Source organism: Python bivittatus, unplaced genomic scaffold (genome assembly GCF_059951505.1).
Source record: "Python bivittatus isolate LINGU-HERP-01145 unplaced genomic scaffold, Pbiv_v1 ctg000080_np1212, whole genome shotgun sequence".
NCBI lineage: Eukaryota > Metazoa > Chordata > Lepidosauria > Squamata > Pythonidae > Python > Python bivittatus.
Genome location: NW_028277035.1, coordinates 89236079 through 89297026, shown reverse-complemented (window position 1 = coordinate 89297026; position 60948 = coordinate 89236079). Strand labels below are relative to the sequence as shown.

The following is a 60948-nucleotide window of genomic DNA, read 5'->3' as shown; positions in this document are numbered from 1 at the left end:
CTGGATCTTTCCTCGCCGCACACAAGTTGGCAGAGCCAAGTCTTCAATTCCCTCCGGAAAATTGGGAGGGTCGGGGCCCGCCTCACCTCTGGGGGGAGAGTATTCCATAGGGTGGGGGCAACAGCAAAGAAGGCTCTCCTCCTAGGAGCCGCCAGTCGCCATTCTCTCACTGACGGGATCCACAACGTGCCTTCCCTGCCAGACCAGGTGGGACGGGTCGATGTAATGGGGGTGAGATGGTCCCTCAGGTAACCTGGACCCATGCCATGTAGGGCTTGAAAGGAGATAACCAACACCTTTATGGTTACCCTCAAGCTTAGTAATAGGCATTCGGGGTGGTAGAAATGGGAATTAAACCAGTTGAGTTCAACCCTAAAAGAGTCTTTGCAATCAGAACTAGCCGAATTTCTCTCCCTGCTGAACAACAAGCCAGTTCTCTAAGAGGTTTCAGGAACGTGGCTGCCGTACAAAAGTGCACAGCTTGCTTGCTTTTTAAATATGCAGCGATTGCACCAGGCGGCTACAGCTTCACTCTCCTGAGAACCCCTTATGGACTTTTTGCCTAAAAAAGAAAAAAAAATGAACTTATGATTTATGGTTTTGATGATTAGACAGGATAGGTTATAGAAAGAAGAGAGTCACGATGTAACTTTAGAGAAAGAGGTAAATCTACAGTTGTACTTATAACTGCTGGAAAGAAGATCGGAAGCCACTTCTTTATATCTTATTTCTTTCTTTTCGGTTTCTATTTTACTTTTTTTCCCTTTTCTTGCACTTTTAGCCCCCTCTTTGATTTCTTTCTTTTTCTTTCTTCTTCCTTACTCTGTATTAGTTTGTATAGCGTTTACCTTTGTTTTTAAAACTTTTAATACAATTATATTAATTCATTCATTTTTTAAAAAAAATCCTGCACTCTCCTGAGCTGTTCCTTTTCCACCTCCAGCCTTTCCCACTGGGTTACAGAGGGGTAACTTTGTGCTTAAACTATCGGTATAGTTTAAGCAGCATAAGCTTCGTAATAAGGAAGTTTGTTAAATACATAAGGTAGAAAATAAGTTGGTTAATTTTTTTTGTAATAAGAACCCCCCTGGGGAAACACAGGGAAGATAAACACAATCGCTTTGTTGCGGGTCTGTGTTGTTGTTGTTCAGTCGTTAAGTCGTGTCCAACTCTTCGTGACCCCATGAACCATATCGTGCCAGGACTTCCTGTCCTTCTCTGCCTCCCGGAGTTTGCTCAGTTTCACGCTCGTTGTTTCGGTGATGCTATCTAACCATCTCATCCTCTGCCGTCCTCTTCTCCTTTTGCCTTCCATCTTTCCCAGCATCAGGGTCTTTTCCAAAGAGTCCTCTCTTCGCATTAGGTGGCCAAAGTATCTGAGCTTGAGCTTCAGTCTGTACCATTTCCCAAAAGAACCCCCTCACCGAAGAAAACCCTCAACCAAGCTGCATCATGCTTTGTAATTAAATTCACGTCTCTCTCCTCTCTTTGGAGTGATTGATGCAAAGGGGGGCAGCATCTTCTCTTTACAAAAGTTGGATAATAGAAGCATCTTTCTTTCTTCAATGTGCATTTCGCATCAGGGAAGAGTTTCACCTCCCCTCTTCCAATACAGCTGCCCACCTCCTTTTCTCTGTCTTAATTCCCCTCTCCCCAACCGAAACACTTGCTCTTTCCTCTTTAAAAAGAAACCGGTGCAAAAGAAGAAACCAGACAGCTGGACAATTCACTGGTGGCTCTCCTGCTCCAGCTTCTGCAGAAAAGGACATCTCTGCAGTAGGGTGGCAAAACAAACTTCTATTGCCTAAACTTTTGCTACTGCCATGCTACTGAACAGACCATCACTTGCTCTCAGTTGACATTCTTTCTTGCCAGAGTTGGGGGTCCTGTTGTGGATACAAGCTGTGCTTTACGAGCTCCCCTCACTCATGAGTTGTCCACCTAGAAGGAAGAGTAGATGTACCGCTACCAACATCAGCTGAACTTTGGGGGGTATCACAGTCTCTATCAGTTGGAAGAGGGCCATTGCTTATGAGGTTGTGGACTAGAATCTTAGAGAACATGAGCCCTCATCAGCTCCAACAGGTTATCTCCTCCACCAGGAGCATTTTCTCACTCCCTTGTAGGAGAACTCCTTACATGAATTGTGATGAGAAGGGTCACTCACTCCCATCTCCTTAGAGCTGGGCTTTTGGGCCCTCTAATCACTGAATCATAGAACTGAATGAGATCCTGAGTCCAAATCTCTGCTCGGTGCAGGAATGCAAACTAAGGTATCTCTGACAGATGTTGATCCAGCTGCTGCTCATCCTCGGAAGTTCTCTCCGAGTCTTTTTTATTTTCCCCTTTTCCTTCCAGTCTCTTCTTAACACAGAAAAAAACCTCTCTGACTTTCCCTGTAGAAGCTTCAGCTATTTTTTTTAGTCTAAACAATTTTGGTTTGAAGGCAACTTAGGAATCCGTAAAATAGAAACTAGGAAGTGCCTCGACCAGAAAAGGGGAAGAAAAGCCTCTCCCAAAACAATCTTGTGACTTCAGTCCCTTGTTATCAAGTGCACAGATCTACAGATAAGTGGTTAGGGTCACTTTGCAAAGATTTCAGTGAAGGGGGGGGTTGTCTTTGCAGCCTCGCTAGAAAGACACCATTAGCTCAAAGCGGGAGGGACACGTACGCAGGAAACCTTGAGGGTATTCAGGGAAGGGTCTACAGTTAAACTGGTTCAACCTGCCTTGTGTACCTTGAGGGTCTCCAGGAAAAGGTCTACAGCTAAACCGGTTCAAACTGCTATTCAAACTGCTTTGTCCCTGTAAACTATAAAAACTCAGCTTGCATTTCCGGTGGGGTGGCAAAACCCTGGCATAGTTGCTGCCTATGCGTTGGGCTATTGACCACCCAGCTTCCTTTACTCGGCCGAATAAAAAGCTGTTTCTTTTTCAGAGCCTCCTCCTGAATTCTTGGCATTGGATTTCTCTGGGATTCAGGGTTGCAGACCTTACACCAGGATATTATCTTATTTATCACTGTTTTGTTTTTCTTGTTCCCATTTTCAGGCCAAGCTAACTGCGGTGTGAACTCCTGAATGCTTAACAATTCAGGCAAGGTTTTGAAAATATATATTTTGAAGGTTTACAGCAGATCAGAATAGCACAAAACCAGGCCTTCATTAGCCACCACTTTCTCCCTTCTCCCCCCAGCGCCTCCAGGCACTTACTAGAACCTCTGGTCCAGCTTTTAAAAGGGGGGAGAGAACGATGGATACACTCAAACCCCGATGTTCTCTGCAAAGGGCCAGCTGGTTAGCCTGTGGAGTGGAAGCTAGGGGGATGTGACAAGATGACACACCTAAACCTACTTTTCTCTTCCTTTCAAGGAACAACTTTATGCTAAATGGAGAAGAAAGGAACCTGATGGGTTTAGTTTCTCCTTCCAGGGGCCAGGATCTAAAATAGCAATGCAGAAGTCCACTATACAGTGTAGTCTGCGGAGGGCAGGAGGAGTTTGGCTGCTGCTATATAGAACAGTGTTTAATTTTTGTTAAAAACTGTATCAAGGCTATAGATTTGTAACTTGGGTATGCTTTCAAAAGAAGGCCTTTGGAAGCCCATCCACCTCAATTTTCAGTTTCTCAGTAGAAGCTAATTACACTCGGGGGGGCCCACAATGGGGGTCAAAGGTGTCAAGATGGCAGCCATAACTATACAGGTAAAGCCCCTCCCCTTTTTATGTGCATCACAATGCATGCAAAAGGGGTGGGGCTTCAGTTGCACGGTTGTGTCTTCCTTCTTGACTTTTTTGACTTCCTGCAGATATCCCTGATTTACAGTGAACAGATTACTTCATGGATTGGAATAGTTCATATCTATATCTCTGTTTAATTCTTACTGGCTGAGTTCATACAACTTGTATAACTGTTAAACTGAATTAGCCCCTTTTCTGATATAGCACAATATCCTGAATCATAAATTCACCAGGTGGGCGTAAGTTTGCCCAATATGTTAAGCCACAAAAGTGCTTTGGATTCAAATTACAAGCTTGCTTTCCCTGATTATTCCATGGCTTGATTTGTCATTTAGCACCATGGATTCCAGAATCATCCAGACTTGGTAACCTCAGCAAAAGCGGAAAACTGGAGCCAGTTCTTAAAAACTTTATTCCTGGGAAGGTGTCTCACTTTATGCCCTACCCAAAATCCAAATGAGAATGGGCACCTCCTCATTCAAGAACAAGACCTGCTGTGGAAAGTCTTTCACTACATATTCCAGAGCTCAGATAGCAGGGGAGTGAAGGTGGGGATCCCAGGAAGGGATTTGGAAGGATGGTGTGAGTGTTGGTGACAAATATTTCCCCCTCCTTTCTCCCCTGGCTACAGCATATTGTGCAAAGGTCTTTAACCGTTGTTATATTTAAGTCAAGCTGGCAAAATTTGGCTGGAGCCAGGAGGATGTAGGACGGAAGTCTTGGCTCCATCACTCTTCCTCAAAGTAGAGCAGATGAGGGTGAAAGTGAAATGTGCTGATAAAGGGAGAGTGAAAGGCAAGGGACAAAGTGCTCCAAAGGCAGAGGAGAACAAAGTCTTGGCTGTGATGCCAAAACCATGGCTGGTCCTGATGCTGGTGGGTGAGTAAAAGGTGGGGGCAGAGGCTGCTTTGCTAAGTAGAAAAGAGACAGAAAACCTTTTCTTGGAATGGGACCTTCAGGTTACCCATGTTCTACAGAGCATAGAATGGCAGCGGTGGGGATGGTGCAATACTTGGCAGCATCAAAACAGAAGGCAGGGGAGTTTGGTTTAACTTCGTATTTCATTTCAAAGCTTTCAAAGGGGGGCTCCCAACTTGCACCAACCCACCTAAAATATTATAGTCCAAACCTTTTACCTTTGCTTGTTGGATCCATTGGTTGAAAGACCATGCAACCTGGGTTTCTTCAAGGTGTACTATTCCAGATGGACAGGTGGTAGCTACTCTTAGAGCTATTCACTAGACCTCTCCCTCTTTCTTGTCTTTGATCATTCATTCATTCATGTAATTTATCTACCCCTTACTCCTCATGGACTTAGAAGGCTGCATGTTGGTGAGAGTAATGGAATTGCAGAGTGTTTAATTCCTTCTCTTCATAGTGTTTTCTTGATCAAAATTACTCCCCTTCAAATGTATTAGCCTGTTGGGTTAGGAGGCTGAGAATTTGCATCTGTACCTTTTTACTTTACTTTACTTTACTTTACTTTACTTTACTTTACTTTACTTTACTTTACTTTACTTTACTTTACTTTACTTTACTTTAATTTTAATTTTAATTTTAATTTTAATTTTAATTTTAATTTTAATTTTAATTTTAATTTTAATTTTAATTTTACTTTTACTTTTACTTTTACTTTTACTTTTACTTTACTTATGTAGTATGATAATTTCAAGAAAAAAGGTAAGGGAATAAAGCTAATACATTTAAAATAAATAAAATATACTGAGGAAAGAAAAATATAAAGCAATATATATGGTGAATAGCCAACAAATTGCAATACCAACAGATTGAAAATATCATATGGCTAATATATTTTAATACATCATTAAGAACTTAGAGAGTACTGCAAGACATTTCATACCCAAGTTCTAGTCAAGAGATGTCTCTATTGAATTGTAAAAATATTTGGTTAACACAATTGAAATCAGTAAGAGGAAATGGAAAAAAATGCATTGTAAACAATACATTAAAAGAATAGGGTAAATAATGTGTAGACTATATATCTGATTAAAATATAACATCTAGAACCCTAATCTGGGATGTAACACAATTCCATGTATAGAATTGTAGTCCAGAAATTATTTCCAAAAAAGATTAAAATATACGTCATATTTACTTTTTTGACATGACATTATCCTAGATATTGAAGGATATTCCCATAGTTTAATTAACCATTCTTCCATAGAGGAGATCAGAGTTGTTGTTGTTTTTTAATGTAAAGTGTATAAAATCCTTGCAGCAATTATTATGTACAATGCCAGTTCAGTATATTCTGAAGGAATGTGTGGTTTGGTGAAGTTTGAAAATCGTATAGACCATAATAATGAACATTTGCTGTATACAAACAGCATCATGTTTATTTAAATTGTCCCCATTAAGCCTGAGCAACAGGGATGGTCTCCAGAATTCAACTCACAAAAGGGTTGATTTTGTTGGGCAAGTTTTATAGCCCTCCAACCTTCCTCTCCACCACCCTCCAGAGTTGCTTAGTTTAGGCACCAGTAAGAGAAGGTTACATATTCATGAGATTTAAGTGTCTAGCAGGCACTGGGCATCTAGCTAAGATGGAGGAGGGGAATAATGATCTACTTGGGGTTAAAGCAGAAATTTTGTTATCTCATACCTTGCAAGAGTAAATAGGAAGAGCTTGCTTGTCTAAACAGCCTCTCTTCCAGGTGTTATTTAAAAAATACTGGTCAATCCCAGGACACCCTTGGCTTGATTTAGGTTGCAATGAGGACTTAATATAGTCTCAAGATGGAAAGTTCGGCACTACCCCCTATGGACGAATGGTTGGTGAAATTGACAGATCTTGCTGAGATGGACAAACTAACTTCTTTGATAAGAGAAAAGACATTATCTACATTTATTGGTAACTGGAAGCCTCTTATGAACTTGTGATTCATGTTTTTGATGATTAGACCGGATAGATCGGCATTTCTCAACATCAGCAACTTTAAGATGTGTGGACTTCAACTCCCAGAATTCCAATCCATACTGGATTGGAAGTCCACGCATCTTAAAGTTGCTGATGTTGAGAAACACTGTTCTAGGGGCTGGATTAGACCTCACTGCTAATCCCTTCCTCTCTTTTTCTCCCAGGCCCTGCTGCAGCTCTCATGCTGTCTACGCCCCTGGCCCCGATTTCTGTCTTCCGTGGAAAGACAGCCTTGCTCTCAGCCTCATTCAATTTCTCTTCTTCGGTGCCCAACTACTTCCAAATCCGATGGCGTTTCATCACCGGCCCATGGCTGGTGCTGATTGTGAAAGCTGATAACTGCGGTGGAGACCATGGTACCTATCACTGGTGGGATGCCTGTGAGATCACGGTTGAGAAAGCAGAGAGATACAGGCATCGGGCAGAATGGTCTTCTGAAGATGCTTCGCTGATATTACAGGATGTCAGAGTTGAAGATTCAGGGGTTTACAGCATCAAGTTGCTGGCTTTGGGTGTAAGACTGTCAGCCAACATCAACCTAACAGTGATCAATGGTAAGAGAATGAAGGTAGATCTGCACATGGGGGGAAGGGCACCTCTGGGGAGGTCAAGAAAGGTAAGATGTCAGCTGAAACCATACAATTGTGCCTTGCATCAGAAAGGAATTGGGCTTCAGTTCTGCTGTTCTGGTGGCCATCTTGACTTCTTTAACTTCCCCATGGCCACCCTTGATGGGAAAACCCTTTATTTATCCAAGTTAAATTTTATTTATTTGTTTGGCCTTATTGCTTTATCTTGTTCCATGGATTGGAACCTGCCAGCAGACCCTCTGGACAAATAAATTTTAAATAACATTAAAATAATATTTGGATCTCCTGTGGCTATTAACACATTAAAAGCAGATGAAGGGGTGTGGCCATGCTTAATCCTTTCCCCACAGGATTGAAGACTTCGTGTCCACCCAAAGCTACTGTTTTCTATGTACAGCAACACTTCACACCTAAGTCATGGTGGCAGAATCTGCCATCCTGCATCTGTTGGACTACAATGCCCATATTTCCAGGTTGCTTTTTGACAGGGGGTTGGGAAAGGGATGGAAGCTTACTCATGGCAATTTGTGAAGAGGGGTGAAGTCACTGGATCTCTGCATGAGATTGATGTTGTTCATTCCCTGTTACTCCATATACGCTTGGGAGAAATTCTGCTCCCACCATGGGGCCACTCAGGAACTTCTTGGGGTGGGGGGAGAAAGGTAAGAGAGCAGCTGCAGAGCACAACTGAAGCCCTCTCCTTTTTAGGTGTATTGCATGTGAGATACACATAAGTCAGGCTTTGATGGTTGTGGTGTCATTTTGACTTTCTTGAACATCTTCCCCTCCATGCTGTTGGGCCATAGATCTCCCACCCCTGCTCTACATTTCCCATGATGGAGCAAACAGCTGCTTTGGGAGAGGGCTTTTTTTTTTTTAAATCAGGAAAATGATTAAAAAACACAGTGCAGGTTTAAGCCAGAAGAAGTTCAAAGCAAGCCCATCTTGTAATCGTCAGTAGGAACAACCTTGAGAGACAGGAGGAAGAGCTGCAGCCTAGACAACGGTCAGAGAAAAGATGAAGCCCACACCTCTTAAAGATGCCTTTTGATACAGAGAGAGAGAGAGATAAGGTAAATCAGCATTTCTCAATTTCTGCAACTTTAAGATGTGTGGACCATCTTTTCTCTGAGAAGTTGTCTCAGAAGAGACCCTCCCTAGTTTTCTGGAAGGTTAAAATAAAGGACAGGAGAAGGGCTTTCAGACTTTCAAGACTCTGTTACTGTAACCTTGCAATAAAGATAGTGTTAGTCCTCGTGGTTTTGGTTCCTTGTCTGGACTACCTCGAAGGGCTGACGCATATGCCTAATAGTCTGCATTAAAAAAAGCAATGTCTTTTTAAAAACAATCTTAACAGAAACCAGCAGTGTCCAGTCCAACGCTGCAGCCTTTGGTGATCGGAGAAGAGGAACCTCTCCCAACGAAACTGCCAACACAGCAGGTTTGTATGGGAGAGGGAAATAAGTAGAGAAGAAAACCAGGAATAAATGGAATATGGAAGGAAAAAAAAGATGTGAGACTGGAAGAGGGAACTCAATCAGGTTTTTAGACATCATCCCTACCCATCAAATTGTTTCCTTCAAATGGAGGAGGGATCATCTGGTGTCCTGCTTTCCATCTCTGTTCTGCTATTGCTATGTAATATAAAAGCTGGAATAACCAAAGCCCCCCCCCCCCTTTGGGACTGTCCATGCTCATTACACCCCATATTGCTTCCAGTAGCTCTGAACATTTCTGTGCCTTTTGATACAGATAGAAAGAGAGAGAGAAAGATAATGTAAATCAGTGATTCTCAACTTCAGCAACTTTAAGATGTGTGGACTTCAACTCCCAGAATTCCCCAGCCAGCATAGCTGGCTGGGGAATTCTGGGAGTTGAAGTCCACACATCTTAAAGTTGCTGAGGTTGAGAACCACTGATGTAAATTGTTGCCTGATATTTATGGTTTTCTCCCTCCCTGCTTTTGCTTTCATTTTCTCCCATTTTTGCCAGTTAGCTGTTTTGATCTTTGCTGATGTTTAATGAGGAAACATCAAGCAAATTTCTTGCTAGCTGGACAGAATGGCGGGTGGGCTTGCTCTGATGCGGATATAAAGATTGACTGGAAGTGGGTCAGATGCAACTTGAACGGGCAATTACGCTTAGTCATTTTCAGTCTTTCTGAGCCGAAAGCTCTGACGTTTTACTCACTGGGAGTTCCACCAAGGGCGCAATCCAAGGGCAGAAAAGGCCAACTTTCAACTTCCTCAAAAAAACACTTTCTGAAAAATGTTGTGTTGTTTTACCTCAGAAGAACAAGCTTCCGACTTCTTTGGATCTTTATATGCAAAAAGGGTCAGGATTTCTGTACTTCTAATAGTGGAGTAAGGGAGGGAATTTCAATAGGAATAGTTTTCCATGCCAACCACGCCGAGGGAAATTCCCTCTGCTGCCTAAACTATTATAAAGGTGTGGCAGAGGGCCCTCTTTTTCAATTTCTCCCTAATAGCAATTCACGTTATCTTAAAAGTTTCTTTTATCATTTGGTTAGGTTCATATATCAGACTGAGCTAAAATGTAGCTTACTTCGTTTTATCGTAGCAAAACGTGGGAACCTAACCATTGTGGCTCCCAAACCATGGTGCATGGCTTAGCTTGCTGTACAGAACCAGCCACTCCAGAAACCATGGTTTGTGAACCCTTATGATTCTCTTGTTTCCACCAGGAAGTGGTAGCCTAACCTTAACTAGAATATGGAAGCACAACCTGCTGCCCTCCAGATGTTGCCCAGTCACAACTCCCAGCAGCCCCTGCCAGCCTGGCCAGTTGCAAGGAATCCTGGGAAATAGTATCATTCAGCCAAATCTGAACAGCCTCACATGGGAGTGTCCTCACTGACATTCCATTTTTACAGGATGTTAAATCTCTCTTCTGGCCTGGAGTGGGCATGACGCAATGTTAGATATTTTACCGAGTTCTCCAGCAAGGACTAAAATAGCTAGAGGACAATATTATTAAGTTGTGCACTACATCTTTGTGAACATGAGAACTCTGGTGTGTCGAAAGCTCGGTCATTGTATTTCTTGACCAGACTGGACTCCAACATTTGTTGATTGGAGAATAAGACCTATTGGCACAGTCCTTCTCCATCCAAACTTTGACGCACAGGATGTCATTTCAGCATCAGATAGCTTTGCCTGCTTCTGCTTAAATGTCTCCAGCAAAGCTGATCCAGTCACCTCTTGAGGCAGTCAGTTCCATTCTTCTCACTGCAGGAAGTTTCTCCTCATCTTTCACTAAACTTGGCTTCCTTGCAGTTCCCAGCTGCTGGTTGTTGGCCAGCCCTGCAGCTTGGGACACTCCTCATGGAAGGCTTCCACGACTTCTTTCTCCTGCTTCTTTTGCCTCCTGATTGCTGAGAAAATCACGGTGGTGATCATGTCAAACATCTCCTCTGCAGCAGACGTGGCAGCTCCTGTCTCTTTGGTGAAGGCAGCCCTTGGCAGAGACTATACGGTGCCCAATATCATCCAGCTGAGCTTAGCTGGCCTGATCCTCTGTCTCCTTGGATTGATCATAGCAGAGGTAAATGACTTTGCTCTGTGTTGCTCCTCCAGCCCTTCACCATGTTGCTTATCCCCTTTGCTGAATGGCAAGCTAAAGATGACCTTGAGATGCTGTTTCCTTGGGGTGGGGGAAGAGAATAGTTTAGGGCAGTGTTGTCCAAACTTGGCCACTTTAAGATGAGTGGACTTCTGCTGGCTGGGGAATTCTGGGAGTTGAAGTCCACTCATCTTAAAGTGGCCAAGTTTGGACAACACTGGTTTAGGGTCAGGGTTTTCAACATTTGCAGGATCTACTCAAAGGGACCTATTTAAAAGATGCAGATTGAACCGATCTTAGATTTCCTTCCTGCGTGATGCCCAGGCAAAGCTTAACTCACTCTGCAACTGAATCTCAGTCCTTCAAGGCTGCTGGCTTAAACATACACAATTACAGCTGGACTCTTGAAATTTGGTCTCTCCATCCTTCAGTCACACTAGATTTGTGGGGGTTCTAGATTTCACCCGTTTAGATTATTGTACTTCCCTAGCGATTGGGAGATTTGCTATAGCTCATTGCAATGGGAGCTACTGAAGTCCACAACTCAACAATAGAGGATATGCTTTTCCATTTTGTCAAATCCCATGTAGCTGGCAAGACCAAGGAAACAAGAATGACATGGATTTCAGTAAGGCTATCTGGGGTAAGCACAGAATCTTGGAAAACTGTAACAAAAATTTCCCTGCTTCGTTGATCCAGAGTCTCTTTGAAATGCTTTTACCCACCTCTCTAAGCAACTGGAGGGACATCCACGAAGGGGTCAAAAGAGGCAAGATGGTGGTTGTAATCATGCAGTTGCGACTGCCATCTTGACTTTTTGACCCCACTCCTATGGACACGCCTAAGAAAGGGAATTGTCTTAAAGATATGATGATTTGTTTGTACTCTGTTTTAATCAATGGAACCACAAAGGAAATAGATTCAAATTTGGGTTTTGCTCTGTCCTGCCCTATGCATTTTGGGGAGGGGAATCCCCCAACATATTAGTTAAAAGCCAGCATGTGGCCCTTGGTCCAAGAGATCATCGTCTCCTGGACAGAATGCAGAGGCAGCGTCTGTGACGTCCTCATGCAGCTTCAAAGCAGTCAAATTGGTGCTGATGGATCACAACCATAATATTTTGGGGTTTGCCTGCCATCCGGCATCTGTAGGCAGACAACCTTCTGTTGCAGCTTGGCAAGGATCTAAATGGGAGTGTGATCTGATTTACTCTACCTTTCAACTAGGCTGGAGGAAAAGGGCTGCATCAATAGCCAAGGTAAGGTTCTGTGGAAGATCTGCAAAGTTCTGCTGATCTTTATCCGACGGAGTCAGCATTGATATAATATACTTACATAAAGATGCAAGTATATAAACACACAAGATCGTGCTTCAGATGTGTGATCCTTCCACTTGCCAGGGGTTGAAGAAAGTCAGGGATTGCTCTTCTTTTTACAGAATGTTGCTTCCTCTTACTGCACACAATGAGAGACAATGGAATTCCCCTCTCCCCCATGCTGAGCAACGTTTCCTGACTTGTGAAAATGCCAGTCAGGTGATCTGGACAAACAGCATTGTACAATTTGCTGATCTTCTTCAGTCCTTCTTTGCTACGGGGCACATCCTTGCCTTCTCAGCCACTAAAGTATTTGTATGGGATAGATGGATTTATGCAACAGGGGCAAACCCATTTCTCTAGGAGGAAGGATCCTTGAACTCAACACCCCAAAGTCTACAGTTGCATTGCATGGTCCTTGCTATACATCTCCTGGAATGGGACTGTAAGCCCACGGCTCACTAGAACATACACATGAATCATTTTTGGCATTAACAGCATTTGCATGTGCTTGGAAGATTGCAATCTTCCAAGGATGGAGAAGGATGGACCAGGAAGTTGGAAATATATCTGAGGACAAGGTTGGTCCAATTCAGGATTCCAGAACTAGCAATCCTGAAAAAATCTACAATGGTTTATTTTTTTTTCTTGAACTCCCCTGAAGACGACTTCAAAGCTTTTCTAGCAGCTGATATCCCTGGTGAGCATCTCTGGAGGCCTATCACTTCATGTCTCCTGAGAATCATTGCTGATCTTTTAATCAGCTGCTGTAAAGCAGGCATGCCCAGACATGCTCATGCCTTCAATGTCCACACACGCCCAGCCAAGGAAACTAACCCACAAATGCTTGACTTGCAATAAAGAGTTTGGGTATAAGGTGCTACAGGATTTGTTGCATTTACACAGAGGGCTAAGCCATGGGTTACTTAACCATGGTTGATGGCATAAACTACAACTGGCTGGATTTACATAATGCACCAAGCAAGCCAGATCATGTCTGACTGATAAAAGCCAAATCAGTGTTTAGGGCCGGGTCCCAGAACATGCTAAGCCTGAGGTGTGCAGTTTTGGGAGGCTGAATCCTGCAACTGGCCTTTGAATGAGGTATGGGGGCCTCACTCCCAAAACTCTTGGTGGTCACTGGAGATGACACTCAAGATCTTGAGATGCGGGCAAATGAAGCTCTGGGGTCCAAGTTTATCCATTCTGGTCTAAGCTAGAAAATTTGCCTGGTTTTAACTCAGAATCAAGTTTCAGGTTAGTGCTTTTCAGGTGTGGTTTATTTAGTGAATCATGATTAAGCAACCTGTGGTTAACTGAGATGTGTGAGCCTGTTTATTATCTTAACTTACTTTTTCCATTGTTTAAACCCATGATCATAGGATTTTAATTTTCTGCATCCTGTCCTTCTCCAACCCCAATGAAAGAGTCCAGTACTGATTTATTTTAACCATAGTTTGTTGAACAAGCTATAATGCCCTGATTCCTACCAAACAAATCACATTATGGCCTAATGCGCTACAAGAACCTATAATTGAACCGGCTATTATTTTTTTATTCTAATCAAAAGTTTTTCAGCCCATTGCAGAACCTTGGCCTCCCTCTTCCAATGTCTATTTTTAATTTTATTCTTCAGTAGCGCACCCCCTGCTTCAGATTGCCCCTTTCCTTCAGGAATTTCTTTAAAATTGCAATTATGGATGCCACAAAATGGGAAATTTGCTTTGAACCCACAACAAGAACATGGTTGGTCAAAAGTTCAGGTTTTTGACATCCACCAAACAAAATCTAGGGCTTTTTGGCAGTGTTGGGTCTGGACTAAAACACATCCAGAGAGGTCTTGTGGGGAGAGATGTGCCTCCTCCTCTCTCACTTCCTAACAGAACAGGGAACAAGTTGCTCATTCCTGACTGCAGTCAGCTTTACACAAAGTTCTCTGAAAGTGTTTCCCATTGGAAAACAGATGAAGAATTGCACTCTTGTCCAAATTCCTGTGCAACAGTGTGAACAGTGTAACCTAGTTGTCAAATGGTATGGGCAGTTATGGCAGGCCAAGAGACAAGGCCAGGTTGCAGGTCTCTCTCTCAGTGGCTGCTGGTTGTTAGAAGCCAAAGACAGGGAAGAGTAACTTCAGTGCCATATTCTGTAGTCACATCTTCCTGCAGTTCAGAGGGGTCCAAAAAGTCAAGATGGCGGCTGTAATGGAGTGATCAAAGCACCACTGTTTTTTATGTGCATCGCACCCATGAACAATAGGCAGAGATTTGATCGCACCATCGTAGTTGGCATCTTGAATTTTCTGAACTACACCCTGTGGACGTTCCTGCTGCAGCGCAAGGCTCTTAGTTCAACTGACAAAAAATAAATAAATAAATACCTGGCGAGACTCGCTTCCTAAATTTTTCTGTCACTTTGGTCACGCTATTATTTTTTCCTCTTTGCATACATTTCTTTCATTACCAAACATGGAAACAGTCTTTATTGCACAGTAAGAAAATAACTTAAACATAAAAAAAGGGTGCATGCGCAAGTCCAGCAAGGCAAGTGAGAGGTGTCTTCAGTGCATTTACAGGTAATCTAAAATTGCTAATATTGGAATTGATGCTAGAGAGTACATCCACGTCACACCACCTGTAAGTGGAAGGAAGAAAGATAGGTAGGTAGGTAGGTAGGTTAATGTACCTAATATCCATTTATCCCATATACTGCAGATGTCCCATGACCCAAAAAAGGCTGGGGAACCTTGTCCAGATGATCAGCCAGTAGCTGGATGGTTGGGGATAGATCACCTGATGAAATGAGATAAAATCCTTGGGCACCTTTTCCACCATGTAAGCAAGCAATCTTACTGTACCAAAAAAATCTAGTGATCCAATCCTTGGTTGAGCAGAAACATTTGGGGGGGAGGGAGGGAGGAGTCCGCCATTGATTCTGATCCTAAATGCATGTCTATGTGTGCAAATGCGTGTATGTGTTTATGTAAGATGGTGATGAAGATGATGGTGATATGGACATTTATGTGTCCAGGATACACTGCCCACTCATCACTCCACCCACCCACTTGTGCTTTGTCTTGAAGAATTCCATCAAACCATAATGCCTCTTCCCCCACCCCCATCTTAATACCTGTTGCTTAATATGCTAATAAAAGAATAGAAACCTCATTCTCCCATCAACAATGATCAGAAGACTTGGAAGAAAGGCAATCACTTCCCAAAAAACTATTGTAATACCCCAGATCACAAGGTAATTCCCTAGTGTTAGTTAGGAAGAGATCCTGATCTGGGACAGAGGGTGTGAGGCAGTGTTTTTCAAACCTGGCAACTTTAAGACATGTGGACTTGAACTCCCGTAATTCCCCAGCCAGCATGCTGCCAAGGTTAAAGGTTAAAGCTGCCAAGGTTGAGTAACACTGAACTAGGGGATTAAGGCCAGGCAAAAGCTAAATTTGGTATTGCTTAATTATCAGTACATAGTATTACACGGGGCATATTACTGCTACGACAACATCCTGCACTGAACAAAGGGTTCAACCACATGTCTCCAAAACTCCTTCCAGCTGTAGGACTTCATGAAGACTTCTTATGGTGGTTACCCAGTCAAGCCATATTAAAAACAATAATTAGTTGACTTTCCCTAGAGGGGCTGTTGGGGGTGGTGGCAGTTCAGGATTTCTGGGGCCACACTCAGTCTTGGCACCCCAACTGCACCCCTCTGTTGTAGGAATTGATGGATAGAGAGTGACCCACTGCCAGTAATTTGTCCTAAGCGCTTTGACTGATCACCTCCAGGGTTGGTTGGGCGGCTGATTTATTAACCATGAAATCACAAGCTAAAACACTAAAAAAATACAAACCAAGCCAGTAATATACAACATCAACCTTCCTATGAAATCTGATCATCCAAAGGCCTGATGAGTGAGGATGATTTCATGCCCCATTCTGAATTTTAACAGGTAGGGAGGCAGCCACAAACACACCCCCATACACCCCCTACGGGCTGGTAAATTTTGTCACTGCCAGGGGTGTCCACAGGGTGTGGTCCCATAAAGTCAACATGGCATCTGCAACATGTTGACTTTATGGGACCACAAAGGGTAATCAAAGCCCCATCCATTTTTATGGGTGTCACAGTTCTTCAATCCCATTGTCACAGCTGCCATCTTGACTTTTGGGAGCGCACCCTGTGGACATCTCTGATCACTGCAGTTCTACACCTTCCTCCCAGGAGCTTGGAAGAATCAGGACCTGTTGGCCTGTGCCTTCTTCTTTACATCTTTTCCTAACTTCCTGATGAGTTCTCCTTTCAGCCACTTATGAATGCGGATTCTTGTTTTTCTCACCAGAAAAACAGTTGCTAGTTCAGTTCCGTGAAATGACAGAATAGCCCAGACAGAGTGATTCACCATCATGTGCCACTGATTCTGCAGGATGTCATGCTAGAGATTCTGAAATCCTCCCACTCTGACTTGGCACTTTCATTTTAGGCTTTAGCAACCCTCTGCTTGTTTGAAACTAGGGTGAATTTTTGTGCAGGAACTTCTAAATATGCAACACAAAGGGTGAACTTTACTTTATCTTACCGATTTACTGTCAAAGACCAACACACATGTAAGGAAAGAAATGGTGGGAAAAATAAATAAAATAAACAGTGCGTACTGTAGTAATGCCCCATAAAAGAAGCAATATCATGAAGGAAGGTTGCAGAAAATATTCTAGTTCAGTTGAAATTACCCATACAATCCTCTATAGCAGTGTTCCTCAACTTTGGTGGCTTGCAGAAGTATGGACTTCAACTCCCAGAATTCCCCAGGATCTTGGCCAATTTTATTTTAAACATTTTTGGTGCCCAGGCTCTGTTACAGAATTGGGCAAGCCTATCTTAAAAAGATTTCTGGTCCCTGGCCTATAGCTATATGGTCTAACCCAATGCCCTGGTTCCAACTCAGCATTGGTCCATGTTATCTTGAGATGATGGAAAGTGTAGTTCAGTACACTCAATGTTTAGATCTGGGACGTGCTAATGACTCTTAAGTCATTAAAGTCATTAAAATGCAGACACAGCCAATTTTTCTTCCATTCCTATTTAAGAATCTATAGCAGAAATGCTAGAAGAATGCAAGCATCTTTTCTTGCTTCCCCCACCTCCACTTACTCCATTTTTCCAAGTGGATGTTGAAGGCTCCCGATCGTGAGGATGAAATGGTAGGCTTTGCACCTGGAAGAAATGAGCAGGGAGATTGGAAAAACATTGAGAAAAACAACCTACCTCAGTCTTGCACCTTTTGGTATACTAAACCCAAGGCTGTCCTCAGGGTATGTTAAAAAAAATCAAGATGGTGGCCGCAAAGGTACATGAAGCTCCACCTATTTTTTATGTGCATCAATTCCCATAAAACACTGGCAGAGCTTTGATTGCACTGTGGTGGACACCATCCTTTTACCATAACCTGCAGATGTCCCTGAATAAATCCATTGTATCTATTTAATAATAGATATATTTAAATCTGAATAGAGGGGAGGAAGCCTTGACTGAAATAAAATAGAATGCAGTAAGCCAGGTTATGCAAATTATGTTCAACCTAAGACCTGCAGAAAATATAGGAGATATAAATATATGCATGAACACATTATGCAAAGTCAGAAAATAACAAAAGGATGAGGAAAAAGGACGTATGCCAATCTTCCAGGCATGAATAACAGTTTCTTAACAATTCATATGGCCATATTATTATACATTTCATCACTGATTAACAGTGGCTAGATAGCTTCTTCTATTTAACTATCATTTTTTATATTCTTTATTCTTTGAGAGCCAGTTGGGGGTACTGTGAAGGTGTTGGATTGGCTCCAGGGAGACCCAGGTTCAGTAGTCAGTCCCTCCTTCTCAGTCCAACAGCCATTGTGGTGGAGAGGTGAAGGTCCTGGCCTAGGAAGGGGGTGACTCAGGTTCTAGCCCCCCCCCCCCCCATCAGTCATAGAAACTTCCTGGAGAACTTTGGGCTAGTCCTTCTCTTTCAGCCCAACCTACCTTCCAGGGTTGTTATGGGGAAAAATAGAAGGGAGCATTATAAATGCTGCCTTGAGCTCCTGCTACAAAAGGCAGGATATAAATCTAATAAATCAAGAAATCAATAATTCCTACTCATGCCAGCTCTTAGCATTCCCATGATACATCCTTCCACATGCCCAACAGGCCCAGTTCAACCCCAGCCACAAATTTTCACCCAATTCTTTATGGGGTTCCTTCTCCTCCTCCTCCTGGTCTGTTAGCTAAGGCTGCCTACTCCCATTTCTGCTGGCGTCTCCTTCTCTCATGTTGGCCTCCAACTTGTTTCCAAATGGTGTCACCCATAGGTATGACTGTCCTTGGGTGCAGGCAAAACAGTCATAGAGGCCACTGTTCTTGGTCACCTGGGACAAGCCATGTTCTCCCAACTGGCTTGATTTCTGTGGATATGGCTGTCTTCACCCAACCCATCCATTCTATTTCTTCCTAGTTTCCCAGACTGTCCCCTTCCTCAATAGCCATTCTTTCTCTTCTATCAACACCGTTATTCATGCTTCACCATCTATCCAAACTGAAAGATTCTCCAGGATAAAGTACTTAAAATTGGCACACTGCCTTCCCAAGCTAAAACCCTCTTGGCATCTCTATACCCTTTAAATAAAGGAAGATGGTGGACAAACACTCCATGATGGGGTGTCATCACTGATGTGGCCAGAGCTAGAAATCCTAGTATTCCTCCATGTCATTACGCACCCCATTTTTGGGAAGATTTTTTAGTTGTTATAAAAATGCTTAACAGTGAAGAATAGGAAATTGGACTGCTGTTCCTCAGCTATTTGCCATGATTTCTGGGCAATCTGGGGTTGTCAAAAATGGGGATTGGATGAACTTGGTTCACGGTGTGCCCAAACCCACTTGGCAGACACAACCCCAACGTCTGCACTTTAAACAGCACCTGCACAAACTTACTTAATACAGAGACCCGCATTGACATCATGCAATTTCCAGGCTTATCCAGAAGCTTGTAAATCCTGCTGGCTTGGGAGCTCACGTTCTTTAGTTCAAATTTGTTTCCTTTGATGGAAATGTCCTCCTTGAAATCAATAAGAAGTGTTCGGCAAACTCCATTAGAAAAGTGGCACGCATTCTCCCATCGAGAAGTTGAATTGCTCCAGATGCACACGTCCTGGATCATTTCAGAGGGATTCAGGGGTATTTCCACGGTTTCTCCTTCCTGCACAGATATGGTCTTTTGAAGGCAGTTGTTATCGTCTGTTAAGAGAAGAACAAAGGCTTACTGAGGTTGGTTGTTTACTTGCAGACGTTTCATTACCCAGCTAGGTAATACTGGGGTACACACTCACTAGCACTGATGATGTTACCTAGTTGGGTAATGAAACGTATGCAGGCAAACCACCAAGCTCAGAGAGCACCAAGGACTCCACAGTTCAACCCTGAGCTACAGAGAGTCTCTTCTATTGGAACAAATGCTTAGTTTCCTCCCATCTCAGGCATGCAAAACTGTTTAGGCCAGAAGTATACAGCATTTGGCCAGGAAACCACAATGCCTATCTTTATCTGTCAAAAAGCAATGAATGAATATGGAGAAAAATAACCCAGCTTCAAAAGAAGGGCTGGATCAGTAGGATTTTTTATAAGAGGAGGCATGTAACAAAAGTAAGGCAGAAGTGCAGAATGAGAGGCCCTGAAACTGCAGGTGGTTTCAGAACTAGAATGTGGTGCCCAGACACCTCCAAAATTTGTTAACCAACTGTAATTTTTAGTTTGATAAAAGAGGCATTAATACAATATTTGTTAGGAGGACAATTGTGAAGATGAAGATAGAGATGGAGATAGAAAGATGCAGATGTGGGTACAGACAGACGTAGATGGATTCCAGTCTAATTTAAGTTTTGACACAATGGTACTTGACCATTAATTTTAAACATGAAAAATTAAGTGGCACTCTGCCTCCAGTGCTCTACAATATTGAATGGGAGGAAGGGAGAAAAGAAAAAGGTTAGATTTTCTGCTGCTTTCAGCCTTGTCTTAGAGGAAGGGAAAGAGAAAAGAATCCATATGTTTTAAGTATAGGAGGAGTCAACGAACTAAATTAGCAATTCTGTACAAGAAGGCCACCATCTTGACTTTTTTGACACTCCCTGTGACTGTCCCAGTGTATACTGTTATGAACTTTATATTCCTGTATCTTTTACTCTCTTACATTTTGCTACTGTTCCTTTAAAAAGAAAAAAACTCTTTATTTTCCTTGGTTTACTCATGGCTGTCTTGGGTTTTAGAAAAGGACAGATCAACCTCCATAGTTTCTTCCTTCTTGTTCCTCTGCCCATGAATTACCCTCCCTGCTTTTCCAGTGTTATGTCGAGCATTACTGGATTGCCCCCCACAAAGACACACTCCCAGTGCTAAAGATTTTAGGTCTCTCAGATGGAGTTCAGCTAAGGTTAAATCTTCCTTAAAATTCTTCTGGTTAACCCTCAAGGCTTCTGTTAAGTGCCTGTATCTCAGTAAGTACAGGTAGTCTTCGTTTAACAACCATACTTGGGACTGGAATTTAGGTAGCTAAGCGATGTGGTTGTTAAGTGAATCATCATATGATGGGACCTGATTTTACAACCTTTTTTGTAGCAGTCATTAAGCGAATCACCATGTGCGTTAAGTGAATCACATGGTTCCCCATTGATTTTGCTTACTGGAAGGTCTCAAATGGCAGTCATGTGACCCTGGAATGCTTTAACTGTCGTAAGTGTGAGCTGGTTGCCAAGCATCTGGATTGCAATCACGTGACCGTGGGGTGCAGCAACGGTTGTAACTTTGGGCACCGGTCATAAGTCGCTTTTTTTAGGACCGTCGTAACTGAACGGTTGCCAAATGAACAGTCATTAAGCGAGGACTACCTGTACTGTGAATCATTGTGTCTAGCACTGTTCTTAATTAGTCCAGCCTCCTGACCACTAAAACTCATCAAGCTGTCTCCTCTGCTATTATTTCTGTAATTTCTTTTGTTTGCATTGCCCCACTGACTTTAAGCTTACCTATGTTCAAGAAATGTATAAAAAGCTTGCATCAAAATGCTGTAAGCAGGAGGGTGTTCAAGGTAAACAGAACAATGCCTGTACTATGGTTCTTCCAATTCCAGAATTTAAAATAAAATATCATTGCCTTTTGCCGTGCTGCTAATTTCCTGAACAGCACTCTTTAGTAAAATACATGCCATTTAAGGAGAAGCCGCTTAGATTCAGATCCTGCTGCTGCTGCTGGTAGAAAGTTCCTTAGAAAAAGCTGCTTTATGTTTGGGGGAAAATAACATCAATATAATCTGTACATTAGTGACTGAAAGTGGAAGTAAATACTCACTTGTGTCATTGTCACAGCCGGCTGAAAAGGAGACCGAAATAGCAAAGATCCAGATGAGATAAACACCGTATCCATTTCCTTTCCTGAATAGCGTTGCCGGTAATGCAGAATTCACTGGAGTATCTGAAACAGTTTGGTCTACAGAGTCAGTTTTTCCAAGCATGAATGATAACTATTTTTAAGGCATCACGAAGGCCAGCCCTCACCTTAAAACTAGCTAGCCTAGAGCCAGGAGAGATAGATGTGTAGAATAAATGAATATGGAATCCAGCTGTTGTAATGAAATGGAACTTATAATGCTTAAGCACACAGTTTCTTTTAAGCTGGAGAGGAATTATTTGTTGATTATTTTAAAAATATTTAAAATTTTAAAAATCATAAGGAATTTAGCCAATCTGCTGCAAAAAAACCCCTCAGAGATTTACCAATAAATTCAAAGTTGCTTTCTGCCCATCCTGGTATATAGTGAGAAACAGCTTCATTGAGAAAGGGAGCAAAAGATTGCTTTGGACTGCCTATTTAATGTTATTTCCACTTAATAAAAATGTTATTAAAGAAACCCTAGAAATCTTGCGTTATTACAGAGAAAAGAACACTCACAATCTTATCTATTATTTTCATTTTAATGAATGAAACTTGCTGTAAATTCAAAACTTTTGTGGACACAAGGAAAACAAAATTATACTCTTGTGATACTAAATAAGCAAAATCCAAATTACTAGTATGGGAAGTGTGGTTTAGTGGTTAAAGTGTTAGGCTGGGGAATGGGGAGATGCAAATTACATAAAATAAACAATTCCCTGGATTCAGTTCATATCTTCATCACTTTTAATGTCCATTTCTCTCCAGGGATGAATTTAAATCTTTCCCATTGATATCAGTGAAAGCTCTCAGTCTCCCCTCTACTTGAAATAATGAGGGAGATAATTCTAAAATAGATGCCAGAAAATGGGCTTTGGAGCCTGTTTGAAATGCAAGATTTGTTCAGAAAGCAAGATCTGATCCATAATTGTGAGTTGCTCCACAGCTTATTTAACTCAGATTTTGTTGAATAAAATAAAATTGGGTGATGGTCAGTGTGGGTCTTCCGGGCTGTGTGGCCGTGTTCTGGAAGTTTTGTTTCCTAACGTTTCGCCAGCATCTGTGACCGGCATCTTCAGAGGGCAGGAGCACAGACAGGAGCAGTTCTGGGCACAGAGAGAACTGGGCACAGAGCAGTTCTGGGCACTGGCTGGGCACAGAGAGAACCGCTCCTGTCTGTGCTCCTGCCCTCTGAAGATGCCGGTCACAGGTGCTGGCGAAACGTTAGGAAACAAAACTTCAAGACCACGGCCACACAGCCCGGAAGACCCCCACCAGCCATCGTATGCCGGCCGTGAAAGCCTTCGACAATACATACAATTGGGGTGAATTCGCATAAAATAACCCAGAGTTTTCAAACCACGCTGGCTGGTCTCACAGCTTTTGTTAACCACATTCATACAGAATGTATGTTGCTTAGCACACAACAGTTAGCATGTTGATAGAGATTGAAACCTGGTGTTATAGGAAATTTAACTCTAAAATAGCCAAGTCTGGAGTGTTAGAAATCACTGGACAGAAAAAAAAAAATCTCGTGCCAAAACTGAGCTATGAATTCAAATATCAGTTCCTGTCTAGAAAGCAAGATGTTTTGGTTTCATTAGGGATATTAAATAGGGCATTCAAAAGCTATAGGGAGGAACTGGATAAACGGAGGAAGGAACTCCGTGGAATGTCTGCTTGCCTATATTTTTTCTTCCTCATCAAGAAATGTTGCAGAAAATCCTACATCTTGCAGCTTCGTTAGGTGCAATTCAGTAGAGCAATATGTTGAACAAATCCTTACGTTTCCCCCTTTCCTGAATCAGAAAGCCAAGAGAATGTGCTGTAAATACCTTCCATCCCATTGCTCACCTCTCTGAAATTTGTCCATGAATCTATGTAATCTTCTACACCAACTTCCAACTGATTGTAGATGCTTCTACCGTAGAAACAAGTCCAGACTGTCATCCAGATGCAGACAACCTGGCTTTAATACCAGCACAAAAATACCCCAGGATTACATCACCGGAAAAAAAAAAAAAGCGTGCATTGCTCAACAAATGAACCCTTTCGGGGACGTGGCGTGAGACGGTTTTAATCTTCAATTCCCCTCTTGACAGCTTTCCCACACTACCAACCATGTAGCACTGCGGTGGTTTTACAGGAACAGGAAATCCTCATAACCAGTTAAATCTGTTGAGGCTCGGAAGCTAAAAGGAGTCAGGTCTGGTTAACGCTTAGATGAAGACCACGGGGGCATCCAGGCTGGACTTGACCATCCCAGAATCCTGACCATTCCAGAAAGACGCAGCATATTTGCTTCTGCATTGCTGCCAAGGAAGCCACTGGCAAAATACAATTCAAAGTTGGCCATTGTGCTGCCCTTGGCTCTCCAATTTGGGTTTTAGGCTGGTGCAAGGATCCTCTGCACTCTATAGTGGACTTGGTCCAACGGTTTCTCCTCTCCCCAACTTTAGCCCTCCCTCCCAGGACCTTCTGCTGAAGAAGATTTAATCCTGAAGTTAAATGTCAACTGAAGTTAAACTTCTGTGTCATGCCTCTCCCTAACCTCCCCTCCAGCCCACTATTAATTTCCTCCAATTATAGCTTTTCAGTGTCGTCTGATGTGAAAAGCAGCCTCTTGAACAACCGCACAGCTGGGCATAAAACAGAGTCCATAAGAAAAGAGATAACTTGCTCCCTCTATGGACAGTTTACTGCATTTTTTTTCTTACCATTTTGTTTCAGGTACAATACTCTTGCAAAAAATGATCCCCTAATACTTCGTTATATGGAAGCCAGCTTGGTGTAGGGGTGAAGGCATCAGGCTAGAAACCGGGAGACTGTAAGTTCTAGTCCTACCTTAGGCATGAAGCCAGCTGGAGGACTTTGGACCAGTCCCTCTCTCTCTCTGCCCGACGAAGGAGGAGGAGGAGGAGAAGGACAATGGCAAACCACTTCCAAAAATGGTTGCCATGAAAACTGCTAGGACTTGTCCAAGCAGTCGCCAGGAATCAACACTGACTCGAAGGCCCCCACACATATAAAAAAACATGTTAGTTTTCATAGATAATGTCAGGCCTAGCCCAAGGAACTCCAAGAGACAATGTAAATTCAGTTCAGCTATGTTTATTAGCTACAACCTCTAGCAAGAATCTTCCCAGACTGAAACCCCATCTCCCAAGTCCTCCAGCCACAACAGTGTGAATTCCTCAGGGAGGTGCCAGTCTCATCCTCTTGTAGCTCCCACGCTCCTCCGGCAAGCTAAAAAAATGTTTATCTCCCTGAGCCTGGCCTTCATAATTCCATTCCATCACAGATAAGAATGTTTTGGTGCTGACTTTCCCTTAATGTCCATTTTTTTTCTTGTTAGCAAATTTTGACAAACTTTCAGTGATATCACTTAAAGGAAATTAGTTCAAAAATGAGAAATTAGATAAACTTGCATTTAGATGCAAACCAATCTATATATTTATTTAGGTTTCTGTGCTGCTCAGTCCCCACGGGCTCTGTGGGGCTTTCAGCAAACATGATAATCACTAACAACCACCTGATGGACCACCATTCGACCCCAAACTTTCTCTGGAAGAGGCAGATTTTCCCTTCTCCTGGGAACCAAACTAAGGATGGGTGGTCCAAATGTCTGGGGGTAGGCTGTTTTACAAGAGGGAAACTCAGCAGTGGGGTCCCTCTAGGTACCATCTCCTCATTGGAAGGCCCTTCCTGGTCTATCCCCACCCCTAATCTCTCCTATTATAATTCAGAATGTGGAAACCACTCTAAATCGGTTTACATTATGCCACCCTTTATGAATCCACTGCTATCCAGATGTCAGTCCTGTTACACCGAGAGGTTGTCAGATGTGGGTAGGTTTCATTTTGTTTGGAAGACTTGTACCTGGTTAAGTAAACTTACTTTTATTCTTAATCATTCCTAATTTTGGCATCCGTTGCCTTCCTTCTAAGGAAAAGAGCAGGTTTACCTGGTTGTTCTCTGCATCTTAAACTCCCCATGACCTTGTGTGATGGGACAGACACAAAGACAAATTGATGGCCCCAATCTCCATCAATGAGCAGTCACCAAAGACTGAATAACCTAAAGGGTTGAGCAGCTGTGTTTTGCTGAAGGTCTTTAAGCAGAGTTTGAGCAGCCATGGTTATGAGGTGCTCCAGTATAACTGCTCATCGACGCCAATATACAGCATCAGGAATGATGAAACTGGTGGCATATTACATCTACATCACCTTTGTTGTGCTGGGTGCATACCATCAAAGGCATACGTTGAGCACTTCTCTAATGATGAATCAGGTCTGATCTCTCTTAAATCCAGATTATATTGCAGATTTGGCTCCTGGGTGTCCCCTTCTGAGATTTTCAAACTTACTCTGCAACTGAAAAATGGTAAACCAGCCAGGAGAAACTTGGTTCTGGCTGAATTATTAAAAGTAAATTTTGATTGGTCAGCACCAGTATTGGCATCTTTATTTATTGATACTGCTCACTTCCTACAGATCCCCAAGGATTAGGGTTGATGAATTACTGTGCCAATTTATAAAGAGATCAAACTGACCCTGCAAATTTTCACTCAATTAGTCTCCTAAATATGAATAAATTGTACACCAGCATGTTGACTGGAAATTAGTCAGTTGCTGATGAATGACTATGAAATGGCCAACATGCAAGCTTGGTTTAGAGTGGGATGATCAATACCCAATCAATGTATTATTTGCACCTCCTATTTGAAAAGGACTCTCAGTGCCCCTTCCCAAATACTCTTTATTTTGCTTTGATTGATGTAGCCTATTTCCATACTAGAGACTTACCGCATCTTCATAGCATCACCCAGCCAGTTTTGGCGAGAGAAAGCCTGCCCTCATTTACGTTACTTTGGCACACTGACGATTGGGTAACTCTAGAACAGTATTTCTCCACCTCAGCAACTTTAAGATGGGTGGACTTCAAATCCCAGAATTTTCCAGCCACCCACTGCTCAAAAGATGCTAGAAGTTGCTCGAAAGAGAAATGCACTTAAAGGCAGCATTCAAACTCATTTGCAGGTTCTGTGCAGAATTGGCAGGCCTCTTCTATTTATGAGACTACATGAACTTGAATTGAGGAGGAATTTCCTGACTGGGAGAGCTATTAAGCCAGTGTTGTCCAAACTTGGCCACTTTAAGATGAGTGGACTTCAACTCCCAGAATTCTGGGAGTTGAAGTCCACTCATCTTAAAGTGGCCAAGTTTGGACAACACTGTATTAAGCAATGGAACAGGCTGCTTCCTGCAGGCTGCCTCCTGCTCCATCCCTGGAAGTCTCAAGAAAAGATGGGTGAGCCATTTGTCCAGAATGGGGTGATGATTCCTGTTCTGGGCAGGGGGTTGGACAAGAAGATCTTCAAAGTCCCTTCTATGATTCTAGTAGAGGCCAATTCTGTTTCCTAATATCAGCCACTCTTGGATTCCAGCTCTGCTCCTTCCCTGCTTAGAGTGTTTCCAGAGAAAATAACTTGGGCCACTGTGGGAGCAAAAGACATGGACATTTAATGATCCCTAGCTATTTTTCTTCCTCCTTTTTTCCACCCTAACTCTGAAATTCAGAGGCAAATCACTGAACAACAGCAGTGCGATTTCCTGTATTTGGCGGTATGGGGGGGGGGGATAAATGAGAGAAATCTCTGATAGGTTTAAGATCCTGCAGAAGTCCAAAAGAGTTAGCATAGTAGAATGATGAAGGTGAAGTCATAGGAGTAGGGAGACCCCGGTTCTAATCTGTTCTCAGCCATGGGAACCCACTAGATGACTTTGGGCCAATCAGTCTGTCTCAGTCCAACCTACTTCACAAAGTTGCCGCTATGGGAAAAACTAGAAGGAGAGCGCTATGCATGCTGCCTTGTGCTCTTGAATGACAGCTGGATATACATCTAATGCACAGGCAGAATGCCTGAGTCATGCATGCACAGAAATTTAACGGCCTGAAAATTCAGGGCAAGTCCTTTCCAGTAGTATCACTTTATTGCCACATATCCTTAATTGGCAGAAAAAGCATTTCAAAAAAATCTGATCTAGGCAAACTTTCTTCAACCTGTTGCCCTCCAGATAAATTACAAATTCTCAGACTCTTCAGCCACCATGGTGATTTGGGATTCAGTGAGTCCTCCTGGCTGTGGGTGCTCCTAGGTTCAGAAGGCTGTTCTAGGCTACCTCTTAATGGCTGGTAACCAGGACAGCTATATATTTTGGGCATTTGGGCAGTTACTTATGAACAAATAACTCCTAAGGGGAAATGTGAATAATGTAATATAGTTGTTTCTAATTTTCAGTGACTCTTCTATCTTCATTGATAGGGATATGGTCAAGATCATAGCTCAGAATTTGGACAAGATCTCTTGATCATCATCTTGTCCAGTGCCATCAAGCTGTTGAAAGACCCAAAATCTTTCTTCTCATAAGTCTGGAAGATTCACACACACATTCGTTGTATGTAGCATCTACATGCCACAGTGAAAAGTGATGAAAATAGAAACTGAATTAAAGGAAGTGACGGGGAGAATTTCATTGTTTTTACTGGTGCTGCTCAAGATTTTCTTTGAAACAACAGCAGCTGTGGTTGTGTGAGAGTGACTGATCCTGTAAAATATCCAGTGGTTGGAAACTCTTGTGACAGAGATATGAGAAAACATATAGGCATTAAAAAAAAAAAAGGAGTCTTTTTTTTGTTGCGATTTTGAAGAAAGCTGTTTCTTCACAGCTTTTACTCACAAGTCACATGCTGAATGTCATTGCAGCTTTCTACTAAATCAGTTATTTACTTGGTCATGAGTTCATTTTCTTCAGAACTGATATATAAGCTTGTTGAATCACAAATGTCTGTGGTTTCCCCACCTGATTTTTGCTTCTTTGTTTTGAAATTGCTTTCTGGCAGTAATTGAAAGAAAGACAATGCAAATACAGTTGGTGAGAAGAAGCGTCCATTAAGTGTCTGGTACTATTGATATAGACAGCCCACCATTCCTGATTACAGACCACTGCCTAGAACAGTGTTTCTCAACCTCAGCAACAGATGTGTGGACTACAACTCCCAGAATACCCCAGCCAGCATGCTGGCTAGGGAATTCTGGGAGTTGAAGTCCACACATCTTAGAGTTGCTGAGGTTGAGAAACACTGGCCTAGAAAGCTGAAAGCCTGGGGGGGGGGAGCACTAAATAAGGGGGGGGGAATCTTGGTTCTTTCCCATTTTTCCTGTATATTTTTGTGGGGTTTTAGCTCCCCCCCCAATAAATAGGAAAAAATGAAAAATACATCAATTAGCAAATATTTTCTGATTTTTTTTTTAAATGAAGAGTTAGGATATAAAAGAAACAGGCCAATGTTCTTTTTGAAAGGGTAGAGAAGCAGCTTGTTTCTATGCAGACAAACCTGTGTTTTCAGAAATCCATAAAAGTGATAGTGATTAAAATAAAGGCTTCGAAGCTAAAACTGCTAATAGTGATAGTAATTCAGATTCAGAAAACAGAACTTAGTAAACAACATTTCATGGGGCAAAATGAAAACTATCAGCCACGTCTTAGTCATTTTTCTTCTTCCCGAAAATTAGTGCATTCTGTTTCTCTCCAGAATATATGACTTTCTTCATTATAAAGTCGATGGTTTCTTCTGTATTCAGTATTAACTTTCTTGCTTCTAAATAGGCAAAAATGAAGAGATGCTACATTCCTGAAGCAGGTTCTAGATCCATAAGTTAAAGAAAAATGAATTCAATCAATATATTTATTACCTGAAGAAACTATACTTCTCCATTGTATGCACTAAAGATATATTGAAGAAGATTCTAGGTGTCATATATTTTGTAATGCATAAAGGGACATAAACTGAAAACATGGGTTAAATGGAGTGTTAACCATTTGTTTCATGAAAATTGAGAAGAGGAGCTGCAGAACTGGCAGTAGCTTGGGTGGGGCATCAAGGATTTTGAACAGAGATGACAAGTGGTTAGAACTGAAATAGCTACAGCACTGGGCAGGGAAAGGTTTTCTTTCCAGCAACTTTCCATGCAAAATCTGTGCCCAGTGTTCCACCCAGCAGAGAAATCAAGAAGCGCAAATCAGTTGAATCATTCTGGAATTTGGGAATTAGAAATGGAATGGGGAAATAGCTGTCGAGAAACTTGTGTGCAAACACCCCTTGCAAGAATGAGATGAGCAAAATGAGAACGTCGCTGAAAGAGACACTACCTCAAGTTCTCTAGCACAGGGTAAATTTCACCTGTGAAGAATGGAGAAAAATATAGTTAAAACCATCATGCCTGCGCCATACTAGAAAAGAACTCAAGAATGAGGCTCAAATGGGAAAGAAGTAGAATAAAGTGAAGGTTATACAGGTAGCCCTCATTTAGTGACTGCCTCGTTTAGCGACTGTTCACCATTACAGTGGTGATGAAAAAGTAACTTTGCGATCAATCTGCACATTTATGCCCTTCACAGGTCTGTAAAGCAAAGGAAAGCTGAAGTATGATCGTAAGCAGAGTCATGGTTTCACTTAATGACCACTTCAGTTAATGACCAAGTTGCCAGACCCAATTGTGGTTGCTAAATAAGGACTACCTGTAATCAACAGCAGTAGAATAATAAGTACAATGACAAAAATATCCCTAAGTGCTGAGCAAGCTCCCCCCCACTGAAGATTCATCCTTGGCATTGATGCTTGGCAAGCAAAGCATGGGGGGGGGGGTAAAGAGAAGACAATCTTGCCCGTTATGTTGAAATATCCTCAAGTAAAATAGAAAAGAGAAGGCATTACAGTATTAGCAGTGGGTAAAGCCTGAGGATTTTTGACCCTCCCAGGTTCTTGGGGGTGGGGAGTTGTTTCCAACTCTTGGAGCCCAGCAAGACCACACTGCCAAGATTCGGAAACAAACCACTGAATGATGGCACAAGTTATTGTGAAAGAGCCATGTTAAGTATTCAGTAGATTTAATGTATGTCTTTCATTTAAAGAAACACCAGAAATTCAGAAAAAAGGGACTGAAAACTGTCATCTATGCTCCCCTCTGGTGGTAGTTCACTGTTATACCCCCGGTGAAATAAATAGATTTTCATTGGATCTTATTTTATTATTTTATCACTTCCTTATTATTTAATATTATTATTTATTTTAATAAATAATAATAGTATTATATTTAATATTATGAGTAATATTTTATTATTTTATCATTTTACCTTATTTGTTACCTTGGGGCACACCTTTACATTGATCTCTTGAATGTCACCTTTTTGCTGACAATTATTTTATTCCTGCCTTTTGCGGAGCCGGCTTTTGGGAAATGTCGCCTGATCCCTGGCTATGAAAAAGGTTATTCATCTCAACTGGGTCGAAGGAATGGAAGAAACCTTTTCTCAGACCAGGAAATGACACAAACACGAAAGGGAAAGCCGGCTCCTCAAAAGACAGGAACAAAATAGCTGTCAGCAAAACATGACATTCAAGAGGTCAATGTAAAGGTGTGCCCCAAGGTAGCAAATAAGATAAAATGAGGAGATATATAGCTAATCGCAAACTGAATAGGAATCCGCTCAGGGGCCCATGAAATCAAAATTATTTGCCAGATATCAAGGATATTTGCAAAAGTTTAAAACGATGTCACTTTTCTCATTATTTTTATGTTTTTTTAAAAATAGGTTTTTTTCATGACAAATATTTTATTTATGTTAATACCTAATGGGTTTAATATTGTTATTTTTCCATGATTCAGTCAATCAAACAATATTCTATGAATGCATCAATTTTAATTTTTAGTACAGTAAATATTGATAAATATAACCCATTCAAACAAAAGCTCTTTTGGGGTCCTCCATAATTTTTAACAGTGGGAAGGGGTCCTGCAAGCAAAAGCTTAAGAAACCTTGATCTAGACTATTGCGTGAAGCAAGAAGCAGGGGAGGGGACTGAACAGGGTGCATGAGGGGGAATTCTTCGGTGACAGGAGTGACGTGTCAATGGAACTGATTCCTTAAAGGGATGATAAGAAAATGAATTTTTCTTCCTTGGAGATCTTAAGCAGAAGCTAGACGGGATGGACCCTGGGAGCATGGAAAAGGAAGCTGGGCCATTACAGAAAAGATTCCTTAGTCCAGGGGAGGGAAGAATCACGAGAAAGACTCAGAGGAACTCCACCTCAATTATGGCAGGTATAAGTGGATCTGGAGAATTTCAAGGTTCTGTTATATTACCCTACTAGCAATAAAGGTCATTTCAAGAATCCAAGTGGTTGTTTCTTGAGTTTGCCAGCACAAAGGGCTTGACTTCCTAGATGGAGATGCTCTAACTTGCAAATTTCTTGCCTTGACCTTAGAGCTGGTCTAGATGGTGAGCTCTCCTGCAGCTTACTGGATTCTCCAGCAGGGGTCGCCTGTTGCTTTTCTTCTCCAGATACGGCCCCGCCACTGCTTTGTGGAAGAGCAAGAGGTCTCTACCTTTCTCCTTATCGCTCCCGTGTTTGCTTATTATTAGAGCAGGCCAGAAATGACCACCTGGTGCCTACAACACCTCAGAACGCCATCCAGCAATCCCATCCCCCAAATAAACTAAGAGAGCTTTGCCACACTTTAGTAACACCCGTCTGCAACTCTTTAGCACAACCACATCTTTCCCTGGGATCACACGGCTGCTACAAGAGATGGCTGGGAAGAGACGCATTTCATTTGAGCAGCTGCAGACAGGTGCCGCTTCCATTCCTCAGCATCCTTTTGCCTTTGAATCTGCAAAGCTGCACAGCAAATGGCTGATGTTCCTGCAGGATCACTGAACTGTGGTGAAGTTCCTTGTGTAGTAAGTATCAGACCATTTGCCTCGGAGCTGGTGATCTCAGGCATCTGTGCATGCTTGCGAATGGTGCACCGTGGCGGCAGAACCGCCGGAGCCCTTCCCGGGCCTCGCGGCCACTCGTGGCGTCTGCGTCCCGTCCTGGCTACGCTTCAGTGGGTGGCCTTTTCCAGCAGCGCTCCAGGCGCGGCGGCCGAACAAGCCGGAGACCCTTCCGGGCACGAGCCAGCCTTGCGTCTTTGCAGCGGACGCCGCCCAGGTGCGCGGCCGAGGGGGGCGCCGCGGGACACCTCACTCCGCGCCCCGAAGCCACGGCCAGAGGCGGAGACGGGCCGCCCCACGCGGTTCCGCGGACTCGTTCCCGGTTTCCACGCCGCCGCCGCCAAGGGGACCCGGCGAGGCGCGGGGCGCGTTTCCTCCGCTGGGAGCGCGTCGCCCGGTCGGCGGCCGAAGCGCTTCCCCAGCAGGCGCCCGCGTCTCCCCTCGCCGCCGGGGAGCGCAGCCTCCGGCCGCCTCGCTCGGAAGTCTGAGGCCGCGCGGAGGGCGAGGGCGGCGGAAGCGGCAGCGGGCGGCGGGCCCCGCCCGGGGGTGCCGCTGCGCGCGCCCCACGCCGCCCCCGGAGGGCTCGACGGCTGCCCCCGGCTGGGGCGCCCTTGCGCGGACCTGGCGACACGCTCTAAAAGCCCTTGGCGACCGTCGCAAGATGCGAGCGCAGCGCCTCCGCGGTGTTCTTTTCAAGGGGTCTCGGGGTCCTTCGGCCGTCGCTGGGGGCGGCGCCGGGCTCAAGCGCCGTTTTGCCAGTCCCCGCCTGGCTTGGTGCTCTTCAGAAGCTGGGCGCCCCAGGCCCGCTCCCCCAGGCAGGTCTTGAGGGACTCGCGGAACGTCAAAAGGGACGGAGCTGGCCTCACTTCCGGGGGGAGGAGGTTCCACAAGGCGGGCGCCCCAGCAGAGAACCGGCAAGTGCGATTCTCTACATCCGGTGGGGGGGGCGGGCGGATGTCAGTTTGTGGGCTTTTCTAACTAGGTTTACCAGAACTCTGCTGAGTTTGAAAGGGTACCAATATTCTGGAGAGAACCCTCCCCCTCCCCGCCCTTCTGGGACAGACCTCTTCATGGGAGGGAGAACGGTGGCCACGCTTGAGGATGTGGGGCTCCTGGAAGATGCCCCAAAAGTTGACGCACACGGTTAAGTCTCCAGTCTTGAGCCAGGATGACAAGTCTAATCAATCATCAGTAGGACACATTTCCCATAGGACCACAAGGCTTCTCAGCAACTAAAGTCGCCAAGCTGGAACTCCTGTTTCTCTTCCACCTTTCGGAAGGTGGAAAAACCTTCAAGGTAAGTGCACCCCATTGAGAAGAACAGCAGTGTCCCTTTACCCCAGCGGGTGGTTCTGAATGGATCTGGTCCTCAATTCATCACATGGACAGGACAATCTGCTTTCATTTCCAGTGCTCTCAACTTTCAATCACACTATGTATCTTCTCTCAGATGATCATACTGTATTCTCAAATCTATAGTAAAAGAAGTGTTATTCTTCGAGTGAAAACCACAAAGAATTTTTGCAGTTTATTTTAGCAAAATAAATTATTTATTCTTCCTGGTGCCAGAAACCCACTGTATCAGTTACATGACTAACTCTCCAGACTTAAAACACTCACAATCAATATTTATGAACCCAGTGAAATTCCAACTCAGACCAAACTGAAACTCTGTCTGTACTGAGTACAATGTTGGTTGCCAGAGAGAAACTGGGGATAGGGAAAGAGAGAGGGAGTTTGATGCTGATTGTAATGTTATACATGTTGCTTCAGCAATCACCAATATATGTCTGGAGGTTGAGTCATGGCAACTGGACTTTTCGTTTTGGTTAGAGACATTTTGCTATTTGTCCAAGCAGCTTCTTCAGTACTTGGACAAGTAGCAAAACGTATCTAACCCAAAAGAAAAGAAGTCCAGTTGCCCTGACTCAACCTCCAGACAATTCCACCTGGATGACTGAGAATCTTCATAAACAATCACCAATATAATTTCCTCCCCAAATGGTGGAACAGGGAAGGGCTAGCCTTCCCTATGCAAATACAGACTTCTAGATGCCAAATGATGCTCTCAAACAGTGTTTCTCAGCAACTTTGATCCCCATATTTCCCTAGCCAGCTTAAAGATGATGATATGGGAGGAGCGCAAGGGAGATGAGGTTATTGCACAGCTGAAGCACGTAACACGGTGGGAAGCAGTGATGTAACGTGGATTCATCGGAGAAGTAAAATTTGCCACAAGGGAGAATAGATGAAGAACAGAATAGCTTTGTTAAGCTAGGATCTGAAGATGCACTTGGACTCTCAGGATTACAACTAAGGCCTATGTGGCAAGTACCAAATACGGGTGTGCCAGGAGAGATGATGTGTGTGCACGTGCTTCTCCAATGAATGCTAGTCGAACTCTCCTCTTTTGATGAGGTGGTGTTATCCACCCGTGGTACAACTTTCTGGCTGGCTGCAGAGAAAATATTTCTCTGTGGAGCATACAGTACTGCTGGCCCCTTTTTCATTCACATATGCACACAAGCCTTCTCCTCGCACTGGAAACCTGCAAAAAGGACATGGAGTTACTATCTGCATTACAGTGGTAATTGAGGGCAGAAATTAGCATTACAGGAATGAGACTTCCAAGAAGATTCCCAGTTTTAGAGCATGGAGAATATCAGCCAACACTGTGCCTCCAAGATGCACTGGATCAACTTAATTATGAAGTCTGGAGTTCATAGGAGTCATGTCCAGCAAATCTGAAGTTTGGAGGACACATGACTGGGAAAAGCTGGGGTATAAATAAATGCTAACGCACATGCACACACACCAAGCAGAAAGCATCCATCTGAAGGCATCTCATTCTTGGAACAATGACACAGCATACTGTGGTCATATCCTCAGCTGCACAGAAGAGTAAAGGTCTCGCTTGGCAAGCATAAGTTAAATAGTAATTGAAACATGGCAGCTATTTCTAATTTCTGTTATCAGAAGAGATTTCAGAATATTTTTAAACTGCCAATGGTATCTAGAACCTGAGAGTTGACTAGCCGAACCTTAATGAAACTTGAAGTGCCTTCCAGAAATTGTTCCCAGAGTTCGCTGTACACTTTAAATCTGAATATTACAAGCTGTGAGCTTCAGTAATAGAAGTTTAGGTATGATATTTGGTTTCCATATAATCGCCATGAGTCTTTGATAGTTGTAATTTAATAATCTGAGCTATTAAATACCAAGGAAGCACATACGGGTTTTGTTGTTAGGTATCTGCTAAGCATTTCAGCAAGTCTACAGCATTTGGACTTTGAAGCATAAAGTGCAAGAGTAAAATTTCAGTTCAAAATTTCAGTGATTAACTGGAAGTTTAGGCAAGTTCCTAGCACCTCTGAAGTATGCTGAATCACTGAAATTCTGAACTGAAATTTCAGATTCACACTTTGTAATTCAAATTCCAAATGCTGCAGACTTGCTAAAGTGTTTGACATATACCTAATTTCAAATTTATTAGACTTTTGGCCATCTGACATCCCCTATAAACAATCTTAAAACATGACAAGTAACTTGGACAGGAATGAATGGTGCCATTTGGAATATGAAGCGTAGAGGTAGAATTGTGGGCAATACAGTCACATACTGGATTTTAACATGTAACCATACTATGGTTATTTGATTAAGACACTTGATTTGAAGGCCATTTGGTCAAATCTCCAAATCAAATCAGAGGTGGTTGATATACCACTAACACATACATTACAAGCCTTACCATGTTCACTCACATTTGCCATTTCATTATTACTTTGTTAATACCTTACAGAAACTGTCTTTCAGGAGAAAAAGCAAACTGCAATTGTGATTTATTTATTTATCAATCATATTTATAGAGCTGCCCATCTCACACAAAGTGACTCTGGGCGGTGTACAACAATTAATTCAATCTAATTAATTTCATGACCAACTGGACTGGGATCTTCCTCCCTGTCTACAAAAATATCAACCTTGGCACCACAACTGTCTGCTCTTGGAAGTGGTGCATCATCTCAGCCATCCTGAACATCTCAGTCCATCCCAGCTGGGCAACGGTACGGACCACCAGACGTTATGTACTGCTGCCTGAACAATTTTCTTCTTTCTTCCTCCCCTTTCCCTCCCCTTTATCTTTTTGGAGAGAGAAGCTTAGCCAAAAATTATCTTGATTTTTATTACTCTTCCAGCCATTCAAGCTGAAACATTATTAATGTCTATAAATGCTTCAAATAGATAAATAGCTATACACATAAACAAACAGACATACTTACTGATTTTTAAACTCTGTGCCATTGGACCATTTCCAAGCCTGTTTAAATTTTCTCGAGAGGCCAAACCAGTAATGAGAGGGACGCAAAAATTCTACCCAGAAATGCTAGAGGAAGGGAAATAATGTACAGTATAGTAAAACCCTGATTTAACAAACCAATTGGGGAAAGAAAGTGTCTGTTATTTTTGACTGTCTATTGAATTCTAAAATATATCATTTATATCAATTTACTTCATTTGTACAAGATCATAAAACTAATGTATACGTAACTGCCTTGTCAGGACTACTTCAGATACAGTGGGCTTGTCCATTATTTTGGAGAGATATCTATAAAGAAATTGGGACTGTTGCACCCAAAGTCCACTCAATGGAGGTCTATTAAGTCAAGCTTTTTACTGTAATGATATACACATATCTCTATTTAGATTTAGGATGCATTACACAGGATTCAGAAAAGTAAAAGTGAAGTTCAACAGGAATATATTAGTTTTTTTTACTCAAAATGATCCCCCTCAAATATTTAAGGTATCAATAGCTCATCTAGATAACAAAAATGTTCATAGCATCTTTTAGCAGACAGTGTATTTACAGTGGTACCTTGGTTCACGAATTTAATTCGTGCCATGACTCTGGTCGCGAACCAAATTGGTCGTGAACCGAATCAAATTTTCCCATAAGGTTCAATGTAAATACGGTTAATCCGTTCTGACCCCGCTGAATTTGGTCGCGACCCGATTTTTGATTGCGTCCCGAATCAAATTTCCCCATAAGGTTCAATGTAATTACGGTTAATCTGTTCTGAACCATATGTTTTTTTAAAAACCCCAAAAATATGACACAAAGTACAGTACAAAGAGAGAGAAAGCTAACCTTGCTCGACGCAACTTCTGGCGTGGAGGACAGGAAGGCGGGTGGGGAGGCGGTTACTGCTTGGAGGGAGAGTCCCCCTCCCTACAGGAAGCCGCGACCACATGTCACGGGAGGGAAAATGGCCACGGATCCTGTTCATCACCCGATGCGGAGTTCGCGAACGGAGGCAAAATTTTGCGACCGGAGCTGTTCGTGAACCGAACTGTTCGTGAACAGAAGCATTCGTGAACCAAGGTAGCACTGTATTTGGTTATGTGCCATCAAGTTGATGTTGACTCTTACTAATCACATAGATTGACCTTCTCCAAGAGGACCTGTCCCCAACTTGGTCTTTCAGGTCTTCCAATGGTGGACCAGTTGCTGCTGTAATTGATCATACGTCTTGCTGCTGGTCTTCATCTTTTTCCCTTCCCTTTGACCCTTCCCAGGGTTATAGATTTAAGAGAGCAGAGTCTTTATAGAAACTATCCAAAATTTAAGTCTGGTCACAAGGGAAGCTGAATTGGAAGAAGATGAGCATGGTTTAATAGTTGGAGGAAGAAGCATCAATAACCTGTGCTATGCTGATGACACTATGCTGCCAGCAAAAAATGCAAAGGATCTGCAAGCTCTAGTAATAAAAGTCAAGGAGCACAGTGAAAAAATGGATTAAAATCAAATACTGTATAAAGAAGGCCAAGCTAATGAGAACAGGTAGAACAACTAGCCTTAGAATTGACAATGAAGATATTGAAGTGAATACTTTCTGCCTTTAAGGATCTACTATCAACAAAGAAACCAGCAATCAAGAAATGCACTGTAGACTAGCAATTGGTAGGGCAGCCATGAAAGCCTTGGAAAAAATATCACGATGCTGTGACATGTCTAAAGATCAGAATTGTGCAGGCAATGGGTTTCCCTGTAGCACTCAGTGAAAGTTGGGTCTTGAAGAAGCAGAATAGAAAGATATTGAAGCTTTTGAATGTTGAAGTTGGAGAAGACTCCTGAGAATACCATGGATAGTTAAGAAATATGTCACAGAACAAATCAAACCAGATTTTTTACTTGAGGCACAAATGTCCAGGCTGAAATTATATTTTGGACACACTGTGTGAAGACCTAGCTCTCTGGAGAACTCTATAATGCTGGGAAAGGTGGAAGGAAAGAGAAGAGGATGACCAGCAGCAAGATGGATGGACTCACAGGAGTGAGAGGTATACTGCTGGAACACCTGAAGGGCCAAGTTGGGGACAAATCATCATGGAGAAGATCTACCTTTATGGTAGCTAAGATCAACACCAAACTGATGGCACATTATCTATGAATAATAGCAGCAGCAGCAGCAGCAATAATACTTTGCCTTGCCATGTCTCTTTTCTATTCTTCCTTTGGTCTTAATAACCTATAACAGCAGAAATGGTGGAGAAAACGGCAAGGAAGATCAAGAATTGGTCAGCATCAGATGAAGATGAACTGCATGGTTTTTGGTTGAAACATCTGACTGCTCTGCACCCACTTGTTGCTGAGCAGTTTAACAAGATACTGCAAGGAGGTGAAACTGAAGATTGGTTAACATCTGGCAAAACCTACCTGATAATGAAAGATACAACAAAAGGAGCAGCACCAGGCAACTACAGGCCAATTACCTGCTTACCAACAACTTTCAAATTGCTAACTGGTGTGGAAGCTGATGCAGTCCAACAGCATCTAATTGAAAACAAGCTCTTTCCATCTGAGCAGAAAGGAAACAGCCCAAACAGCAGAGGAACAAAAGATCAGCTCCTAATTGACAAGATGATTTTGGAAAACTGCAAGAGAAGGAAAATCAACCTGAACGCTTGGTTTGATCACAAGAAGGCATCTGACTCCCTGCCACATGACTGGATAATCAAGTGCCTAGAAATAACTGGAGTCAGTAGAAACATCAGAAGCTTTGTACAAAGATCAGTGGCACAATGGAAGACACAATTGCTGGTCAATGGTGATAGATGGGGAGAGGTTAATATCAAGAGAGGAATCTTTCAAGGAGACTCACTATCACCGCTACTGTTTGTCATTGCACTGATTCCTCTGTCAACAATACTGAACAAGTCAGGCCATGGCTATCAAACACATCTGCCAGGCTCTCCCACCTCCTTTACATAGACAGTCTGAAGCTGTATGGAAAAACACCATCTGAAAGAGAATTGCTGCTTAACACCGTCCGAATATACAGCCACGATATTGCAATGGAGTTTGGACTGGACAAATGTGCCACCCTTACCATCAGCAGGGGGAAAATAGTGAAAACGGAAGGAATCAAGATGCCCTAGGCAATAACAGCAAGAGTCTGAATGAAAAAGATCACTACAAATACCTGGGCATCTTTCAGACTGACAACATCAAGCACACTGAAATCAAGAAAGTTAGTAGTGAATACATCATAGAGTGAAGAAGATCTTAAATGGAGAAAATACCATCAACACAATTAACACCTGGGCAATTCCAGTCATTGGAATTCCACAGAATTCCATTAGATACACAGCTGGAATAGTGGACTGGACTCAAGCAGAACTAGAAGCCCTGGATGAGAAGACCAGAAAAATAATGACAATGAATCATCCACGCAGCTATGTTGACAGACTCTACTTGCCAATGAGCATAGGTGGGTGTGGAATGCTGCAATTACCCCAGGTGGGTGAAGAAAAACGGGCACTGGAAAAATATCCAATATCAGCCTAGAGTCACTTGTATAATGAGATGAGCGGCATACATAAATTTGAAAAATAAATAAAATATATATATATATATGAAGGACAGTGAGGAAGGTGCACTGAAGCTAGTGCACCATGAAAGTTTACTAAATACTGAAGAGACCAAACTGGCCTACAAGAAAGACCAAATGAAGAATAGAAAAGAGACACAGCAAGGCAAAATATTACATGGCCAGTACACAAAAACAAACTAGTAGGCAAAGCAGATAACGACAAGACCTGGCAATGTGGAGTCCTTGGGGCTTTCTGAGCTTGGTTGTTTCCTTGCAAACGTTTTGTTACCTGGCTAGGTAACATTTTCAGTGCTAGAATGGAGTGGGGTTTGCCCTGCCTGTGTTGGTGTCTCTCCCCCCCCCCCCCCGTATTGTTTACTGCTTGCTTGTATGTCTGGTGATAATCTTGGTGTTAATTTGTGCTTATCACTCTGCTTGGGTGATGACTGCTGGTGAAGAGACATTCTGGTCTTTTGTTTCCTTTTTATTGTCTCTTTTGAATAGTGTGTAGATATTGTTTATCTCTATGTACCTGTTGATGGCTACCTTGTCTGAATACCGGGCTTCCAGGAATTCCCTCACATTTTTGGATTTAGCTTGATCTAAGATGCTGACAGTTTCCCAGTTGAAACTATGGTTATATCTGTCCATGTGTTGTGAGATTAAGGAGTTCTCATTGTGTCTTCTGACTGCTAGTTGGTATTCATGGATGCGCTCTGCCAGCCTTCTGCCTGTTTGTCCTATATAGTGGTTGCTGCAGTCCTTACATTGTATGTTGTAGATGACTTCAGTTTTTTCTTCTTGGGCTACTGGGTCTTTTGGTTTATTTGAGATGTTTTGGAGGGCTTTAGTTGGTTTGTATGCTACAGAGATGCCACATGGTTGTAATAGTCTGTTGGTTGTTTCTGAAATGTTTCTGATGTATGGCAGTGTTATCCTTTTCATAGCTTGTGTTGGCTGTGTTGTAGTAGTTGATCAGACACTAAGTTGCGTGGATGTCCATTTTGTTGGGAGATGTTGTATAGGTGGTCTGTTTTCTTTTTCTGCTGTTCTGGGTTGCTGCAGTGAGCTCGTTTGAATAATGTTCTTACGCAGCTCTTCTTGTGGGAGGTTGGGTTGTTACTTTGGTAATGGAGTACTTGATTAGTGTGGGCTATTTTCTGATAGACTTGAGTTTCTAATTTGCTGTTGTTTCCTCTGCTGATGAGGATATCCAGGAAGGGTGGCGTGTTGTTGTTTTCTTCCTCTCTGATGAATTTTATTCCTTTGAAGATGTTGTTGATAGTTTCATGTCTCTTCTCCAGTTGTTCCTTTTTATTATAACAAAGGTGTTATCTACATACCAGATCCATATTTTTGGTTGTATGCGTGGAAGTGTTATAGTTTCTAGGTGCTGAAACCCTGAGCTACACATATTCTCTTCTATTGAGACCTGGCAATGGCTAAAAGCAGGAAAGTTGGAGAAAGAGACAGAGGGGCTAATTCTGGCTGCACAGGACCAAGCCTTAAGAACAAATGCATACAAAGCCAGAATTGAGAAGACAGAAACAGACAGCAAGTGCCGCCTCTGCAAAGAAGCTGAAGAAACAGTGGACCACCTAGTTGTCCGCTGCAAGAAGATTGCACAAACTGACTACAAACAATGGCATGACAAAGTAGCAAAAATGGTGCACTGGAATATCTGCAAGAAATACCATTTGCCTGCAAGCAAGAACTGGTAGGACCACAAAACAGACAAAGGAATAGAAAACGAAGAAGCTAAATTTAGTGCTCTGGGACTTTAGAATTCAAACAGACCAGCACCTGCCACAGACTTAACCACTGTTGATAAGAAAGACAAAAAAGTCTGGATAGTGGACATTGCAATAACTGGAGACAGCAGAATAGAAGAGAAACAACTGGAGAAAATCACAAAATACAAAGACCTGCAAATAGAAATAGAATGATTGTGGCAAAAGAAAGCAATGTTAGTACCAATAGTAATAGGTGCCTTATGTGCACTTACAAAACCTCTGGAGCACCACTTGAACACCATCGGCATTGACAAAATCACCATCAGTCAATTGCAAAAGGCAGCTTTACTTGGAACAGCTTATATCTTGCGATGATACCTTTAACACCATCACACAACAACATCTGCCTATCCCAGAACCTTGGGAAGGATTCAATAGGTGGATAAAAATGCCAAATCCAGTGTAAACATCTGGCTGACTGTGCAACCAACAATAATAATAAAAAAACAGAAGTTTTAAAAGGACTGCTTTTTTGTATTTGTGAATGCCAGGACAATTATCTAATTAATCATCATGTTCCTTACCAATTCATTCTTAGTATCAATCACAGCCAAGGACGCATTAAATGAGGAACAATTCTTTGAACTGGTAACCCAAGTGCTTTCTTCTTTTGATCTATAAAAACATTTTCCTCTGTATCCGATCCAGGAATCTGGGCAGGCAGCCCTAACAGGAAGAGGACAAGGCGGAAATATTGGTGTTTTTTTAACTGGAAATAAAAGAAAATGCACAAATCTTAGAACTCACAATTAACTATAACTCTGACAACAAAGTTTGAATAGTTAATATTAAGCTTCCTCACTTAAATTGCAATTCCAGGATTTTTTAAGGAAGCCAAGTGAGTTAATCTGTACATACAGGTAGTCTTCACTTACCAACTACAATTGGGACTGGCAATTCCGTTGCTAAGCGACACAGTCGTAAAGTGAAAAATCATGTGACCGTGCCCAACTTACAATGGCAGTTTGTCAGTTCTGATTGCGGTCATTAAGCAAATCACTGTGGGTCATTAAGTGCAACATCACATGACCATGACTTGTGACTTCCTGCTGGTCTCCCCATGGATTTTGCTTACCGAAAGTCATGTATGGAGGTCACAAATGGTGATCCGTGACCATGGGATGCTGTGACAGTTGTAAATGCGTGCTGGTTGCCAAACACCCAAACTATGATCATGTGACTGCTGGGACGCTGTGACAGCCACAACTTCGAGGAACAGTCACAAGTCTCCTTATTCAAGAGTTTCCACTTTGAATGGTTGCTGAATGAGTGGTCGCTAACCAAAGACTACCTGTATGCACAAACACATCTATAACTTTATAATGTAGTTTTAGATTTGTATCCTGAATATGTGTCAGTACACTTCCTATATCTCCTAGTTGATTGATGCAAACAACTGTATGTTGGGTTGCAAGATAGTCTCTAGTTTAGAGATCTTAGCTTGCACAGAATAGCATGAGCACATTTGGAATACTAATAGGCTCTGGTTGTACTTACGGCAGTGTGGCCAAAACATGCCAGAACTAATCAATCCTGTCTTTACCATTAGTTGGGAATGTTGCATGTGACACAGCCATGCCTAAGGCTAGTAACCAAGTCTACAGCTATATCTTACAAATGGGTTACACGGAAGCATCAGTTGTTCAAAGCCATGATGGGCAGTGAAGTCAATATTTATTGGCCATGATCTGGTGATGATCATGACACCACTAAAACAAAACAACAAAAAATGGTATAGTAGGAATGGATTACTTGAGGGTGTGTGAAAAAACAAGAAGAGAAATGGTCAATTAACGAAAGGCTGTTGAATCAAATGCAAACTTGTTTATGTTGGATCATACTATCTTCTGTCTTTCCCCCTGCATCTGCTTTGTCTTCTCCTATCTTTCACCTAACAATCTTCCCTTCCAGGGGCATTTGTAGGGGTGTCAAAAAAGTCCAGATGGCAATCACAACACTACATTAAAACTCCTGCTTTTATGGATAAGCACGCAACACAGACACACGTACAAAAAGTCCAGGCTTCAACTGCACTGCCGCATGCATCATCTTGACTTATTTGACTCTCCCCACCAGTTGCTGCCACCCCCTTCCAAGTTGTCCTCTGGTTTAAATTTAACCATTCCTGCATGTGGGGATCTGGATTTGGACAATAACAACAACTAACTATGGACAAAATTAAATAGGAATGTCTTATTACTTACCAGCCAATGAAATTATAACAATGATCAAAACTGTGACTAGAACAACAACTGCTATAGTGAACTTTTTTTCTGTAATGCACTTAGGTAGGAGAGCTGAAAAACAGACAGGAAAGTATTAGATGAAGTTCATGATTTTATTGTGATGGTTTACGTTTTTTGCTGTTTTTATTGTCTTGTGAGCAACCCAGGGTTGTAGTCACACTATGGGTGGCTATGTAAGTTTTATAAATAAATGGATGGATGGATGGATGGATGGATGGACGGACAGACGGAGGAGGAGGAGGAGGAGGAAAAGAAACAGCCACTGTTAATGTCAGAATTTGCGCTTTATGGTAAGAGGCTGCATATTTACCCCAAATGACTGGCTATAATTTTATGAACAGTTGTCATGTTCTGTATCTCAGAACTGTCTTCTTTCAGCTTTATGTACTCCAGCTGGCATACAAAGCTGTATCGCAGGGGAATTTCAGAAAGGAAGTCCACAACATCTGTGGAGCTTTTGATTGAAGAAGGCTGATGTGCTTGCCCTTACTGACAGTTAAAGGCTGTGGTCTGACTTGCAGTTGTGGCTCACACAATAGATGAGCAATGAACGTCCCACATCTTCTTCCCCCTCCCTCCACAGGGAAAGAAGAAGGAAGGCACTTAGGGGGCCTCCAAGAAGCACAACCTTGGTGTCTGTTTTGTATGGTCTTCAGTTTCTTTCCCCACAGAATAGATCAAGTTCTGGAGACTGGAGTGGCTAATATCCTTCATCCTTCTCACAGTCGTGGGAGACCCAAAGTCATTTTGAATCCCACCACTCTTAAATACCCAACAGCCCAGCCAGAAGAAAAAGCTGGAACACTTTGTGAAAGCATAACACCAAGTCCAAAGGTTTAATATCACAAAATACAATTCAAGTGCCGCAACTGTTTTTTCCATAACACAATGTGGGCAGGAGGTTGGAAACAATGAACCCACAACATGAGGGAGAAGCTGGAAAAAAGTACTGAGCAAAAGAAAGCAAAGCAAAAACAGACTTCAGTTGCAAAGTATAATGTAAGCAGGAAATATCCACACACAAGACAGTAAAGCGAATCAGGGCAACATTTAGATGAATGTAAATGCAAGACTAAATCTCATGTCTCTTGTGCTACTGAGAAGTCCTTGTGAGAGGCAGTAGCTGTGATGGAATGGAATTATGAAGGCCAGGCTCAGGGAGATAAACATTTTCCTATCTCGCCAGAGGAGTGTGGGAGCTACAAGAGGATGAGACTGGCATCTCCCTGAGGAATTCACACTGTTGTGGCTGGCTGACTTGGGAGCTGGGGTTTCAGTCTGGGAAGATTCTTGCAAGAGGTTGTAGCTAATAAACATAGCTGAACTGAATTTGTATTGTCTCTTGGAGTTCCTTGGGCTAGGCCTGACAGTAGCAGATATTCCCCAGCTTCCTTCAGTGCTGTTCGTAGGCATCGGCTCTGCGCTGAAGGTCATCCTTAAGAGGGGGTTCCCAACATATGTACCAATCTTGCAGTTATTCATAGTTGTAATTCAGTGCACCTACTGTTTGCCTTACCTATCAGCTAGGAAACTTTTACGTGAGATAGTACCAGAAAACCCTTCGCTGCACAGGTGGTTACCCTTTGGAAAGCAGTTCTAAAAAATGAGAAAACTCAGCTGCACCACAACACAGTCATGCAAAGCAACTGAGGGGGAGGGAAGGAAGGAGAAGGGCAGAGACCTGCTTCTAAAAGTTGAAGGAATGTTTAGAAGAAAAACCACTTCACTTTAAAGAGGAAAGCACAGTGAAAAACAGCAAGCCACCCCGACCTCAACTTCTGCAACAGCATTACAGCAATTAACCAGATCTTGTTCTTTGCGACAAAGATACTAACGTCAATTCCTTCCCCCTTGGATGATCTGGACTTCCATTTCCAACTCCAACTGCCAAAAGTCAATGGCCGGGTATCTGCCCTGAAAATGGGAAACCCCCACCAAGGCGATGTGGGAAACTCATCAAAGCCACAGGGTTGGCCCTAAAGTTGGCTTTGTGTGAGGTTTTTCTTTTCAAAAAAAGGAACAGCCCCAACTTCCTCTCCTCAAAGCCAGGAAAAAAATAAAGAATCCTGGTTTTTACCATAAGTGTAACACAGCTCCACCCACTTTGTTTCATTACTCTCCCCTCCAAGTCTCCGCCTTTGTTTTTACCAGCATTTCTTGCATTCTTTGCATCAAGACTCCTAGGAGAAGATGCAGTGGTCACCTCAGGAGTCAAACGATCACAACATCCCGAATCTCCTCCTGTCTCTATCAGAAGGCAGAAGACAACAATTATGAGAATACACCCAGATGTGGTCTGGTTTTGCTATTGGGAAGACACTGCCCCCAATACCCAAGCAGGGCTCCCAGTCTTTCCCAGTCAAAACAATTTAAAGAATATTTTAAGTAGCTGAATCCTCACAAGATCCCCACATCCTGCACTGCTGAATGTTCACATACAGGATTCCAAGGTGACTGCCAAAAGTCTCATGAGAGTTGTAATCTTGCAAGATTTCATGCAATAGATAAGCAATGAACGTCCCACATCTTCCTCCCCCTCCCTCCACAGGGGGGATCTTGCAAGATTTCAGGCAATTATATTAGGGGGTGGTGCCCATGTCATGTGACAATACTGAGGCCTAGATCTGGGGTATTTCCATTGCTTTTTTGGTGCATATTGGAAGACCACCTTGCTTTTGCATCATCAGATATATATGTTGCTGAATTCTATCTGAAACTGACATTCGAAACATAATTCCAGGTGTGACAGTCTGACTTACTCAATGAAGCTCAGAAGAATGTCTGCAGGAGTCGTTTCAGATGCTCCTCCTGATTCATCAGATTTAGAGTGTTTGGCTCCAGAACAGCTCTTACCGTAAGAACCAAAGATGACTGAAGAAAACAATCCCTCTTTTCAGTTCTCCCTAATTCTAGATTGAGTCCAGTCCTCTCCAAATATTGCTGATCAAAGCTTTTGTCTATCCATGTTTGCCTTTTCAACTCATACCTAGCTTACTTATTGTGGCTGCTCTCTTTAGAATAGAAACCAATGGTTTTAGCCATAGAATCAGTAAGTTTTCCTCTGACCTCATCAGTATCCTAAGGTTTTTGTCCTGCTTTCTTTAGTTCTCAGCTAGGTGAAAGTAAAATATTAATGCCTCACCTGTAATTTCCCCAGGCATCTTCCAAGCTGTCTATGTTAGAAAAAAGCCCCCAAGATTCAGACTGCATGGAAATCAAAGAAACTGGTATTACTCATTGCTGCACACAATATCTTTGACATATTACTGTACAGAAGATACTTCCTTAAACCACTCTTCTTCAATTTGCTGCCCTCCACTTGAATCTTCCTGACTGGAATGGCCAGAGATTATGAGACCTGTTATCCAATACGTCTCTTGGGTATCAGACTGAGGAAGGCAGTTTTGGGCAAGAAAAAGTCACATCTGGTTGTACGAAATGTATTTTGGGCTATCCATCCCAGCATTTGTTTAGTCCAACTGCAAGCATCTGAGGCCTTCATTATTAATTTATTTATTTATTACACTTATATGCCGCCCATCTCCCCCAGAGGGTGACTCTGGGTGGCTTACAATTAAAATCTGAAACAATAAAAATGAACATATAAATTAAAATAAGTAGTAACAATTATATATAAAAAGCCTATATGCAATTCAAGATGACGGGGAGCAGTATTGGTCATCCCACCAGCCAATTCCAACAATGCAAGCCCCCATCAGACCCCCAGGCCATCTGGCATAGCCATGTTTTCACGCTTTTTCAGAAGGCCAGGAGAGTGGGGGCAGCCCACACCTCAGCTGGCAAGCTGTTCCACAGGGCAGGGGCCACAGGAGAAAAGGCCCTCTTCCTAGACCCAGCCAGCTGAAATTCCTCGCCTGGTGGGGTCCGCAACATGCCCCTTCTGCTGGACCAAGTGGGGTGGGCGGATATAACAGGGGCAAGACAGCTCCTCAGATAACCTGTTCCTGTGCCATGAAGTGCTTTAAAGGTAATAACCAACACCTTGAATTGGACCAGGAAGCAAACCGGCGACCAATGCAGCTCGCGTAACAGAGGTGTTATGTGTGTCCCCCTGGGGGTGTTCAAAACTGCGCTGCTGCATTTTGTGCCAACTGTAGCTTTTGAAAACTCTTCAAGGGTAGGCCCACATAGAGTGCGTTGCAGTAAGCCAACCGGGAGGTGACCAGGGCATGAGTGACCACGCAGAGGTCCTCCTTTCCCACATATCTCAAATGCTTTGATGTCAATTTCAGCCCAAGAAACTTAGCAGGACAATTCAGGAACACTTCAGTTACTTTATTAGCTTACACCCACTAGACAGAATCTTGCCAGACTAACTCTAACCCCCAACGACTGCAACTAAACACTCTGAATTCCTTAGGGTGATGCCAGTCTCACCCTCTTAGTTTTCACACCCTCAAGCTGTGGGCTGAGGAGATGCTTGAGATTCCTCTCTGACTTCCAATGACCTTGGACCTCCTCACTCAAGTCTTCCATCACAATTAACTAGATTTGCAATGGTCTGAACCTGGAATATTGTACATGTAAAAACTGCAATCAGTAACCTGCACAGCTGTTTCAACACGGGGGTGATATGCTACCTCCTGGAAACCAAGATTGACACATTTTGATGAGCCACCATTTTTGAAATGCCTTCAAAGACTGTTCCTTGAAGAGGATCCTCTAAGGTGAGATAAGCTGAGAAACAGTAACTGTTCCAAAGATCACCAAATGAACATCATGGATGAACAGAGATTTGAACTTCAGTAATACATCACATCAGCCTTCTCCTGGTTGTTTCATTAAGCATCATACTCTCTGGAAGTAAATAAATCGATTAATAGATCAATACGATATATCTGTCCCAAGGAACAGAATGCAAAACGACAGAAAATCCCCTGAAACACAAAAGGGGAAGTCCTGACTGGCTTGCCTAGAGGAATATGATTTGCAATTTTTTCCCCCCATGATCTTTAACAAAATATCCATTGTGACTCTTTGTCCACATGAGCCCTATTTTTAGCCTTGTGGACCTTATCAATATTCTTCTCTGTTGGGTAAATAATCTTCTATTGTGTGAAAACGGAATGTGAACAAGATTTAAGGCAAAGGCTTTCTCAAAGATTGCTTTTGTAACTTCAGATTTCAGACTGTAGGCGGGAAACATTTTAAATGAGTGGAAAAAATAAGAAATGCACATTTCTTTTTATTTCGTGCTACGTCAGTCTACTTGCAGAGCGCCTGACTTTATTCTTTATTTTCATTTTAAAGGTCAACTATAAAGGGGCAAAGCACCAGCTTTCATATATTTGTTTTTCAAAAAAGTTGCAAGCTATCCTTCAAAGCAAGTTTTCCCAGACTTTCAATTATTAAATGCCCAAAGTTTCTTTAAAAAGTTCAAAAGGAGGCTAGCTAATAGTAGGGACCAGATGATCTTCAAGGTCCCATCCAACCTGGCGTTCGATGATTCTATGAGTGCAGGACACAGAGATTCCCCATATGTGGCACATCTCACTGCCTGCTCTTTCTCAAACTCCAGCATTCACAGCTTTACATTGCACCTGGGAACACTACTGTACTGTTCTAACTATTTGGATTATCCCTCTGGATGATGAATTATTGCTTCAATTCCAAATTATGGATTTGGGGAACTGTTCAGGGCCTGTTAATCAGAAGAGCCTTTAAATCCTGTAAATAACAAACTTCTGTTGTCATTTTTCCCAACATGGCACCCAAACCAGTGTTGCTTGCTGGATGGGCCAGAGGTTTTGTTTTGAGGGTGCACTATGTCAGAGGGTGGGGGGCTGTGGAAGGGTCCTATGGACTGTACTGAGGGCTCTTCCAGAGTTTTCCCAAGTCAGACAAAGCAAGACAGGAGAGATGCGCTCCAACCGAGCCAGCACGGACCAAGCTCCATGTTGGGCCTTTGGGTGATGGGGGAGCCTGAGCAGGACGCATTCAGTGCCTGACCTCCTGCTGGACTGGTGATGGCAGCGGAGTCCTCCAGCAGGCCAGTAAAGGCAGCAGAGCCCAGCTGGCGATGTGCCAATCAGCTGCTTCATGCATGGTGGAGTGACGAGGACAAGCCAGCAGCTCTGAAGAGACCGGCAGTGTGCTACTGCATGCAGAGGTGGCTGCAGAGGATCAGGCAGCAGCAGATCTCCTAGAGAGTCAGGTATGCCAGAGGCTTTAGGTACCCAACATCAGTGGACTTTTGGCAACTGAAGCAGGAGTGGTCCAGTGGAGATGTTGGTCTGGCCTGGGTCCTGCTGCTACTGTGTAATCCCACCTAGTGCAGTGGCCATTTTGTCTCCATCTCACAGCAACTGGACCTGGAGAGGATGGAGGGGCAGCCATGGTTGTTCCTGGCTGTCTGCCTGTCCTCGTGGATTCTCTGTCTTCTCCTAGAAGATTCTGGCTTGTAGATCTCAGAATGTTTGGCCTGTGGATGGTTGGGACTGCAGTAGACTGCAGAAGGTTGGGTTGCACCACCTGTGGCACTGTAGGTGCCCTTTCCCTAGTGAGAACCGGGAGGGGGGAAGCAGTAGGCTGTAACTCATCTTTTGGGAAGAATGGGCACCCTTAGTGATATGGGGAGAATGGGTGGAGAGCTGGGGGGGGCAAATCGATGTTTGCGGGGGGAGGATTGGTTGGAGGAATTGTTGGCTTGGGGAGCTGGAATCATTGAAGGCAGAAGTGGCCCAGTGACCCAGGCTAGTTCTGGTTAATTAATGCTTGATAGGGAAGTGGATGGAGCCCCTAGGTCTGGTGTTGGGACAGCATGAATCTGGGGAAAGGGAGGTTTTTGGGAGATTGGTAGGAACACTGCAGCAGTGGCAGGTAGAGGGAGATAGTACAGGCGTCGGGGGTGGGCCACTCTTGGGGAATGCAGTCTTAGTGTTTAGTACCAATTCAGCATTCTGGCCCCCTGTGCTCTACCCCAATTTCTAAACACTGGACCATCAGAGGCCCACGTTCCAATAGAAGCAAGTATGTGTAGCTCAGGGTTGAACTGCGGAGTCCTTGGGGTTCTCTGAGCTTGGTTGTTTTCTTGCAAACGTTTCATTACCTGGCTAGGTAACATCTTCAGTGCACTGAATGATATAAGGAGACTGCAGTAAAGAGATCCCCTCAGTATTATCAGAGACACTCTCGCTGTAGTGGTCATAATACGATTTACAATATTTTCTTTATCATTCCTATGCAATAAACCAAAGGCTTATGACCTGTAACCTTGCTTTACTCAGGGCTCTTCTGCATTCCTTTTGGTCACATTTCACTGTCATTGTTCTTGTTGTTAAAAGACACTTTGGCTATTTCCAATCACTTTGGCTCCAAATTTAAGTAGGCATTTTTCCCACAGTTGGCAATGAAGATATCAAAATGGTGGATAGCTTCTGCCTTTTAGAATCAACCACTGACAGTAAAGAAGTAGTCAAGAAATACATCACAGACTAGTACTTGGTAGAGCAGCCATGAAAGCCTTGGAAAAGACGTTCACATGCTGGGATGTGTCTATACCTGCAGAGATCAGAATTGTGCAAGACATGGTAATCCCTGTCTGTGGTATTCTATGGAAGCAGAAGTTGGACTTTCAAGGAGCAGGATAAGAAGTTTTTGAACTCTGGTGTTGGAGAAGACTCTGGAGAACACAGTGAACAGCCAAGAAAACAAACAAATGGATCATCAAACAAATCAACCCCGAGTTCTCACTCGAGGCACAAATGACCAGGCTCAGATTATCCTACTTCAAACACATGATGCAAAGATGAAGGCGGCGGCTCTGATGCTGGGAAAGGTGGAAGGAAAGAAGAAGAGGATGACCAGCAGCAAGATGGATGGACTCTGTTACAGCAGTGGTGGGGGCACCTTTGGAAGACCTGAAGGACCAAGCTGGGGACAGATCATCATGGAGAAAATCTATCTATGTGGTCGCTAAGAGTCAACACAGACTTGATGGCACAGAATCAAACATACAGGCAGAAACCTAGTATGAAGTATTTAGGGGATAGCTTTCATTGTGTTAATTTGAGGAAATCACATTTCAGGTGTAGCAAAACTTAACATTCAATCGCTCAAGGTCTACTCCAACAAATGGTCTCCGTGCATTGTTTGGGATCTTGGCAAGGCCTCTGGATATCTCCACAGATATTAACTTCCATCCTACTGGAGAACAGCATGGAGGCAGCTGTTGGCTTATTTGTACAAACACTCCTTGTTCCCACACACGGCTCTCACAGAGAGGTTTTGTAAAGAGCACTGAAGAGGTTTTAAGGAAGAAGACTTTTCCTCCACACCCCAAACAGCCACAAAAAGCGGTCGCTGTGCTGCGTCTTTTTGCAGACAGCCTTCACATTATCACGAGACCAGAGAACACGCGTACTCACCAACATTCAGTAGACGAGTCCTAGTAATCGCCGCATTACACACAGCCTGAGCAGCGTTAGCAGCGCGGGTGGGTGACCCAAACTAGCGCACACCCTGCTTGAAAAATAAAGCTCCCAATCCCGGAGGCCCCGACATGGACGCCGATTTCTCCACCGCAAATTATTGTCGGGAAAAAGCCCTCGCGATTAACCCTCGTGGAAGGGGGGGGGCGGACTGGCCTCTGCGCAAGCCTCAGGTGGGGACTGGCGACCCCACGGAGAGCCAGCCGCGGAAGGCCCGGTGCTGTACGGCAGCCTTCAGGCTTGTGAGGTTCAGCCGGAGCCTGCTTCTCCCCGGCAGGCAGGTGCACGTCCACCCCCCCTCTTCGGCAGTGGTGAACGCGATGACCCGGGCGAGAGGACAACGCCCGATCTGCCAGCTGTTGCTCGGTCGGTGCCAGGCTTCTACGGGCTTCGCTGCCCCTCCCACGTGCCGACCTGCGCATAAGGCGGGGCCGCCAAGGGGAGCATCGCTTGCTCCGGCCCAAGAGCGGGACTGGCCTGCAGAGAGACGGACGGATGGCCCCTTTCTCCACCGGAGCGTGCAGCGCCCGGGAGCTGCTTTCCTCTCCCCTCTACGGCGCTGCGCCTACAGAACAGGCCGCCGGGCTCTCCAGCGAAGGACGAGCCGAGGCTTGTCGAGCACGCGAACAGGGCGACGCCCGACCGATCCCCCTGGAAGCCTTTCGCGTGCATCGCTGCAAAGCCTCAGCCGAAGCACCCCTCCCTGCGCCATCAGCCAAACGAACTGCCCGCCCCCTTATAGGCACCCCCCCATCCGGCCCAGACGGCCGTTGCGACTTACTAAAAGCGGGCGGCTTTGTTCGCAAGGCAAACCCCAGGTCTGTTTAAGAAACGCAAGCAGGCCGGGCTCTCCGGCGCCCTCGCCGATGACTGCGCAATAGGAGCAATTCCCCCTGGATGTTTGTATTGTATGGCACCTTTTATTTCCCAAGTTCCAATAAAGCCAAATAAAGAGACTTGAGACGAGGCTTCTTTAAGATAACAGATGTATATTGATCAAGACACAGCTGGGTGACTCCAATCAACACCCGTTAGAAAGGAATGTTGAAGGAATCACACCTCACAAAGCAAACATCAGAGTTTTATAGACATCCATTAATGTATGCAGGTGATACATTCCCCTATATCCATACATGGGGTTTTGGGGATGGTCTAAGGAGGGGTTGAGGTGGTCCCTGAAAGTTGAATCTAAGTTTAACTTTTTTTCCTTCTTATCTATCCTTTGGAATCCCAAACCTTTCTCTCCGGACATCGGCCTAACACCAGCCTGGTACGGAATTAATTTATGGCTACAGGCCTCTGGTTAATTGCTTTTAAGGGAGATGGGGTAGGAGAATGGTGTGCTCTTTATAAAGTAAGTTAACCCTTTAGAATAGAGTGCACTCTTACAGGTATAGTTATACATTATGTGAAACATATCTATATCTCTATAAAATATATATAGAATATAAAATTGTGTACTAAAATAATGCCCTTCAGTATTATCGGCATCGCTCCAAGCTCCTGTAGTTACACATTTTATCTTTGGAAGCAGGAGGCCTGGACTGGAGCGCCTTGTGTCAATAAGCAGGAATAAATACCAGGAAGGAGCTTTAAAATGTAAATTTCGTTTGTTAGGTCTGCTCCAGCTGTTTAAATCCCCAGCCCATGTGGGACAGGTGTGTGAACTGAAAAATGGGATCTGATCAAGAGTCCTTTAATCTGGGAGATGAGCCTCTGAGGAGGAATACATGCATTAACTAGGAGCTAGCTTGGATGGTAGATTTTCACCAGATTTTAGCCATCGCCTAATTCAAATGCTTCATGAGGACGTGAGCAAAAAGATGGTCCTGGCGATGCCCCTCCGGCTTCACTTCCAGCCCCCAAAGGGATTAAACAAGGTTGGCCTCTCCCTACCCCCTTCTGTTTAATGGGTGCATCCGTGAACCTTGTTCAGGGGTTCTCTCACCAGGAATTCCATCCCCCCCAGTTATAGCCCAGTCTCTTGCTGCTTTATGCTGACAGCATGGTTAATTCTCTTCATCACAATCAGGGATTTCTGCCTATTCAGAATATTGCTGTGCTGAAAAAGAGTAATCAGCTCATCTGAACCAAAGCTGGTGCTACTTCTACTAAGGAATACTCTCAGCATAAATGGACTCTGGTGGCTCCCCAAATTGAGCAGGCGAAGACCCTGAAACACCTAGCTGCCTGAGTTTAGTCCTCAGCCTCCTGGACAGGCCAAATTTGTGAAGTGACTGCTTGGCTTAATGCAGTCCTTAACTGCTCTGGCTGTAATGGAAATATCTCCACCTCGGCTGCTAGTAAATTATTTAACGTGAAAGTATCCAGTCCTTTGCTGCTTGGTGCCCAGTTCTGCACTTACTCCGATCCTTCTCATCTCAAAGCTATTCCATTCGGTTTTAAGAAGATTTTTATCCTGAGTTCCCTGTTCTGTCTCATTTCCCTTTCTCTGGCTAGAACAGAGCTGCTGTTCGGTAGCAGCTTTGTTTCCATTTGGGAAATAAAATTGGTAAAGATCTTTCTTTCTGTGGCCCCTCCGGTCCCTTTTTAATATCCCTTGGCCCTGATAACGTTCTTCAGCTTTTACTTATTTATTTATCTGCAAACTGTATAAGCCCCCCAACTAAAAGAATGGGTGGCATATGGCATAAAAAGCAAACACTAGCACCCCCACCCCCAAACCATGAGTGTTTAAATGAAGAATCCTCGATCGAGAGGCTCGGAATGACAGAGCCCAAATCCCCCCTGACTGCTCTGAGGATCTTTTTTACAGCCCTTCTGGGTCCCCACCGTACCTCCATGAGATCCCTTCGGTCACACGCCCAAAAGCATTCACGCTAGCAACGCTCACTTCCTTGCCGTCGGTGCTGACACAGAGAAGGTTCAACAATATCCCCTCTTCAGATAGTTTGTTCACTTGTTCCACATCAGCTGCTCTTGCTCTGATAATTGACAGGCAGCCCTCTTATATCTGCCTCTCACCAGCTGCTCAATGAGGAACTGTTTACTTCCTACTTTCAGACGTCTTGCCAAAATATCCCCAGGATCGGCTCTCTTCCAGAAGATGGCTTGGGGGCTTAGCTTTTACCGTGGAGGGTTTCAATTACGCTGGATCATTTTCTCCAATCTTCCTTTGCTGTTGTTTTTTTAAAAAATTTTTAATCCCGCCTTTATTATTTTTATAAAGAACTCAAGGCAGCAAACATACCTAACACTCCTTCTTCCTCCTGTTTTCCCCACAACAGCAACCCTGTGAGGTGAGTTGCACTGAGAGAGACAGTGACTGGTCCAAAGTCAGCCAGCCGGCTTTCATGCCTAAGGCGGGACTAGACCTCACCGTCTCCTGTTTTCTAGCCCGGAGCCTTCACTGCTAGACGAAACTGGCTCTCTGTTGTATTGCTTCTTTTCTTCTTCATGACAGTGTTTTTATTTGATAATTATTTCTTATTTATTGGGGGGAGTCTTTTCTTTGGCTGTAAGTCAACAAAGCAGGCAAGGCTGAACATCTCTCTCCTCCCAGCACTTGGTTCCTCGCCCTCAGCCTCTTCTGATCCTGTTCCCTCAACCTGCTGCGTGTCTCAGTGCTCCTTCGGGCCTGGCTCCACGAATGGGACGCAGCCCTTCACGTGGAGTCTGACGGGTGCCCAGTGGAGGAGAACTATTATTTCCATGATCTGGGAACTCTACTGTTTGCTGAAGCCTATATTCCCAGTTGTCATTTTTGCAATCGCATCGCACTGCTCACTCATATTCCATTTGCAGCCATCTGCAATCCACGAACCTTTTCACAAGCGCAGTTACTAATGCCATGCATTTCGTTTAAATGAAGAACTTTGCAGCCAATTTTCTAACATTTCTGTTTTATTCCTGTCTGGTATTTGCTAGCACTGCCCCCCCCCCCCATTTTGGCTCCTTGCAGACGTCATAAGCATTCCCTGCCCGTCCTCAAAGTCATGAGCCCAAAGGTTGGAGACTTCCAGGGGTGTCTGAGCGTGTGGTCAAAGACGGTCAGGATGATTGCTGTGCCGGTGGGGTCGAAGCTCCCCCTGTGTTTTTAGGTGTGTCGGATGCACATGTAATAAACGGGCAGAACGTAGATTGCGCTGACATGGCCAACCCCTTGCCTTTTTTGCCGGTTCCTCGCAGCACCCCTGGGGTCTCCAGTTCAGGGCCGTCTCAGGACAGATGCGTGGGAGATACCACTGGCCAGGCTTGGCGGGGCCTTCAGGGAGAGAGAAGATGGTTGCTCCCACTCAGATGAAACGATGTTGCGGCATTGAAGAAATGTGAGGAAAGGGTTATCTGTACCGGAGGAAGACGGAGGCTTGGCTTGGAGAGGGAGGCTGGTTCAGAGGAAAAGGCACCTGATATGCTTTGTGTGGCTTTATCTGTATTTATTTATCTTTAAACAATAGGCCATTAAAGAAGACTACTTATTCCAGGTGTCCAGAAATGAAACACGTTATTAATGAATACCAGAGATTAGTGATATAAAGTCAATCAAATAATAAGCAGTTGACCATTGATGGGGAGAATAATATTTAAAGCTAACATGCAACGCAATCCAAGAAGAAGCAGTAACACTTGATGGGATTTTAGCACAGCGTTCAATTCAGTCAGCAGGGTCTGGTCTGACGAGGGGGTCGGAGAGGAATGCTCTGGAGCAGCGTTGGCTGCCTGGCTGGGGAATTCTGGGAGTTGAAGTCCACACATCTTCAAGTTGTCAAGGTTGAGAAACGCTGCCCTGGAGGCTGAGTTCAAAAAACAGCAGGGAAATGGGGAATTTTAAAGAAGTAGTTGTATAGTGTTCAGCTACACAGAGGAAAGCAGAAAGAGAATAAAATAGAATAGAAACTCTTGGACTTTTGGAAGTTTATTGCTACAGGAAAGAAGGAGAGCGATTTCCCAGATGTAGCACCCACATGCACATGAGCTCGGGGCGGGGGGGGGGAGCGTCTTTTGCACAGGTACCACTTCACTTGGGAATGGAGGAATCAATGGGGAGATGTGACGGCACCAAAGACGGAAGGGGAGGTGTAGCTGGGCGCTTGTGCCCAGAGCTCTGCTCCTTGAAGGTCCATGTGGATGGATCCTCCGACATGGGCGACCGGAATTAAACGCGTTGGATTGTTGCTCACTGAGTAGCACAATAATGGATTGTCTGGGTTTTTGCAGACCAGATGTGGTAGCTGTGGAAAGCACTCGAGGATGAGGAGGTCAACTTACTTCAGAATTTGGGGACCGGGGGGTAGAGAGAAGAGGAAGGATAAATGAAGGCAAGAAGTGGTGTCCACATTGTGCAGAAAAACCTTTCGGTGGATGTGCACTGCAGCCAAAATATGACCCTCACTCTCTGAAATGGGAGTTACAGACGTCTTGGGGAGGTTTTGATCCCTGAACGGCAAAGGTCCTTTGCAAGCCTTGATCGTGAGCTGACGATGATGTGCCAAGTTTGGCGTGTGGTGAACTGGAATTAAGAAAAGAAACTGGGACACACAAGAGACGGATGAACTTAGAGCTTGTTCACATAGCACTTAAACATGGTCTGATATTCTATGTGATTCCCCCCTCCATTGAACACGTTTTAAAACATGGATCCTGTGTAAAACTAGAGTTTTAGAATCTGTACCTTGAAGGCTCCTTATTGTTTTTGTATGGGATAGGAAAGTATGGTTTGGTCAGACCCCACCTTGGATAACATGTCCAGTTTATTTATTTATTATATATCTTGAATACAGCATCCAGGTTGTTTCTTTGTTTCCAGGGCCTATCAGCCATTCCAATCAACCGACTCTGAATCCATAACTTGGGTTAAAACAGATAAATAGGCAATGTATTTCATTTCCTCAAGGCTACCGAGGGGAGGCGAGAGAGGGGAGAAACAGAGGTGCCCATGGGAAGGCGAGAGGGTCACATGTTGAAACAGGCAGTGCGATGTCATGATGCCAACCCCATGGCTTACAGACCTAGGTCCAGGATTGGCTACAAGTACAAAAGGCCAGCGGTTGCCTTGTGATATCACGACACACGTTTCCTCCTTTTTGTGTCATGCTGGTACACTACATAGTGGACCTTAGGATGGGGCTATGACTTTTTATTAGTATTATTTCAAATTTATGAGCCGCCCAACTCGGATGGACTCTTACCAATGGAAATGTCTGGGTTTGAGCCAATTTTGACTTCAAGGATAAGCACCTTTAATCGCTACACCAAACTGGCTCTCTAGGGCTATGATCGTGCTCTTGAAATATTTATTTAGTTATAATATTTATACCTGAAAGGATGTCAAACTGAAGAAAGTCTGTTTTTTCTACAATGCATGTAAACCACAAAGTGGTAGACTGTGTCGGTTAGAAAAAACTTTGCAGAGGTCAGGTAAAAGAATAAGGAGCAGGTGGAACTGTGTTGTAAAAGGGCAGGAGTGGGTGCAGCAAAAACGGTCACATCTTATCTGAAAGTTGGTATGTTTGCTGCTTGACAGAACTTCCTGTCCTTGCCATCTGCAGGCTGTAATTGATCCTCCCTCTCCCCCGCCTTGTAACATGCCCATCTGTTAGTTGTGAGATAAGAAATTCTGGTTTACATTGAGCTCCCTGTGATGTCCTTTCTCCAGTGTCACTTCAGTGAGACAACCTATGAAAATCTGCTGCAAAGACATGGATTCCCTCTAGACTCTGCTTGTCTACCATTTTCCCGCCTCTGTGGAGTGTATCTCCAGCTTTAATTTTGCTGACATGAACATTAGCTGGTTCCTAGATCTTAGAAGTGATCTTTGACCAGCAGCATCAATCTGGTTTTAAAAAAATGAGGAAGCCTATTAAATAAGCTTATAATTATATAAATTGTATATATTAAATTGTGTGTGTGTGTGTATGTAAATATATAATATACATTATATGAAGTCAATTAAATTAATTAATTAATGCATGTATATTATAGAGGAGGACAAAATTTGAGACCCAGTTTGGTCTAGTGGTGAAGGCTCCAGGCTAGAAACCAGGAGACGGTGAGTTCTAGTCCCGCCTGAGGCATGAAAGCCGGCTGGGTGACTCTGGCCAGTTCCTCTCACTCACCCCTCATGTCACGCTCAGGTGACAAGCCCGTCAGTCAATTCCTGTAACAACCAATGGATCAACATTTGATTGATTTGGGGGGGGAAATAGACCCTGCACATGTGGGGAAAATGCTAGGATAAAAGAAGAGCAAAGAAAGGATGGAGGATGATTAATTCAGAATCCCCATTTCCACACATAACCGATGGAGAGGAATGATGGGGGGTTCCAGTCTAGAGTAGCTTAACTTGACTTTCTAGGCCTGTCCATGAAGAAGCCTTTTCTGGCTCAGAAGTGAATGGGGGAAGAGTAAGAAAGATGGCCATTATAAATCTGAAACTGAAGATGCTTTATGTTGTGAGGCATAAAAAAAGATGCAACCCCCCCCCCCCCGACAACTTCTCAAAAGGTCCACAGGTTTCTTTTTTTGTCTGACATGCTATATTCAAAAATGCAAGCATAACTTATTCTATTTTATTTGTTGAACTAAACTTTAAACGTAATATTATAATGATAATACGGGTGCACACATGCTTTCTTTTGGACTCACGTATTAGCTGGGGGATCCCACAAAATCCTCTTCACTGGGAGCTCCCTCCTTTCTCTGTTCCTTTCCTCATCTACAAAAGGCTGGCAGGAGAAAAGGCTGGCAGTTCTTCCCCTAGACTGAAACTCTTTGCTCTACAGTTGAACAGCCTTTGCTGAAAAAGGCAGTCAACATTTGCAGGGGGGGGGGGTCAGGGGTGTGTGTGAGATGTTCCTTTAAAAATTTCACATGCAAATCCTCAGATCAATACACATTTTTTCTGACAAATCCAGTGAAGTTCTCCATTGCACAGATCAGAATAGATTCCCTTCTGTCCTATAGCGCCACAGTTAGCCTTTAAGGGTTGAGATCTATGGAGGGAAGGAGAAAAGCACTTTTAGTGTAGAGAAGACGCTAAAGAAGAGCCACCTGTTCCATCAGCAAAGACTCCTGCCTTCTGCAGCCCTCTCTCTCTCTCTCTCTCTCTCTCTTTCTTTCTTTCTTTCTCTCTCACACCCACACAGACACAA

At 43.5% G+C, this 60948-nt stretch overlaps 4 protein-coding genes across 14 annotated transcripts in view; 1 reads left to right on the top strand and 3 right to left on the bottom strand.

Moving 5' to 3' along the window:
* Window positions 1-4534: 4534 nt before the first annotated feature.
* Window positions 4535-14542, top strand: LOC112542475 (uncharacterized). 2 transcript variants are annotated; one of them, XM_025175471.2, is made up of 5 exons: window positions 4535-4618; window positions 6842-7231; window positions 8625-8708; window positions 10710-10831; window positions 12287-14542. In XM_025175471.2, exons 1-5 carry the CDS (start codon window positions 4585-4587, stop codon window positions 12314-12316), a joined length of 660 nt encoding a protein of 219 aa, XP_025031239.1. In that variant the 5' UTR covers window positions 4535-4584; the 3' UTR covers window positions 12317-14542. The 2 variants fall into 2 exon arrangements, with proteins under 2 accessions (XP_025031239.1, XP_025031237.1); XM_025175469.2 differs by having other exon boundaries at window positions 10707-10831.
* Window positions 14543-14608: 66 nt separating this feature from the next.
* Window positions 14609-23595, bottom strand: LOC112542476 (uncharacterized). Its single transcript, XM_025175473.2, has 5 exons — window positions 23487-23595; window positions 21552-21674; window positions 19143-19445; window positions 17319-17381; window positions 14609-14795 (listed from the first exon to the last, which is right to left on the bottom strand). Exons 1-5 carry the CDS (start codon window positions 23503-23505, stop codon window positions 14731-14733), a joined length of 573 nt encoding a protein of 190 aa, XP_025031241.2. The 5' UTR covers window positions 23506-23595; the 3' UTR covers window positions 14609-14730.
* A 10397-nt stretch (window positions 23596-33992) lies between these two features.
* Window positions 33993-56380, bottom strand: LOC103058653 (C-type lectin domain family 2 member D-like). Of its 9 annotated transcripts, none has more exons than XR_015795034.1 (9): window positions 52775-53597; window positions 47530-49205; window positions 46536-46634; window positions 44346-44438; window positions 42666-42850; window positions 37624-37825; window positions 36755-36858; window positions 34424-35022; window positions 33993-34264 (listed from the first exon to the last, which is right to left on the bottom strand). XR_015795034.1 is itself a non-coding variant. In XM_088134621.1 (9 exons), the coding sequence occupies exons 3-8, from the start codon at window positions 47546-47548 to the stop codon at window positions 36797-36799; spliced, it is 660 nt and encodes a 219-aa protein (XP_087990747.1). In that variant the 5' UTR covers window positions 47549-47968; window positions 48953-49205; window positions 52775-53597; the 3' UTR covers window positions 33993-35022; window positions 36755-36796. The 9 variants fall into 9 exon arrangements, 8 of the variants coding, with proteins under 8 accessions (XP_087990747.1, XP_087990748.1, XP_087990751.1 ...); XM_088134621.1 differs by having other exon boundaries at window positions 33993-35022; window positions 47530-47968; window positions 48953-49205; XM_088134622.1 differs by having other exon boundaries at window positions 33993-35022; window positions 47530-47591; window positions 48953-49205.
* A 3900-nt stretch (window positions 56381-60280) lies between these two features.
* The window catches only part of LOC107326719 (killer cell lectin-like receptor subfamily B member 1B allele C), a 9755-nt gene continuing 9087 nt past the window's right edge, over window positions 60281-60948 (bottom strand). For both annotated transcript variants that reach the window (XM_088134617.1, XM_088134618.1), the window contains one exon: window positions 60281-60789. In XM_088134617.1, coding sequence (XP_087990743.1) covers window positions 60678-60789 — 112 coding nt within the window. In that variant the 3' untranslated portion in view covers window positions 60281-60677. The remainder of the gene's footprint in view (window positions 60790-60948) is intronic.

What these genes read in the sequence shown, in the direction of transcription:
- LOC112542475 (XM_025175469.2), top strand. Translation starts at nt 4,585, where the DNA reads ATGCCAAAACCATGGCTGGTCCTGATGCTGGTGG. An exon ending in CAACCTAACAGTGATCAATG is followed by an intron (nt 7,232 to 8,624) that starts GTAAGAGAATGA and finishes CAATCTTAACAG; the next exon opens with AAACCAGCAGTGTCCAGTCC. An exon ending in TTGGATTGATCATAGCAGAG is followed by an intron (nt 10,832 to 12,286) that starts GTAAATGACTTT and finishes TTCTTTTTACAG; the next exon opens with AATGTTGCTTCCTCTTACTG.
- LOC112542476 (XM_025175473.2), bottom strand. An exon ending in CGGCTGTGACAATGACACAA is followed by an intron (nt 19,446 to 21,551) that starts GTGAGTATTTAC and finishes TTCTCTTAACAG; the next exon opens with ACGATAACAACTGCCTTCAA. An exon ending in CATCCACTTGGAAAAATGGA is followed by an intron (nt 14,796 to 17,318) that starts GTAAGTGGAGGT and finishes TTCCACTTACAG; the next exon opens with GTGGTGTGACGTGGATGTAC.
- LOC103058653 (XM_088134620.1), bottom strand. An exon ending in TTGATACTAAGAATGAATTG is followed by an intron (nt 37,826 to 42,665) that starts GTAAGGAACATG and finishes GTTCACGAACAG; the next exon opens with TTCGGTTCACGAACAGCTCC. An exon ending in CAGAAGTTGCGTCGAGCAAG is followed by an intron (nt 36,859 to 37,623) that starts GTTAGCTTTCTC and finishes CCCTTCCTCTAG; the next exon opens with CATTTCTGGGTAGAATTTTT.